This window comes from Peromyscus leucopus, chromosome 19 (genome assembly GCF_004664715.2).
Source record: "Peromyscus leucopus breed LL Stock chromosome 19, UCI_PerLeu_2.1, whole genome shotgun sequence".
NCBI lineage: Eukaryota > Metazoa > Chordata > Mammalia > Rodentia > Cricetidae > Peromyscus > Peromyscus leucopus.
Genome location: NC_051079.1, coordinates 4,064,110 through 4,136,198, shown reverse-complemented (window position 1 = coordinate 4,136,198; position 72,089 = coordinate 4,064,110). Strand labels below are relative to the sequence as shown.

The 72,089-nt window shown below is 44.3% G+C and overlaps 1 long non-coding RNA gene across 1 annotated transcript; it reads right to left on the bottom strand.

Annotated features, from left to right (window-relative positions):
* Positions 1-46,133: 46,133 nt before the first annotated feature.
* On the bottom strand, positions 46,134-52,994 carry LOC114698143. Its single transcript, XR_003735306.2, has 3 exons — positions 52,282-52,994; positions 50,896-51,018; positions 46,134-48,015 (listed from the first exon to the last, which is right to left on the bottom strand). It is a non-coding gene; the product is annotated as an uncharacterized LOC114698143 (long non-coding RNA).
* Positions 52,995-72,089: the final 19,095 nt, after the last annotated feature.

Genomic DNA, 72,089 nt, shown 5'->3' with positions numbered 1-72,089 from the left:
TTCATTGCTGACTTGACAGGACTTAGAATCACCATAGATTCTGGGTGTGTATATGAGGATGATTCCAGAAAGGAAAGAGGTAAGTCATCCTGAATGGGTGGAACCATCCCACCGGCTAGGGGCTCAGACTGAATGGAAAGAGAAAGTAAATTGAGCAGCATGTTTCGATCCCTCTCTGCTTCCGGGATATAGAATCACCATGACCAGCTGCCTTACACTCCTGCTGCCACGCCTTCTCCACCATGATGGACAGCTGCCACGCCTTCTCCGCCATGATGGACAGCTGCCACGCCTTCTCCGCCATGATGGACAGCTGCCACGCCTTCTCCGCCATGATGGACAGCTGCCACGCCTTCTCCGCCATGATGGACAGCTGCCACGCCTTCTCTGCCATGATGGACAGGACCCTTAAACTGTGAGCCGAAACAAGCATTTCCTTCTCTGGGTGACTTTTGTCAGACATTTTGTCATAGCAATGAAAAAATAGCTAATAGACTCTCTTTAATTCACTACAAGTTACCCAGCTACACAATCGCCTTTTTCCACACAGCCACATGTCAAGTTGAACTGCTCAGTCTCTTCTATTACTCGGGCCTATTTATAGGAGAAAGGCTTTTGAAAATCCTTACAGAAGGACTCTGCTATTATTATTCAAAGCTGGTATAGCTCCCATGGGCTCCTTTTAGTTATTTGACCTCTAGCTGCTGTCAATGATGTTTTGAGAGGTTGTGGAACCTTCAGGATGTGTGGCCAGCCATGAAAAGTGGGAAAATTCAGGCATACCCTGAAGGTTCTGGTCTAACTCTCTCCTCCCTGGTCCAGCTGATGTATGAAGAGCATCCCCACCTGCCTCCCTGACATGGAGCTGTTTTGTCATGCCATACTCATGAGAATAGACCGAACCCTCTGAGATCATGAGCCAACATAGACCTTGCTTGAGTTGTTGGGCATTTTTTAGGGGGTGCATACACATAACTAATAGAGATGCCAACAGACTCAGAGCTTAGACACTGCCTTAGGCGGTGCTGAAGAGAACCACAGCCTCCCTTTCAGCCCAGTTCATCATCATCGAAAATAAAATACGGTCTGCAGGTATTTTTATTCTAGACTTGAAGACTGGTACTCTTTAGTTTCTAAATATCTGTCCTATTTCCCAAACTGAACAGCCCTGGGCAACACTTCTTCTGTCTGCTTTCACAGGAGGCCAGGGCACTTCCAAGTACGGGCTGAGAACCCGTCACAGCTGCTTGTGAGCCACCTCCTTCCTCTTCCTCTTGTGCTTGTGCCCAGCTGACCGTGACTCTCTTTTCCTTCCCTCTCACTCACCTTCCCTCCTTCCTTTCTTTATCTCTCTCATCTCACAAGAGGGATTATGAACCAAGCTAAATTAATATTTTAAAATATAAGGGACACCAGAGGCTCCTGAGTATAAATAAATGTATAAGGAAATGCTACATAAATAAATGTGCATAGCTTGACCCAGTTTCTAAAAGAGCCTTAGTTGGGCTCAGTCCTCCTGTGTGCTGGGTCTACTGAAACCCTAAGCATTTCTTTCTGGCGAACTTTCTGTCCTACCTTAGTGTGTTTGTCTCAAGTCCGTAAGCATGCTTTTTAAAATAAAAGACACAGAAGAATAACTGCAAGAGGTAATGAAATGTCTAATGTGCACAGCATGCTTTATGTATGCAGAGATTTGTTGTGGGAGAACCTTGTTTACACTGTGAAGATGTGTCTCTGCACATCAGGCACCTTCTGATTGGTTTAATAAAGAGCTGAATGGCCAATAGCTAGGCAGGAGAGGATAGGCGGGCCTTCTGGGGAGAGAGAGGAACTCAGGAGAAGAATCTGAGAGGTTGGGAATTCACCAGCCAGACAAAGAGGAAGTCAACCAAACTTACAGTATAGACAAAAGGTAATAAGCCACATGGCAAAATGTATATTAATATAAATGGGTTAATTTAAGTTTTAAGAGCTAGTGGGAACAAGCCTAAGCTTTCATATGAAGTCTCCATGTCATTATTTTGGAGCTGGTACTCCAAAGAAAGACCCATTACAGAGCTTCACAAAGATTATCACACTTACTCTTACAACGACTGCACAGGTTAATGAAGGCATAGGTAGGTAGCTACACGAACTATCCCATCTAGTGAATGAAGAAAATACAGCCTAATAAGCTGGGCATCTAGTAAGGACAAGGCACAACAGATTGGGGCCTTGTGACCCCAAGTACAGCCCTCAGTTGCTTTGCTACAACTCCTTCGTAGGAAAGGAAAAGAAGGCTACAGACGTGTGGAAGAAACTGAGGAGACAATAGAACCAAGAACAAGAGTGTAGGTGAGAGGATGTGGAGAGAGCAGAGAGAACACCTCTCTGGGCCTGGAGGGGTGGCTCAGCAGTCTAGAGCCCACACTACTCTCTCAGAGGACCTCGGTTCAGTTCCCTGTACCGTGTCGGGTGGCTCATAGTATAACTTGTAACTCCAGGTCCAGGATATCTGACCTCTTCTCCTGTGTGTGGCTGTGCTGGCTAGTTTTATGACAACTTGACACAAGCTAGAGTCATCAGAAGGGGCAGGAAGGGGACCTCAGTTGACAAAATGCTTCCATAAGATAAGGCTGTAGGCATCAATTAGTGATTGATGGAGGGGAGCAGCCCATTGTGGGTGGGGTCAACCCTGGGCAGGTGGTCCTGGGTTCTATAAGAAAGCAGGCTGAGCAATCCATGAGGAGCAAGTCAGTGAGCAGCAGCCCTCCATGGCCTCTGCATCAGCTCCTGCCTCCAGGTTCCTGCCCTGTTTGAGTTCCTGTCCTGACTTCCCTAGTGATGAACAGCGATGTGGAAGCCTAAGCCTGATAAACCCTGTCCTCCCTGAGTGGCTCGTGGCCATGGTGCTTCATCACAGCAAGAGCAAGTCTAGCCAGGACGGTGGCAGACACCCACACAGATGCACGCACACACACATAATTAAAAATAAAAACTCATCTTAAAAAAGAAGCTCCGCTCCTGGGCAGAGAGAAAACCTTCAGCTAGAGCTTTAGAATGAGCATGCCAAGGCACGACAAACAGGAAGCAGAATGTTATTCGAGTAAGGGTTCTGCTAGACGCTCTCCCAGCAACACAAGAGCACAGCCCCCTGTATCCGGGGGCCTCACTCATCAGAGCCAATCAACGACAGATTAAAAACGCAGCAGGCCCGCGAGGGCTGTGTGGACACTTAACGTGCACAAACTTTTTCTACATCACTACTCTCTCTCTCTGAACAGCCCAGTGTAAAAAGTATCATGTGACATTTCCATTGTGTTAGGGAGGAGCCTAGGGTGGTCTCTGACTTCACTGGCCTCCACTATCTTGTTTAATCCATGTTGAAAACTTCGTCTTTCCCATAACGAGTGTGTAACAATGTTAGTCTTTATAAGTACTATTAATACTTTCACAATTATTCCAGAATCAGTTCAGTCATAAGTTCACAAACCTTTCTCCATGCACTCTTACCCTTCTATCTGCAGCCCTTAAAAAAAAGATGATCCTCACAGCTACCCATGTTAGTGACACCAGATTGAGTCCACTGTCACCTTCTCAGTCCACACTAAGATCTCAGACTTCAGAGAGGGATTTCTCCCTGGACAGCTATGGGAGAGGAAGGACAGGTACCTTGAGATCTGCATCGTCTCTGGGATGCCATAAATCATGATAAGGAGAACGAGAGCCAGAGAATCAGTTACTTGAGTCAGAACCTGTCTCCTACTTGCTGCATATGGAGCTGCTGGTCTCCTTTCATCAGGCCATCCATATGGTTTATGGGAAAGTGCCTCAGTGGACGTTTTAGCAGTACAAAAGCCAGGCAAAGAGAATCTGCTGAAATAAAGATGTTCCAAGATGCAATTGCTGCGAGCAACAGAGAACAGGGCAAAATAATGGTGTCGAGGGAGAATGTAACCTCTGCAAATGTACGTTAGCTGTGGGCTGAGGACATTGATCCCATCTCTATTCCCTGTCGGTCCTTGGACGGGGTTTGAGCTCCTGTGCTTAGTGGCAGGAGAGCTTGAAACTGACAGAGCCATGCTTCTGAGAATGGTTCAGATTTGAGACGAGAGTAGGTAACAGAAGCTACATGCAGGAGGCTGAGGTTCTAAACATGGCAGTTCTAGACCCAAAGGACAGAGTGTAGCTAGAGAGCAGCAGACTGTGCTCTGTCCTCCTTGTGTGACCCACCTGGCAGAGCTCCATGTCTCTAGCAGCACTGAGAAAATGATAGGAAGAAAGCAACCTTGTCCTGCCCCTAGGATGGAGGTGGGAGGGTGAGCTAAGACTTCACTTAACCATCTCTACACAGGTCTCCAGAGAGCTCCACAAAGAAGTTTGATGTTCAAAGCTCCATTAACCCAATTACCCATGGCATGTGTATCTCTTCTGCTTCCCCTCAAACCCCCTCACCTCATATGTACTTGAACCCCAGACTCCCATTCCTAAGGGAGACCAACAGCTCTAGAAGCCCTCGTGACCTCGGTAGCCATTGTGAATCTTCCCTGAGTGGTGTGGCAAGTCCTGTGTCCTTTCGAAGGGAACAGGACAGAAAGAACATAGAAAGACTACACAAACTCAAGCCTGGAGGCCGCCGCTGGGTCCACACTCTATATAAGGGGTTTTTGAACTTATCTACTCTCAATCATTTCTCATTCTATACTTTCAAAAAGACTGTTTTAATTGATGCCTCCGTGTGTGCCTGTGTGAGTTTCTGTGAGCCGTGTATGTGCAGGTACCCACAGAGGCCAGAAGACAGAATTGGATCCCCTTGAACTCTAGTTACAGCTGTTGTTAACTACCACTATGGACACAGGGAACTGAATCCAAGTGTTCTGTGTGAACAGTCATCTCAATCACTGAGCTATCTCCAGGCTCCACCCAGAACATTTGTATGAGACCCTAGGCATAGAGCTTTATAAAATACTAGAAAAATAAAACATTTACTAATAATAAACAATGAAAATTTTCACAATTATTTTAAATATATATAATTTGGTGTTTATTAAAGAAAGGAAGTTTGAATACTAATAAGATGTATATACTAGTTTATTTTGTATAAAAAGCTAAATTTTGGCTGAATTTTTGATATTGTTTGTAGGACATCTACAGCAGTTTTAAGAGCTGATCAACATATTGGTTGATTTATGATCATCAATGCTGAGAGCACTGATTCACCTAAATACATAGCACAAAATGACAGAATAGTGTTTAGGACCATTACAGAAATGGCTGGAAATTTTATCTTAATCCCAAACCCAAATTCATTGAAAAATGTTTTTATGAAGCTTGAGTCATTAAAAAAAAGGCATCAACTTTAAAAATCAACACTTTAGTGCTATCCAGTCCAAATTTGGTGCTTACCTAAAACGAGAGACCTCTTAGAAGTTGTGTTTTCCATAGGCAAACCATTGTTTCTAGAAGAGCAGAAAGTTTTGTATCTACAGTTAAAAAACTCTATGTCATAACATACGGCAGTCTCGGATGCGAGCCCAGGTGGTTCAGGCTGTGTGTGCACTATCTGGAGTAGCAGCACACACACTGCAAAGTGTTCACTGAGGCTGCACCAAAGTCACACTGTGCAACACAGAACACAGCCAGATGCCGTTCGTGGTTGCCGTGTGTGTGTGTGTGTGTGTGTGTGTGTGTGTGTGTGTGTGTATGTGTGTGTGTGTGTGTGTGTGTATGTGTGTGTGTGTGTGTGTGTGTGTGTGTGTGTGTGTCTGAGATTCTCCACATTCCACCATGTAGGGTCTGGACCATGGTTTAAGAATCTGGGCTTTAAATGGTACAACAGGACAAGTGAATGGAACCCTGGGCACTCAGTACCTGGTTGTACAGGAAGGAAGTTTCTGGGCTATGTAATTTGGTCTTGAAAAGCTTCCATATCTTCATGAAGCCAAGAAACTTAGAAATATCCTTTCCTTACATACAAGAGGAATGGAAGATGTTTCTAGTAATGAAAGCTAATCTCTCACCTTTCCATGGCTCTTATCCAAACCACACTGGTAGGAAAGAGGTGAGCTATAATTCGGATCTCAAATCCATCCTCCTGTAAACAGTATCCTCCAATTCTCTTCCTCGTGTTCGGTTTGCATTTCTGACCCCACCTGCATCATATGCCCCTAAAACAGAGAATCTAGTCTGTCCTTCTGTCCCAGTATAGCATCTTGCTTTTCACTAGTACTTAGCAAGTTAATTAGACAGGTCCTGTATTTACAGAGTGGGTAAGGCTAAGATGAACAGAAGCTTAATAGCCAGGGCTCCCCAAACTTTCAACACAAACCAGAATTATCCAGACTCAAAGACTGCATATTCCCAATTCAGATGTTCTTGATCTCAGTGGATCCCAGCCCTTCACTGGTTAAAACGCCCAGTCAAATGCACTGATGTCCGGCCCTCCCGAGACCTCTCTCTTTCCCTTAGTGTCACTCAGCACCCCATCCACGGCAAACACGGCAAAGTACGCTGTGCAGCTGGCTTCCGGCTTCAGGAGCATCTCTCCGTTTTGTGAATGGCCCCAGCTAAAAGCCTCTGAACTTCATACCATCATGCCTGAGTTCCTTTTAAGACATGTTGACGTTCAGGCCTGTCCCCTCCCTGAGCTACAAGCACCTATATGGAAGAGGAAGAAATCAGAATCCTTGTACCCTTAAGTGGAGACTCAAAGCCCATCTGTAGACAGACAGGTCATTGCCTGCCCTTAACTTACAGCCGTGTTTCTCTCTAGCCACTGCCTTCTGCTGATGGAAACTGCTTCAGCAAGAGTTATGCCTCTATCCTGAGAAAGCAGAACAGTGTAGGACAAAAGATGGAAGACTCCTTTGACTCAGGAGGCCTTTGAAGGGTCTTCAAGATAGGAAGCCCCCTGGGGGCAGCTGAGCCCTCTGTTATAGACCACCTCATCTCTCAGCCCAGGCTCTCCCCCCCCCATCTCTCTCTCTCTCTCTCTCTCTCTCCTTCCTCTGAAAACCTACCCAGGATGCATCTGGACATTAATCTCAGAATTTGAGTGTTTCTTGGAATAAATATTCAGTACATCTATCCTTGTCAAGCAACAGCAGTTACCATAGTAAATACTTTGTAAGGAAACAGCTAAAATTTTTGAAATTCTGAGATGTACACAGTAGCTTATACTTGTATAAAATATCCCCTCTAATCAATGCTATGCTCAGTGCCTTGATCAGCAGGCATCTGCAAATACTCTGATAGCTAAATAAGCATGGTGTGGGAGACCTGGAGTAGTATTTAGGTCTTTATAGAAATACCAACTGCTCAGTATCCAGTTTCCTCTCAGTCTGCCTCACTCCATTCTAAGGAGAGGGTCTGTACAAACAAATACAAGGACTCTTACTTTGGGTTGAAAGTGATACTTTCTCTTTAACTTTCTCTACTTTTCAGAGCAGTGGTCACTTGATGTTCAGATGTACAGAGCTCAGCAAGATAGCAAGATATTCCAGTCTTCCTCAGCAACCAGAATCACTTTCTTCAAGGCCCCGTGTCTAGAAGATGCATACCAAACTTGAGAATACTCTGAAAATGGTTTTCATGAATGCAGTCTATCAGGCTGTCACCTCCTGATGACCTTTTTGAAGAACAAGGACCCTTATCTTGCTCTTTTTTTTTGAGAGAGGGAGAACCCATTTCCAACCCTGGGTTCTGGATTCTATGCCAGGCTTTTAACAACATGAAGGATCTGTCGCTAACTGATTTGCTTGGTGTGATGTGTGAAGCTTCTCTCATTCTTTACTGTGGAGGGGTAACATCTTTACTGAATCTCTGTCCACTTCTACTGCTGCATGATCTGTCAGATCTGAGGCAGTCCCACCTGCAGGAAAATGCTATGTGGGTCCCCGACATAGCCATGTGCAGCCACTCTGCCAGCTAATGAGGCAGTCCAGAGCCTAAAGAACACCAGGGAACCCCCAAAGCAGAGACTCAGAGTGCTGGCCCTGAGGGGCAGCAGCATGTGGCTTGCTGCTATGTTTGTTCAAAACAACTTCCATTAATATGGATCCTGTAGCACCTGAACGGAAGAGCAGAACTCCTATGACATTTCCAGGTTGCTTTTTTCATCTGTCTTCAAAATGAACCATACTCCCATCTTAATGAAAATGCTACTCAATTACTATGATTTTATTAACAAGACAAGTGTAGCTATTTAGTGTGTAACAATGCAAGAGTTATAATTCCAAGGGGATTGTCAGATGCTAATTCCAAATTCAGAACGCAAAGCAAATTTTTATTAGCCTTTTCCCTGCAAAGGATACTTCAGCTCTGTGCTGCAATAATATTTGGATTTGATGCCTGCTTCATTAAAGTCTTAAAACTTTCCATCATTGCCAAAACATTATAAGCACATGAAGAATTTGACAATTCAAAATAGTTTAAACCAAACCTTCATCTTGGTTTCTGTTTCCATGAAGTCAATATAACCAAGCATATACGATGTGCCCAAGTTACCTCTTACCTCTCCATATGAATTGTAGTGTCACAGAAATCAGACTAAGGCCCTTCAAAGCCTTTGCAGGCCCCCATCCATGCTTTAGGCCAGAGCGTTGAGCACAAGGGAGTTTTTAATTGAACCTGGGGTTGAAAATGTAAACATGACTACATTGGATTTTTTAATAACTGAGTGTGAATCTTAACTATCAAAATGGGAGTTTTCTTGTCAATGAAAATGCTTTTGAAGATATTTAATCAGAGAATCCACAAAGACACAGTAAAGGGAGATTGTCCAAAGATATTAGGAAGCAGTGGTTGAGGAGAAACGAAGCCACTTCCTGCTTTCACCCCAGTGAGTTTTAATGTGTTTAGTAGACAAGTTACAGAAAGCAGATTCAATTCGGTATTATAAAAATTCCTTAATAGCATTTTGTAGAGCAATGTGCTGGGGATACTGTGATATAAGAAAGGATTAAAATATCTACAATAGGCCTTATGGAAGTTACAATTGAAGTGGAACCATGGTCATAAATAACTACAGTCATATATCATAGAGTCTAAATAGGAAACCAAGGCCTTGTCTTTTTTTTTTTTTTTTTTTTCCAGACAGGGTTTCTCTGTGTAGTCCTGGCTGTTCTGGAAATCCATCTGTAGCCCAGGCTGGCCTCAAACTCAGAGATCTGCCTGCCTCTGCCTCCCGAGTGCTGAAGGCTTGGGCTTTTGGGCCCCCACCGCCCAGCTCCAAGACACATCTTAACTCTGTTTATCTGGAGATGAGTCTGGAGATCAGGGGTGGCTCAGCAGGGAAGGAGCTTGCTGCCAAGCCTGACCACCAGGGAGTGCGGGAAGAAGGAAAGGATCCCTGTCTTCAGGCTGTCTTCTCACCTCCGGATTTGTTCTGTGGCACAGGTGTGCACAAAGAAATAATGAGCAAGTGTAATTTCAAAATTTAAGAGTCAATCTGAGAAACGTGGGTGCTTGAGAATATTGGAATTTTGGTTAATTCAGTGGCTTACAGATAAAATGGTAAGGAATATCCGAATCTGCTTGCTTCCCACAAATCTTATCGGCAAGGCAGCACAGAAACCAATAATTGCTGTAAAGGAATTAAGAAGTAATTTTGGTTTCTAGGAAAGACTGGAAGAAGCTGTCTGGAAAGGGAAGATGCTTGATTTGGCTGTGAAAGATTTTAGCAAAGAGTACTTAAGCACTGTAAGGACAGAGTTCTCAAGGCCTTGGGTATCTCCGCAAGAAACGGTCTTCACCGTTTGCCTTCTCCTGAGTGAACGCAGGTGGTAAAGCACTTCCTAAACCATGAGGATCTGAGTTTGGATTCTTAGAACCCAAGTAGAGACAGGCGCACAGCACATGTCTGAGATCCTAGCTCCGCTGTAGTGACATGGGAGGTGGAGACAGGTGAACCCCTGGGAAACTGAGGACCAGCTAGCCTGGCATAGGCAGCAGTGAACAAGAGACCCTGTCTCAGATAAGGAAAGGGTGAAGCCAACACGCAAGGCCTTCCTTTCACCTCCATATAAGTGTGCCTGTGTGTGTGGCACACACATACACACACACTTAAAAATGACCATTTACGTGTGAATACTTAGCAAAACTCTCTCTATACTAAATAGAAAATATCACTTAAACCCAACATTACTGGTCTGCTCCATTTTCTCCTCTGAATGGCCTGCATCTGAAAGATCCACTGTTTCCTCTCACCATAGCAACCTGGGATCGCCATAGTCACTCTGGATCAGAGCTTCAACACCCGGGCTTTCAGTACATTTTAGAAAACTCAAATTTCTCTAGATCACATTGGAAGCCAAAGGACTCTTTGTCCAGCTCATTCTCTAGCCTAATCCCTGACTTATATTCCTGTCATTCCTTCCGGATGTCCCCTTGAACGCCTTCCTTCAGAAACGGTGGACTTTACTGAACGTCTGATGAGTACCACAAAAGGGTTTGATGGAGAAGTAGAGTTAGCTTGTAAATTCTTGGAGATAGAGGGCTTTCCTATTTAATGGCGGTGTAGGGTTCCTAGTGCTGTTGCTTGAACATGTGCTTGATAACAGTTTTTAAATTAACAGATTCAACTTCACTGTTGAATGAGATTGATTAATCAAGGCAACTCAGAAAAGACTATACAGGATGTGCTTCATCAGACAGGCTCGGCGCTTTGCACATGCTGAACAGTTATCAGAATGATAATTAGCGGCATAAGAATATTTTAGTGTCTATGGAGTTGTTTTGGCTCACCCCCAAGGTCAAAGAGCCTCCTAGAGTTGATTGACGCTTTCTGCCTTCCGCCGATCGGACAGCCCTGATCTCACACTGCAGTTTATGGTCCTGACCCCACATTCCACAGATGACCTGGAAGGGCTAGGGATCTGGGAGCCATCATTGATAAACCATCTAAGAGCTCCACTTGGAGACAGGCAGGGGAGTAGGGTGCTCATGAGCCAGTTGGCACAGCCCAGGGCCTTCCACAGACTTCCCCAGATTCGACCATGATGTGTGTGACAGACAACAGCACTAATCTCTTCAGGAACAACCCAGAACACAGAGTCATCTGTGCTTCTAGGCTGGATTTTGTAGAAAATGGGAGATGGCACCCAACCTCCCGCCGGCCTGCCAAGAGTGTGGCTGGTCTATGTGATACCCAGGCAGCTGGCACACTCTGGCACTCAATGGGACCACCACAGAAGCCGGTGAATGGTGCCCCGACTCTCTTGGGGTGTGTGCAATCTGCATTACAATATGTGCTCTGAGGCTGTGGGCAAGGCTCTCACTGAAGCCCAACACTTTGTACAAGATGCCACTGGGCACTGAAACCGGTGTCGCGAAGACGTGTGGCTTTGCCTCCGCCCGTAGGTCTGAAGTCCAGAAGCCTGCCCGAAGTGGGGAGTACAACCCCAGGCACAGAATGAGAAAGTCACACATCCTCCTTCCTCTAAGGAAGGTCCCCCAATGTACCCAAGGAGTTGCATGCCCCATCTGTAAAAATGGAAGACACCTTGCTAATTGACAGGCCCACGAATGGTGTGGCACTTTAAATTACCTTGGCATTAATTGCCTGGACAGGTTGTTCACTCAAATTGCCCTGGCTCGCTAATAACCTGAACGGGCTGGTGTTTTAAATGACCATGGCACTAATGGCCCAGGCTGGCTGCTATTTCACATCGTCCTGGCACTAATGGCCTGGAAAGGGGGCTTGCTTTGCAGATTAACGAGTGTCCTCCAAATGGCAAAGGATTATGGAAAAAGAAAGAAAAAAACAAGCATTTGCAAGGGAAATAAGAAAGGAGGTTTCTTTTCTTTCTCTCTCAGTGTCAGGTGCTCTGTGAGCAGGTGTGGAGAGGGTTCCCTCTCCACCTTCTCCACTCATCTCTCGCCACACTAGGTTTTGTTTTTATTTTTTTCTTTTTAGTTAAGAAAAAATAGATACAAATCACTGAAGAGGAGGCCATGCCTGCCTTGCTCCAGCCATTCTGTTTTAGTTTTTGATCATCCCTATCCCCCATTTCAGTGCCCCAAGTCATCTGAGGACTGATCAATTTACTTATTATCTTCTATATGCAAGACCCCTGTTGAGTTGAGTCCTTGTGGGTAGAGATAAGAGGCCATAAACTTAGACCTGACTTGCAAGATCTTCCACTTCAGTCCTCCCAAACTGAGTCATTTACAGATGACTGAGTCATTTACAGATGTCCTGCAGTGTGACTTGAAGGCTGTGAGCATCTGCAGGGAGGAATGGACTAAAGATGAGCCATGAGGAGAAGAGAGAGTGAGTGTCTCAAGACACAAGGAGGAGAAGGGATGAAAGCTACAAGCTCAAAGCTCGAGAGGGTGAGGGAGACCACCCTGATGCCTGGAGAAGGGAGGTGAGAAAGAGTTGAGAAACACTTCTGAAATGTGGCCTTGAGAAAGAGAAACAGGTTGCTTCTGTCTGATGACGGGCATCTGCTGCACTTTGCAGAGACAAGCTTTCCAAGAGGGGAAAACTTAGGGGAGACAGACATGAGGATGGGACCATTGTGAAAGATACTGATCTCTGTGCTCACTTCTGCCAGTTACAGCTCATCCACCGTTATTACAGATACACGGGGCAAACAGAGCATTCAAGACGATCTCATTTACATCAATCTGAACCTGCAGTAGTGCTCAGGAAGTGTATTAGACGTAGGATCGCTTTTCTGTTTTGTTTTGTTTTCTCTTTTTTCCTCCTTTGCCCTGTGTCATTAGACTTTAAAAAGAGAAGTCATTTTGAAAAGGATTGAGTAGCTGTACAAGCTCAAAGTTAATGGGTTTTTGGACATTAAAGTGCTATCATATCAATGGGTTTTGACAAATGAAAACAAAAACTCAGAACTTCTGTCCCCACCCCACCCTACCCCACTTTGTTCATTTTTGTAAGACTGAATAAATGGAGAGAATGAACGGATTTTAAAAAACAAATGGCTTTCATGGAGTTAACTGAATTTAACCCAACACTGGTTCCTTGAGAACCTTCCATTGGCAATGCCCCATATGAGACACTGAAGGGTCTGAAAATGTGAAGAAGTGATCCTTGCTGTCCTACACTGTACAGTCACCACAATTCTCTTTATAGGTCTCAATGACCAGCCTTTCCAAAGTCCACACAACAGTCGGAGCAGAGGTGGCTGCTTTGAAAGGGAAACTTGCTGTTTCATCCAAACCTCAGTAGACGCCATGTCTGCTAAGTACAGGGCGCCTTGCTGGGCACAGTCGGGGGTCTAAGATACTAAGACATGGACCCTGACCTCCAAGGTTTTACCGGTGAACATCCAAAGCCCCTTGATGTCTGAGGAAGGGCATAGCAACCTCAGGCCTTTTTGTTAAAATACACTCTCGGGGCTTTCTTTTATCTTAAATAATGCTATTTAACAAAGGCTTAAGATGAGGCTTGGACCAGAAAGGAGCCCGAACTCCCATGATCTCCCACCACTAGATAAGTAGACGACCCTGAGGAACTGAACAGGGGGCTCAAGGCCACACACTTGGTGGCAAGTCCTCGACTGGCCTTAGGTCAGCCCTCCTCCCCAACTGCGTTTGTCCACGTGACCTGTCTCTGATATCACCAGATGCAGCAAAGCTAAGGTAAAGTTTAAGAGTAGACAGCAGGAGGAATATCATAGGGGTAAGCTGAGAAAATCTAGCCAGGCACGGCTAGGCCTGTCTTCAGGGAAAAAAATAGACTTGCGGCTGTCTCACCGTGGACATCTTTGTCAGATGTATTTTTAACACTCACCTGCTCCATCCCCAGCCACCCCAATGGGTACAGCGCATCATTTCCCTTAAAACATGTATAAGGAGCTAGCCTTGCCTCTTTTTTGCCATGTTTCACATCCCCAATCATTTCTATCTCCTTCAGAAAGCCTCCCCCTGTGGACTGACCAGTGCATTGAAGACGAGGAGCACATTACTGTGATGCAGCAGGTTTCTGCAGTTGTCCCAGACCCACCTACGTAGCCCACTGTAGCTTCAACATCTGTGTTCTCTCCCATCCTCCTCCCCCAAAAAAATCAGCAGGAAATTCCCCCAAAGAAACACTCCGTAAGTTTTAAACCACACGCCATGGGAGGGGTTATTGAGATCTCATGCTGGCCAGGGTAAATCCTGTCTGGCAGATCCACACTGGGAATGTTACCTGCCCATATGTTAGCATCCATCTTGGTTATCACATGGGTGGCTGCGGTCTCAGCATGCTTCTGTTCAACTTACTTTTCTTACTAACTGCCCCAAAGCATCTGGTGGCAATGCAGACGTACCAAGAGATGCCGGAAAATGTTTAACTTACATGCAAGTTCTTGACGTAATCAGGATAAAACAAGCGTAAGTGGAGGTGGCTAGGACATCAAGTAAGACCTTTCTAATCAAGGAAGTATGGAGAAGGAAAGGAACATTCGTGGTAGTTTCACTTCGTGTCTTAAAATTTAAAAGTCGGGTGGGTGCACAAAAGTGCTTACTTCAGACAGAAAAGGCTTGAGGTTTATGCATAGAGGACACAAGAAAATCGAACGAGCAAAGGGGGAGCCCAGAAAGCACTGGGCTCCCTTGGTGAACCACACTGTCTTGCAGGTGCAAGTGCATTGTGCTTTATAAAACGCTCTTGAGTGACTCACAGCTGCTCCCTGAGTGGCAGCGTGGGCTTCGTCGCCAGGTTACAGACGATACAACTGAGGCTCAGAACGGAGGGCTCTCTTCCTGGAGGTTCCATGCTGCTGTCCTGGGACCCTGTCATCCTCTTCTTCTTTGAATGCACACAACCATTCAGGGCTATTTTCTGCATTGCATTCTGTCATTTTCTCAAGTATTTTCTCTCCAAAAGTAAATAGAAGCTGTGAAGTAAAAATCTTTCGTATGCCCAGTAATAACCGAAGAAAACACAGGCATAAATCACTTCATATGCAGAAGGCACTAAAACATGCAAAGAAAGCAAAAGCAATAGCAGAGAAATACAAGGGTCAGCAGATAGTCCCCAAAGCTTGGAATGTGGACCCCTCGGCTTTATTTGAATGTATCTTTATGTCTTGTGTAAGCAATTCAACCACACTGTAAAATACTCAGTCTTCGGGATACACAGAAAGGCATGCTCAATTGAGCTTTCCATATGTGAAACTTGGAAACATCTTCCCCTAAGCAGAAAGGAATGCTCTGGAAACACAAAATTTCAGAAATGACGACGCCACATGGAAACTATCGAGATGTCAAGCCATGCCAATCTGCCATCTTTCCAACTGGTTCTGGTTTGTTAGGGAAGTGCTTGTAGGGCTTTCAAAAGAAAAGTTTGCAGTACTTCTCAGTGACGGGTTCGGCAAGCCCCAGAGTGACTTCTGCAAGATCATATTAGCTTTTGTGATAAATATTACCATGAAACCAGTAATTAGCTTCTAATGATCCTGCATTTTTCATCGGCTGTGAAGCCATAAACAGGTTTGGCTCCTTGGCAAACTCTTTTTGACACAAATACCCAAGATAAGAAAGAAAAAAAAAGATACAAAAACAAACCAGACCAGACCTCTTGTGGTGCCTCAGGCCATAGAAACCTGGCAACAATATCATAGGCTTTCTCTCTGGGGCACATGGCAATTTATACTAATACTTTAACTCTCTCCAAAACTGTTGACTGTAAGCATTGCTGGTCAAGCTAGTGAGAGAAGTGTTTTCTGACTTAACCCCAAAGAAAGAAAGGACTGTTTGGTCTGTAAAATGCTACCTTATCCTTTAGAAAAGAAGAAATCTGGGCCTGGAGAGGTGGCTCCGTGGTTAAGAGCAACTGCTGCTCTTCTAGAAGACCCAGGTTTGATTCCCAGCCCCAAAGAGGGGTCCTCATGACCTGTAGTTTTAGTTACAGAGGATTCAACACCCTCTTCTGGCCTCTTTGTGTACCTGCACACATGTGATACACACACACACAAACATACACACAGGCACACACTCATGCTTGCACACACACAAAATTAATGAGTAAATTATTCAAAAATAAAAAAGCAAAACCAGTAGGCAGTAAGCCCTATAAAATTGAGGGAAGATTTAATCTGATTACTTGGGATGTACAACAGCATGAAAAAGTCTTGTAAAGGTTTAATCATGTATGTTTTTTAACCAGTATCTGTAGAGCTGTGGCCATTTGAATGAGAATAGCCCTCACTGGCTATCTGAGTGCTTGGCGGAACTGTTTTGGGAAGTGTAGTGGTTAGAATAGGCGTGTCCCCATAGACTCGTGTGTTTGGATGCTTGGCCACAGGGAGTGGCAGTGTTAGGAGCTGTGGCCTTGTTGGAGGAAGTGTGTCACTGTGGAGCGGGCTGTGAGGGCTCCTGTGCTCCAGCCAGGCCCAGTGTGGCACACGGTCTCCTTCTGCAATAGAAAAGTAAGCCAGACATGAACATTCTTTACCCTACACACTGGCCTCATTGCTAGTATGTAAACCTGAAGTACAGATTAGTCTAGACAGAGGAGGCCTCAGCTCCCCCCCCCTCCCCCCGACCCTGCTGTGGGCATAAAATGCTCTAAAGAGAATGCGAGCTTACTAGCAAGGGCATTTTCATGAATAATTAGAAACAAAAGCATTAAGGTGAGCCAACAAGGTTGAAAGGACACAGTGCAGAAAAGGGACTGGAAACGCTGGTGGGAGCAGAGCACGAGATGTGTGCACGTGCGTGCGTGCACGCGCGTGCGTGTGTGTGTGCGTGCGTGCGTGCGTGTGTGTGTGTGTGTGTGTGTGTGTGTGTGTGTGTGTCTGTGAATGGCACTGAGGTTGTGTCCAGTCAGCCACATGCACCACCAGCAGGCGTGGCACACCAGTATGGCTGAGAACTTCATGACTACTTAGGAAAGAATCATCCTGAGAACACAGCCACCCCGTGCCTTGCTTTTAAAAAGCAGGATTTCTCCAGGTGTTTGGTAATAACTCAGTCAAAATCTGTCTACAGCTTTCTTTTTCTGACTCAGTAGTCGCAGCTGGGGGGACACACTTGAAAAGAGGGGCGTGCAGCAGGAATCATGGGTCTTAAGCACATTTCTTATTTTTTGACATGTTGCTTAGACTCTCTGAATCTCAGATTCTTCAGGAATTTGATTCAAAGTTCTTAATATAGGTCTCTTGAGTGAGTTTCAGGGGGCTTGTGAATACCCTAAAATGATGAACAAATTTTATGTGTAGACATGTGAGTAGGTGTGTGTACATGCATGTGTATGTGTGAATGTGTACATGTGTGTGTACATATGTATGTGTGTGTGCATCTCCCCATAAGAAGCTTTCCAGAGGCCCAATAACTTTTATAAATAAATTAAAAAATAAAATAAACACAGTTGAATTGTCTTTAACGTCAAAGTTCTTTACATATCAGGTCTATGTGTAAATTCTCAGTTCTAGACTTCTGTATTCTTAGCATGAGGCTCAGACCGCTCATTTTAAAAACTAGTGGCAGGCCGTCTAAGAGTCTGTGGGTTCTTTCTATGGAATGGGCATATAGTTCCTAACTCAAGCAACTTGCCCCACAATATGAAGATTACATCTTAGTTTATCATCCTTTCCAAGAACTTGGGAAGTTAAAAAAGACACAATTTGCATAGGATGGGACCTTGAGATACTGTGTTAAGAACAGGGTTATCCTTAGCAGCCCAGATGTTTTCCAGTGGAAACAACAGCTACCAACATGGCAGTCTTACTCAACTCTGTGTCAATTCTCTGGTGTCAAGCACGTCTTCATGTGATGATGAGGTCCCTGTGGCCTGGAAGGTTCCCCAGGCTGATACATTGTATAGACTTAGGCTGCTCTGGGACCTCAAACATTTAAGAGCCAGACTAGGTGTGGTGGCACATGCCTGTAAGGTTGGCACTGGGGTCGAAAAAAGAGGGTCATAGGTTCAAGGTGGTCCTGTTCCACACAGTGAAGCCTGTTCTCAAAGGTTTCTTTGAAGGATTATGGGCCCAATCAGAAGGGCATGATAATTATTGAAAGTGGCAGAAAGAAGCTGGAGAATGTCCCCTGATGAGGGTTAGTGAGGCACCGGACAGGCCCAGTTGGTTTTCTTGTATGGTCAGTCAAGGCTTCAGTACTCATTTGTGAGCTCTGAAAAAAAAAGATTCCCAGGTGAAACCAAAAGTATCATCCTCTAAGGCAAAGACAAAAAGTTGTTACTCACAGAAGGTACTCAAGAGCTAACAGAGAATCCAGGACAAACTGTCCTCAGGAATCATCAGAAGAATGGATACTTAACAATGGGATATCACTGTATGCTAACAGGATTGGAAACAGTTCAGAACGTTAGCAACAGGGCTGGGGAGATGACTGAGTCAGGGTGTTCTTTTCTGAGTCCAATCTCCAAACCCATGTGAAAAAAAAAAAAAGGAAACCAGTCAGGTGGCACACACTGGAAACCCCAGTGCCAGGGATGCAGAAACAGGCAGAGTCCCGAGGCTCACTGGACAGCCAGTATAGCTGCTTTCCAGACCAGGGAAAGACTTAGTCTCAAAATTAAAAACAAAAGGCAAATGATGTCTAAGAAACAACTTCCGATGTCATCCCATGGTCTCCACATACATCCATACACACATATGTCCACTTACACACACCATAGAACACAAGACACAAAATATTAATAATAGCTAATATTAGAAAGAGAAAGACAGGAATTTCAGTAAAAGATCTATATGAATTGGTATTTTTAATTCATTGTATTCATGTATTTGTAATTTGGGCAAAGTCAATCAAAGAATAAATTTAAAAAATTAATATGGAGTCCAAGTGAAGAGAAAATAAAGGAAGAACATGAGAAAAACAAAGAGCCAGAACAATGGGACAGAGACTTTGAAAGAGTAGAGATGAATAAGTGCCCTGTGGCAGGCCAACCACGACACTTTAAGAACGTAGACATGTGGAATCCAATTTGTTTCCAGGTCTCTGCCTAAGCCCTCTTCTCTACCTCCAAGCATAGATCCTACCCCTCACAGTGGCCTCCGTGGTTCTCCTTAGATGGCAGATGGCAGAGGAAAGCCCTAGAATGGAGTCAGGAATAGGGTCGATAATTCAGTCAGCCAGGTTTCTGTCTCCGAGACAAACTCCCCAGAAACAAAGAAAGAAGGGTGGTTTCTTTTGGCTCGTGACTCAGGGGTTCCAGCCCAGAGCTGCTCAGCCCTGTCACTGTGGAGCTGTAAAGAGGCCGGGCACCATCACAGACGGGCACAGCGGAGGAGGCTGCTCATCCCTTGATGGACGGGAAGCAAAGGGTGGTGATGGGGGCAGGATTCCAATGTGCTCCTCAAGGGCATGTCCCTCAATTACTTAACTTCCCCAACCTCCCAATAGTGCCAGGCCATTGACTAAGCCTTCAACCCATGGGCCTTTGGAAAACATTCTAAATCCAACCGAGAGCATGCAGAAAGGGAACAATATGGATCCAGAGTGACCACAAGAACCCAAGCTCTTGGGAATCTTCAAAATAGTTGAGGTAAGCATCGCAATCCCATAGGATGTGGAAGGGGAAACTGGTAGCCATTTTAGTAATGTTTTAGAAGCCAATGACCTCAGCAGATAACAAAGAGTAACAAATAGATAAAAACTTCGGCATCCTCTACTCCACTTTTGACTGCAGAGATCCTTGTCTCTGTCACATGATTTTGTTCATCACACTACGTATTGAAGTTCAGTATTACTTCAATTTAGAGAGTAATTCTGCTTCTGACTGTCCTCACATACCAACCATAGCAAAAATGCTATGCATTTGCCCTAATTAATGGTTTTGTTTTCTACTGCCTGGAAGATCAAAATCTTAGGAGAATAAACAGGATTGCTTGAGGCACAAATTTCCCTGGTCCTGTCAATTATTACCTGGATCTTGAAATATTGCAAATGACAACCTGGTTCAGTTCCTGGAAGGAACACAGCCATGAGCTTCAACATTGTAATTTTGAGCTACATTGCAGGGATATCAAACGAATGCAGGAACCCATCTGCTGACGAACCCTAGTGAAGTGGTGACGTACCCTAATCTGGGTGACTCAGCACAACAGGTGTTCTGAGGGCAGGGCTGCAGGGATGGTGAGTGCGTAGAGCTCCTGCTCTAGCAGATAAACCCGAGTCTAGACCCTCAGGACCTACACAAAGATAGACAAATCAGGAGTCTTCTTTAATGCCCATGCTCATGCGGCAAGATGGCAGGTGGAGAAATGAGGGTGGAGCATGAACAACCCCAAAGGACGTGATGCCTTGGGATGAGCCCTGTTCCACCCACCTCTCTCTCTCTCTCTCTCTCTTGTGTGTGTGTGTGTGTGTGTGTGTGTATGTGTGTGTGTGTAAATGCCCTTACAATTCCAGATTATAGTCTACTATTGTGGGAAAATCAAGGCAAGAACTTCGCTTAGCTAGGCATATCACATCCACAGTCAAGACCAGGAAGAAATGGATGTATGCACTCTGACTTGCTGTACTCAGATCCATTTCTTCATTCTTGGCAGTTCAAGATCTCCCACATAGGGAATAGTGCCTGTAACACAAATTGCTAAGCAGTCTTATTAATAAAAAACCCAGAGCCAGATATTGGGGTGAAAGCTGAAAGATCAGAGAGGCAGAACAGCCAGCCATTAGTTCTTACCTCTACAAAATCCTGCACTGAAAGAGAGCAAGCTCCTCTCTCTACCCTGCCTTATCATTTCCTCTCTCTGCCCAGCTCTATCACTTCCTGTCTGTCTGTATAGACCTCCAGACCTCTGTGGTTAACCAGTGGCTAGCTCCTCCTTCTGAATTTCAGGTAAGCTTTATTTGTTAGAGCACAAATAAAATGTCACCATATTTCCCCTTTTTTGTCTAAAATAAAAAAAAGTTTATAACTAATATAAGAAAAACTATATACAATAAGTACAATAGCTATATAGAATATATACAGGCAATAAATATATCAACAATGTCTAGTAAATTTGCATTTGACAAATTCAGAGAAAATACTCATTATCTATCCTATCTTCATGAATCCAAAGGATTGTATATAATTCATCTTCTATCCTAATTTGCATTACCAACTGAAAACTATCTTTTGATGTCTTTCACACTTACACACTTTACACCACTTTAGTGAGTTTCTTTTCTGAATTTATTAACAAGGAAAACTATAACCATAACGGTCTAATCTTCAACTCCCTCAGAGACCCAAGAAAGAAATAATATTAACTGAGTAATCAGGAAGTGCAAGCAAGCAACTTCCAAAAAATGTGAGAAATGACAGAAACAGCTGGCTATGTGGACAGTCATTTAAGATTTCTCTGCAACGTTGGAGCATCCATCTTCAGCCTATAGGCCTAGCATATCTGACAGACTCATCTGTGAAGCAGGATTTTCTAAAGGGCCTTCCTACCTTGTCTTGGCAAAGATTGGCAGTCCTTCCTTTTGTGTCTTGCTTATCCATTTTGGACAGCATACTGTCAGTAGTCAAGGCAAGGGAACTTTCTCACTCAGTTGCTAAATTTTGCCATAAAGAAAGTAAACTGCATATGGAGTTTCTTCAATGCCTATCATCTTCTCTGAAGTAGATTGGTGCTGCCAGGAGCAGACATGTCACATTGTCATAAAGAAAAATAATCTATGTTACAAAAACATCTTAAATGCCATATTCTATAGATCTCTGAAGTATTTGAAGATGACCTGTCTATCTAAAATATATTTCTGCCTGACCTTGAAAACATACCTATTATAACTACTAACCTGCATTTCTTTATTATCATAAATAGTTGGTAATAACTTTCAAGGACTAGCAATTTGCATTACATTGTTAAATGAACTGTATATGTGGTGATATTTTATTTGTGTTCTAACAAATAAAGCTTACCTGAAATTCAGAAGGAGGAGCTAGTCACTAGTTAACCATAGAGATCTGGTGGTCTGTACATACAGACAGGAAGTGATAGAGCTTGGTGGAGAGAGGAAGTGATAAGGCAGGGTAGAGAGAGGAGCTTGCTCCCTTTCGGTCCCTTTTGGTGGAGGATTTTGTAGAGGTAAGAACGAGTGGCTGGCTGTTCTGCTTCTCTGATCTTTCAGCTTTCACCCCAATATCTGGCTCTGGGTTTTTTTTTTTTTAATTAATAAGACCATTTAGCAATTCATGTTATAGGTGCCACCCACAGCAGGATGGGCCTTCCACATCAATTAACTTAACTAAGACAATCTCCCACAGATATGCCCACAGGCATGTAGACAATCTCTCATTGAGACTCTTTTCCCAGGTAATTCTAGTTCACAATAACCATCACAGAGCAGTAGTGATTAAAAACACATCTTCTGAGGAGTTGGAGAAAACATGAATCAAACACACATACAACTTTTTCATGTTTATGAGCACAGGTTACTTATGTAACTCCATTTGCAACATGCTAGTAACTGGTGATACCGTCCATACAAAACCACTTACTAGAGTTATGGTTTCTATGGATTTTAAACTCCTGAGGACAATATCCAGAGCTTGCTTAATTCTGCTAGGAGGCTTATAATCTCAAAATTAAATATTGCCAACTTCATTATTTTGCCCAAGGATGGCTCTGATTGGGGGAAATTTTGATTAGAGACAGATAACTTATGTGCTGGAGATACTACCCAAAGATTCATATCTTCTCTCTACCCACAAGGACCCACTAGTAGGAAAGGAATCAACTTTGGAGTCTTAGTCTGGCATAACAGTTATAATTATGGTATCTTTGATGTTCATTGAATAATTCAGCAAGGAGGTATTGATCTCCCATCACATGTGAAGTGCAGGCAGAGCTTTAGATATTGAAAATGCAGCAGTAGGCAAGCAGGTATTCCCTCCCCTCCTTGCCATCCTAGGGAAAACAAGTATTAAGTAATGAATCACAGAACATCTATGTTAAGATAAAAGGGTGACAGAAGCTATAACAGAAAATGCAGAGTGGGAGGCAGAGGGACGGAGGATGTGGTGGCTGTTCTTGGCTGTCAATTTGACTACATCTGGAATGAACTGCAATCCAGAAATGGAGGGCACACTTGTGAGTGATTGTTTTGCTTGGCTTGAGGTGAGTGAATCCTCTTCTAGTCCCAACCTTTGAGGTAGGAAGACACAGGCCTTTAATCTGAGCCATGCCTCCTGCTGGAAGTCTAAGGACATGGAGGAGGAAGCCTTTGCTTGTTGCCTGCTTCCCCTTGCCTGGCTAGCAAGTCCATTTCTTCACTAGCATTAGAGCCTGCTTCTTTGGAATTCCAGTGTAGACTGAAGACCAGCTGAGACATCCAGCCTTGGGGGCTGGATTCCTGAACTTTCCATCCACAGCCAGCCATTGTTGGATTAGCTGGACCACAGCCTGTAAATCATTCCCACAACCCCCTTTCTGTATATAGAGAGACTCATTCTATAAGTTCTGTTACTCTAGAGAACCCCAACTGATACAGGGGGCTTGCCCAGTCTAGTTCACAAGGACTGGCAGAATGGGACACATCTGACTTCTGCCTGAAATAAACTTGGTTTTTCAGAGAAGCTGGGGGCAGGGTAGAAAGGAGTAAGAACGGGTGAGTCTTATTCCGCTAGGATATTTACATGTAGAAAACTGGGCACCTACACTGTCTAATGTCTAAGCCCTGTCACCTCATTACCAGAATCTTCCAAATTGAAAAGAAAGACTAGCAATTTCATGGTCAAATTCTAGTTCTAACAGCACAAGAGGAGCTCCTGCTTAAACCGTCCGTGTCCACATGGGCGGATTCAGGAAGGAAGGAAGGACTGACAGGACGGCCCTGGAAATTGATTTGCCTGACCTAGGAAAGTGACCAAGCCCTAGCCTTCTGAGAAGACTTCTTACTGGGAGAGAGTCAGATATACACATTGGTTGGCTTTTCTAAAGCTTCCAGCATTGTAAGAGAGAAGTAAGAATTAGAGGAAAAAATAAATTCCAAGTATTAACAATTGTAGTTTTTGTTCTTAATAAACGTCTCACAGATAAAGTATTAATGCAAAGGGAATGAGGCATCCCTCCTGCCTTCGGAAGTGCTGGAAGAGGACACAGTGTGCCGTGACATGGCAAAGGCCTGATGAGGTGGTGACTGGTGACCATGGCAAGGCCCAGAAACATCGGGACCTCTTGAGGGCGATGCCAAAGTCATTTGAAATCATCACCAGGGAAGATCTGGGCTCCTGGCAGGCAACAGACACCACTAGAAGGGGCCAGAGCAGATAAGAAAGTAACTGATGGAGACCACCTGGCACCTGGCACAAGCCACTTATGAGCAGAGTGCAATCTTTTGAAGACTTTTAAAAATAATTTCAGGGGTCAATGTGAGACACTGACTGAGCTACAATAGTAAGTGGAGGTGCTGCATGAACGCCAGCAAAACCCAGGGATAGAAGCTGAGAAAGTCAACAGGAATTTCGTTGGCAACCTCACAAGGCATCTTTGCGTCAGAATTATGGAGAGATTAGGATTTTCCTTTTCCAAAAAATCTATTACATAGGACGACTACTGGTGACAATAATTTGTTATGTTTTCAATGGATACAAGAGAGAAGTTTGGAAGTTTCCAACACACACACACACACACACACACACACACACCCCATGTGGACACACATGATAAATGTGTGAGGAGATGAATAGGCTAATTACCCTGACTAGAGCATCATCACATAATATACACCCACATCGAAGTATTGTGCTGTAGATCTATGCATATAGTCAATTATTTTGTGTCAATTTAAATATTTTTGAGGGAAAAATTAATCACCAAGACCAAATTTCCAGGTCTGTTTTTGGAAGATGTTGTGAAATTGGCTACTACAGAAGGCAGACAAAGGCAAATAACAGATAGAAACCAGTCAAGGATCTAAAACTGTTAGTGGATGGAGGCGGGGCAGAAGGAGGGTCGGGCATTGTGGAAGCTGCCATCTGAGAAAATCAGACACCAAATTTAAGGAAAGAAGTCAGCAATCTTCAGGAGACCCATTTTAACCAGCAGAAAGACTAAATCGGGGAAGAAGGGCTGAGAGACAAAGGACTCGGAGGAGCTGGATCCTCTTCAAGCAAACAGACCTGCAGGCACCGGGACAAGCCATCCCTAGGTGTGAGGGACCAGCAGACAGCAGGTGCCAAGCTGGCTGCACACAGATCCCTGCAGAGACCTGAGAGGCAAATAGGGCCAGATTGCTACAGAAGAGCTTAAAGAAATAGTGCAATTATGTGCAGAGAAGAGAGACAAATTTTTAAAGACAGCTTTCCCAGAAAATGACAAATAGACTTTCCCCAGAAAAGCTCAGCTGAGAGTCTTTCAGAGGCAAACTGTGCCCGAGGCAGCATAAGAGGAGTCTGAGCCCCATTTCCGTCCTCACAGAATTAAAGTTTACTTCTCTGGGGATAAGAAATTGGCCCCTGGCTGCCTGCCTGGGCACAGGCACTACTCAGTCCTTTGGGTGAAAGCATGCTGCCTCCTGATTGCTGGGCTCTCAACTGCAAGCCACAGAAAGCAATGTGACCACATTAAGCAGGTTTTGTTTTTGAGATAATGGTCACTTGACGTACATTCTGGGGCATCTAGATAAGTAGAGCCCAACTGGGTCTGTTAGCAAGAAACCCTGCCGCTACCACCAACCTACATGCCATAGCAAGTACCACAAAGACCCCCAAAATTCTGGCCATAGTGGCCCCACAAAGCCCCAGCATCCTGCAGCCCAGTTAGGGTTCACCAGGGACTTGGAAATTTGGAGTGAGCAGTGTTCTTGTCCTTTCAGGAAAGCAGTGAAAGCCAGCCGTTACCATGTTCAACTTCAATTGCAGAAGACAGCCCATTGTCCCTAGGGAACCTAGAAGGTGGTGGATTCCCAGACGATGGCCAAGCCAACAAAAGTAACAAGCATCCTACCACAGTGACACTCAGCCTCCCCTGTGACAGCAAAGGTCACATCCACCTTGTCATTGGCTGTCATGCCCTAGTTCTGTGCCCCTCCTCCCGCCTCTCTGCCCATGGTATTTGGTATTTTCTTAGCCATCACTGCATTTGGAGTGAGGTCTTGGTGGCAGCTGAGCAATTCTCCCTCCGTTGCCAGGAGGATGCAGGGGAGGGTCAGGGAGGGAAGCTGTCTCTCCTCTATGCCCAGGAGGACCTGCAGCTTCTGCCCTCCCTAGCTTGAAGGGGAGGAAACAGGCCTCATGAACATTCCCCAAAGTACAACTGTCCATCTGTTCCACTTGGATGTAATGGGGGTGTTCTTATTTTTTTCTTGCTTTAATCATTTGCTGCATTTTACTGGTGGTTTCCATGCTGTTTAAGCAGGTAATCGTCTAGTCCTTAAAAACCCTGGCACGATTTATCAGCGTCTGCTTGGCTTTCTGATGAGTGATCATAATAGCTGTGCTTGTTGGTGGCTCCTGTTTTTCATTTTAGATTTATCAAGGTCTGATTTAATTGCCATAAACAAGGAAAAACAAGATCAAATTAACAGATGAAATCATAGGGTTTCAGAACTGATCCATATTAATGAGCTCTTACTTTTGTGATCTGGCTAATAATGACCCCAGACCTTGATAAAATTAGCCAAAAGGAAAACAAAACAAATCAAGATGCTGCAGTGTTTGCATGCTTCTAGGCTGGGAAGCCAGTAGACGCTAAGATACTGAGAGATGCTTGCTCACTGGGGGGTGGGGAGTGTCCCTGACCCACACATTTGTACCTGTGTCCCCTTAGGACTAGCCCTGCCTGCTAGTCCTGCTAGCTTCTCACAGTGCCAGCTTCCCAGCCCAGCACACACCCAAGCAGCATCCCTTGGTTATGCTCTGGATCGAGAAATCAGACACAATACAAGGCCCTCCTAACGGGGAATCGCGTCAGCCCTTTTAACAGGCTTGAAGCATTTTACATCCATAGGAAAACCACCTTTGAATTAGTGGTTTTGTTCTCTGAATTGGGCTTTATATTCGTTCTAATCAAATTCCCTCTCACTCAGATAAGCATTAAATGTGGATCACATCACAGGCAGACACTTGCAATTCCCAGCCCGCCTTTGTTATGGAAATATTTCTCCCAGCCCTGACTCTGGGAAGCTGCACACCGCCCAAATACACCCTTTCCACCCTCTTTGCCAGCTTAGTCAACACCAGCACCATGAGCTAGAGAGGGGCTTGTTCAGGGCGAGAATTTTATTTCTATAGAAACATGTGTCCGATTTTTTAAGGAGCCGGGAGGCATTATTCCTGGGAAGGGCTGGGGACTCAGGCTTGGAGCATGAAGACACATCTTCACTGCTGTCCCTCAGGGTCCCACTGGATGACTCCCAACAAGACACTTAAATCGCCTCATTTTTTCCATCTGTACAATGGAGGTAATAAAAATAACTATCCCCACAAAGCACACATTGGTGGTTACACACAATTACACTAAACTTCCTAACACCACAGCCACTTAAAATTCCTGTTTAGTCCTTGTTTTATTATGAAATCTCTAAATGAATAGTCTTTAAATGAGTATTTATTCTCTGTAGATGAGTTCGCCCACTGAGGTCTTCAGTACAGCTACTTAGAATCATCATAATAAAGAACTTAGAAAAATAAACCCCCAGAACAGGGGAGAGAGTTCAGGGGTAAAAGCCCTTGTCTCACAAGACTGGTTAACCTGAGTTTGATCTGATCCCCAGGAACCATAGCCTCCAGGACTCCAGTACCAGTAACGAGCTAGAGAATGTGTGGTGGACCTGCAGTCCCAGCACTCCAGGCAAGGTGGGAGCTGGAGACAGACAGAAGGCTTGGGTCTGAAGCACAGACACAGAAACAAGTGACCCCCAGCTTAGAAGCAGACATCAAATCATCCCAGGCCCAAGAGCCTGCATTCAGAGCCTTCCAGCGAAGAATGGTAGTACAGTGAGGAAACACAGAACCAAACAGGAGACAGAAACCCAGCAGCGTAAACGTCAAATCCTGTCACTCACTCTCTTGTATGCAGCTCTCCTGGGCTGACATCCCAGGGCATCTCCAGCATCTTGGGGTCTCCACTGCAATCCAGGTTCCACTTTGGTTGTTCACACGGTGGCCTCTCGGGGGCTCAGTGTCACACGCCTGCCTTTAGTGGACATCCTTAACTTCAGAGGAAGATTCTACAATCTCTTTTCTCTTCACAAAGCTGGAACCACATGGCCCACACTGCTTGGGTTGGAGCTGGGCCCGTTCCTTGGATTACATTTATAACAGCATCCCTTTGTTGTTACTTTCTAGAGGCATAAAGTTCCTTAGACCTTTTCCTTTCACACACTTCAGGACTTGCTGGGTGGGCTCTTGCCCTGCACACATCATTTCCTTTATTCCCCTTTACATCAGGCCTCTCTTTTAGCACAAGCCTTGACTCCAACATCAAATTTCCTGGTGTTCTTTTTCTCTTTCAACTGTACATTCTGTGTTTCTTTTTGCCTTGCTTGCTTTTAGACCTGCATAAGAGTGATCACTAATGACCATGGGACACAGTGATCACTAACAACCATAGGACACAGTGATCACTAATGACCATGGGACACAGTGATCACTAACGACCATGGCACACAGTGATCACTAACAACCATGGGACACAGTGATCACTAATGACCATGGGACACAGTGATCACTAACGACCATGGCACACAGTGATCACTAACAACCATGGGACACAGTGATCACTAACAACCATAGGACACAGTGATCACTAATGACCATGGGACACAGTGATCACTAATGACCATGGGACACAGTGATCACTAACAACCATGGGACACAGTGATCACTAACAACCATAGGACACAGAGTGATCACTAATAACCATTGGACACAGTGATCACTAACAACCATGGGACACAGTGATCACTAACAACCATGGGACACAGTGATCACTAACGACCATGGGACACAGTGATCACTAATAACCATTGGACACAGTGATCACTAACAATCATGGGACACAGTGATCACTAACGACCATGGGACACAGTGATCACTAATGACCATGGGACACAGTGATCACTAACGACCATGGGACACAGTGATCACTAATAACCATGGGACACAGTGATCACTAACAACCACGGGACACAGTGATCACTAATGACCATGGGACACAGTTATCACTAACAACCATGGGACAGAGTGAGTATCAGTCCTTAAATCTCCTCTGCCAAAGAAATTAGTCCTAAACTCTTCAATTTAGCTTCAGGCAGATTCTTAGGACAAAAGCAGAAAGTGTCCACACTCGGGCAAAATGTCACAAGAATGGTCTCTAGCCCGGTTGTCAATACTGTTCCCCTCTGAAAGCTCTTGACCTTGGTCTCCACAGTCCACATTGTTCTCAGCACAACTGTCTTCTAAGAATCTGCTAGAATGGCTCTTTGAGCCATGCTCATCGCATTCAACTGCTTCTCTAGTTAAAAGTCCCAAAGTCGTCCACGTTTCTCCCCCAAACAGCGTGGTCCGTCCTGTCACAGCAGTACCCACTTCCTGGTACCAATTTCTGTCTTGGTTACTTTTTCTACTGCTGTGGAAAAAACACCATGACTGAGGCAACTTATAAAGGAAACAATTTAATTGGGCTTACAGTTTCAGGAGGTTAGAGTCAATGATGGTGGAGCAAAGGCACATGGCAGCAGGCTGCTGGAGCAGCGGCTGAGAGCTCACATCTTACACGGAGAGGGCAGCAAGAGCATGCTCAGAACAGCGAAAGTCTTTTGGAAACTCAAGGCCCACCCCCAGTGACACACCTCCTCCGACAAGACCACGCCTCCTCCAGCAAGGCTACACCTCCTTCAGCAAGGCCACACCTTCTCCAACAAGACCAAGCCTCCTCCAGCCAGGCCACGCCTCCTCCAACAAGACCATACCTTCTCCATCAAGGCCACACCTCCTCCAACAAGGCCACACCTCCTCCAACAAGGCCACACCTCCTCCAACAAGGCCATACCCTCCAACAAGCCACACCTCTCCAACAAGGCCATACCTCCTCCAACAAGGCCACGCCTCCTCCAACAAGGTCATGCCTCCTCCAACAAGGCCACACCTCCTCCAACAAGGCCACACCTCCTCCAACAAGGCCACGCCTCCTCCAACAAGGCCACGCCTCCTCCAACAAGGTCATGCCTCCTCCAACAAGGCCACGCCTTCTCCAATAAGGCCATGCCTTCTCCAACAATGCCACACCTCCTCTAACAAGGCCACACCTCCTCCAACAAGGCCACGCCTCCTCCAACAAGGCCACACCTCCTCCAACAAGGCCAAGCCTCCTTCCCAAACTTTTCTACCAACTGGCGACCAAGTATTCAAACATGAAGCGGGGCTGTTCTCATTCAAACTGTCATAAAGACCAAAAGCAAATTCTGGAAGAAAGAACTTACGTTGGCTTACAACACCAGAGGGACAGGAGTCCATCACAGCAGGGAAACATGGCCACAAGCGGCAGACACGGCAGCCGGAAGCTAACAGTATGTATCTTCAAAATGAGAGGCTATGTGAGTCAAAGCCCACCTCCAGTTATATACTCTCAACAAGTCCATACCTCCCAATCTCCCCAAACTCACCACCAGGTGGCAAACACATGTTCAAATAACTGAGCCCACAGGGGATATTTATAATTCAAGCCACCACAACAATACTAAGGATAAATATGGGGGTACTGTGGTCTGTTCCAGCTTGTAAACGTTTTACAGAGTTTATAGAAAAGCACAAAACATGGACCTTACTAGCAGACTTGCGGTGGCTAATCTTGGTTGCCAACCCGACACATCTGGAAAGAGGGAAGCTTCATTGAAGAATTTTCTCCAGCAGGCTGACCTGTGGGCATGTCTGTCAGGCATTTCTTAATTGCTAATTAATGTAGGAAGACCAGCCTCTGTGTAGTACTAACCCTAAGCAGGATAGTTTGGGCTCTAGAAGAAAGGTAGCAGAAGCCGGGCGGTGGTGGTGCACGCCTTTAATCCCAGCACTCGGGAGGCAGAGCAGGCGCGCATCTCTGTGAGTTCGAGGCCAGCCTCGTCTACAGAGCGAGATCTAGGAACGGCACCAAAAACTACACAGAGAAACCCTGTCTCTAAAAACCAAAAAAAAAGAAAGAAAGAAAGAGAGAAAAGAGAAAAGAAAGGTAGCTGAACATGTAGCCGTAAGCGGTTTTCTTCTGGGGTCTGTGCCTGAGTTCCTGCCTCCAGGCTCCTGCTTAAGTTCATGCCTTGATTCCCCTAGATGATAGACTGCAGCCTGAAAGCCAAATAAACTTGAACTTCTCAAGTTGCTTTTGGTCAGTGTTCTTTTACAGCAACATTGAAGCAAACTAGAACAAGATCAAAGCGGGCTGGGAAGACAGTGAAGTGCCTGCCCTAAGAGCAAGAGGACCTACGTTCCAACCCCAGAACCATGTTTATAAAAGGGAGCGGGTGTGGTTCTGCCTGCTTGTGATCTCAGTGCCGGGGAGGCAGACACACCGGTCTCTGGGGCTTCCTGCCCAGCCAGCCTGGTCTGCTGGGCCAGCTCCAGGCCAGTGAGAGACCATCGTCTCAAAAGACAAGGTAGACAGTTCCTGCAGAACAGTGGCTAACTCTGTCCTCTGTCCTGTGTACACACATGTGCGCGCGCACACACACACACACACAAAACACACACACACACACACACACACACACACACACACACACACACACACACACACACACACTAAATGGATTATATCCTTCCACCAAAGTGCAGCATTTTGTCTTGCATATATTTGCGGGCTTCTATGGAGGAGAATTTTCTATCTATGGAACTAATGATTTGCCCTGGGTCAGGATTTTGTTCTCAATGTTTTCTGCTTGTAAGAGTCTTGTTTGTGTCATTATCATTGTTAATAAATGAATATTTATCTTAATAATTAGGCAAAACTAATACCCTGTCTTCCCAGAAAGGGAAGTAGCATGGGGCCTCAGGCTGCCAGTCCCACTCTGGGACTATCCACAGACTTTCCATCTTGAATTACTTGTACCCAACACTTACAGCAAAAGTTCCTCTCAGGAAGGCTTGGCAACGATTGTATTCCCTCAGCAGGGTCTGACATCTGTCAATTCTATTACACCCTACAAGCTGTGACTGCTTCATGTAGGCAAATCTTGGCTAGCAGGGCAGGTCCCGGGACCGAACGCTTGCCTCTCACCTTTAAAATTCTTCAGATTAAAGTGTCTCCAAATGGCACTCTAACATACATCGAACCTAGGTATGGCCAGCCATCTACCCCTCTTCCCTCTACCTCCATGTCAGCCAGAGACGTTTTGCTTTTGCCTGATGACTTTAGATTGTAATGAGGTCATTTAGATTAAACATATATTTTCTTCTTGTTTCATTTTTAATAGCACAACTGAGTTAAGATAATAAGGGCAGAAAGAAATTTAGACGTATACATTGATCCATAGGAAGGCTTTATTAGTTTGGAACTCCTATTGATTTGAGTTTCTGTAGTTTGTTTTTTTGTTTGTTTGTTTGTTTGGTTGGTTGGTTGGTTGGCTGGTTGGTTGGTTGGCTTTTTAGCATCAGTAATGGCAGAACTTTCAGAGCAAGACCACAGGGGCCCATTTAGAATCTAGGACCCAATGGATGACTAGAAGTCAAAATTAAGGAAATCCTATGACAAATGATGAGGTTAGAAGCAAGCAGACAACCATGAAGTGGGGCCGTGGAGTGTGTATTTGTGCCGGGCTCCTCTCATAGGGGAAAGGTAAATGCTAGTGCTCTGGCAGGCTCCACTCCTGCCTAGGCCTTCACCTTGGCACCATTCTTCCCATGGTTAAACCAGAAAGCCAGAAAAGAGAGGACACTGCCTGGGGTCGGTTAGGGACAGGGTAGGGCTGAGGATGGCCTGTAGCCAACCTTGATTTTCATGTCATTTTCAATGAGCAGACAAGGATGTCAAGGGAAAAAATTACTAGGACCTAGTTGATCCCTATCTGTCACTCAGCCCTTATGCTGATGGTATGTCGGTGTTGTGGAATACTATTTTAACTATGTAAAGATGTAATACATTTGTTTATGCTGCAGAATATTACTTTAACTGTGTAAAGGTGTGCTACACTTGTTTATGCTGCATTTGTTTCATAATTATGCATGGATGTGTTATGTTTGTTTGTGTTCCATTTGTTTAATTGTTTAAAGATGTGTTGCTGTTTTGCCTTGCCTGCCTAAGGCACCTGATTGATGTAATAAAAAGCTGCACAGCCAATAGCTAGTCAGAAGAGGAATAGGCGGGGCTGGCAGGCAGAGAGAATAAGTAAGAAAGGAAATCTAGGCTCTAGAGAAGGAGGAAGAAAAAGAGGGATGTGCCTGGGGCCAGAAATCAGGCCAGCAGCCAGCCAGACACTAGAAGCAGTGAAAATAGAAAAGAAAGAAAGAAAGAAAGAAAGAAAGAAAGAAAGAAAGAAAGAAAGAAAGAAAGAAAGGTAAAGAAAAACCCAAGGGAAGACATAGATGAAGAGAAATATTTTAAAATAAGACCCAAGGTAAGGCTGAGCACTCATAATTAATAATTAATAAGAAGTCTCCATGTCAGGACTTGGGAGCTGTACCAGGCTTTTTCTTTTGGCCCACCAACCAACTCCTAAATCATGACACAGAGATTTATTACTAGTTTTGAATGTTCAGCTTAGCTTAGACATATTTCTGGCTAGCTCTTTTAACTTAAATTCACCTGTCTTTATCTACCTTTTGCCTCAGGACGTTTTACCTTTTCTTTCTTTTCTGCTGTTTCCATGTCTGGCTGGAGGCGGCTGCCTGGCTTCTTGTCCTAGGCATGTCTGTTGTGAGATACTATTTGTTTATGTTGTGGGATGTTTGCTTAATGATACAAAGATGTGGTGCAATCTTTTGTGTTGCTTTTGTTTAACTCTATGAAGCTGTGTTACTGTGTCTGCCTAAAACACCTGATTGGTCTAATAAAGAGCTGAATGGCCAATAGCAAGGCAGGAGAAAGGATAGGCAGGGCTGGTGGGCAGAGAGAATAAATACGAGGAGAAATTTGGGAAGAAGAGATCTAGGAATGAAAAAAGAAGGAGGAGGGCATCAAGGGTCAGCCACCCAGCTATACAGCCAGCCACAGAGTAAGAAATAAAGGTATACAGAAATAGAGAAAGACAAAAACCCAGAGCAAAGGTAGACGGATTAATTTTAGAAAAGCTGACTAGAAACAAGCCAAGCTAAAGCCATGCATTCATAAGTAAGAATAAGATTTTATGTGTATTTATTTGGGAGCTGGGTGGCAGGCCCCCCAAAGAGTAAACAGTAAAAAACAACCAACTACACATGTCCTTCTTTCTTTTTCTCTCCTCCTTCTTCTCTCTCCTTCCTCTCAAGCCTATATTTCTTCTATTTATTCTATCTGCCTGGGAGCTCCAACTATGCCTCTTATGCCTAGCTATTGGCTGTTCAGTTTTTTATTAGACCAATCAGGTGCCTTAGGCAGATGAAACAGATGCAGCACTTCTTTAAATAATTAAAGAAATGCAGCACAAACAAATGTAATACATTTTATATCATTAACAAAGACAGCAGAAATAAATGTATCACACTTTTATACAGTAAAAGTAATATTCTGTAACATAAACAAATGTAACACATATTTACACAGTTAAAATAATATTCTACAATATTTCCCCCTTTTTGTTTAAATGAAAGGAAAAGTTTTAAATTTAACATAGTAAAACTATATACAACAAGAACAATTATTAAGTAAGGATTACATTTGCAATATCCAGTCTATTTCTATTTTGCAAATTCGTAGAAAATACTGCATTGTTTATCCTATCTTGCTGAGTCCAAAGTTTTGTACCTAATTTGCTTTCTATCACAACTAAGAAAAAGTGTGACTATAACTATCTAGTCTTCAACTCCATTAAAGACCCCAGAAGGATATAATGTTATCTGAGTAAACAGAAAGTTCAGTGCAAGCCACTTCCAAAACTATAGAACCAACAGAGACATCTGGCTGCCTGGACAGTCACCCAAAGCTCCTCTGCAACATTGTGGCATTCAATGTTTGGCCTACAGGCCTAGAATATCTGGCAAACTCTTCTACAAAGCAGAAAATTTGAAGGACTGTCCTGCCTTATTCTGGCAAAGTTTCCTTTGGATCCTACTTGTCCAATTTGTACAGCATACTGTCAGCAATCAACACAAAAGCAGCATCTTGCCCAAATGGCATATCTTTGCCATAAAGAAAGCAAACTCCATGTGGACTTTCTTCAGTGCACACCATCTTCTTTGAAATAAATTGATGCTTTCAGGAGCAGAAGTGTCTCCCTGTCATGAAAAGCCTTGGGTTTTTGGGTTATTACACATCTTAAATATCATAGTCTATAGGTCTTTGAAGTCTTTAAAGACCATATATCTATCTAAATATATCTATTTAACCTTGAAAACACACCTAATATGATCATGAGTTTGATTTACTGTAAATAACTACCAACCTGCATTTCTTAATTATACATTACATTTTTAAATGAGATACATAGGTACAATACCCCAACTGAGAGTAGAAACATACATTCAGTATAACAAAAATAACTTTAAATTTGTATCTATATACCAAAGTCCATACCAATGTAAAATATTTGAGGTTAATAGTTGTCTTTTTATCATATATTTCTGTATTCCCACTAAATGATGACAGATATCCATAATCTATCAAATGATCAAAAACCACCCACCCCACCTCTTGGAAATGTGGGCATCATGTTCTCTAGACTGTTTCCTGTTGTCTGTGGAAGAAGGCATCTTTTTAAGTGACTAGGGAAAATTGAATTAATGGTAAAGTCCTGGGAAAACTAGCTATAACATTTGTTGTCCAGTCTCTGTGCAATGGGAAAACACAAGGCTTATCTACAGTCTTGGCTAGAAGCTGTGAAGCTGGACCATCTCAGCCAGCAGCCTTGAAGCTGTTCTGGGTGTAGAACTCTGTGGAAGCTCCAACAGAGGCATCTGAGAGACTGGATCACCTGGGCCACCTGTTTTCCTTGGTGTCTTGTTCCTCTGCTCTGAAAACACACAAACCTTCAAAGGTAACATACATAGCTACAATAATGCAAGTATGGACTGTGCATTGTATCCAAGCCAGCCAAAGATTTTGTTTTTATGTTTGAGCAGGTAAAATATACAACACCTGTCTTGTAGTTTTTCTGGGTTTATTTCTTTATATCTTTGTCCAAGATTTTCAGGATGTCTCCCCTGATCAAACCTGATCCCTATTAACTTTGAACAAATCCACAGCCTTTCATTTCCTGTGTAAACAAAAGTATAACCTCTTCCCCAAAGCAATACTTTTTTTTTAGTTCTGTTTTAAAGTTAATGCATCCCTAAGATATCTAGGCTGGTTTATTTCAGCAGTCCCTTTCATAATCCCATGTCTATCAGCAGCTATTGTTTGTTTATCAGCAATCAAAAAGTTCAAAACCAATACAGCAACATACAGAATCCAGACTCACAGTGTATTTTTCATCTTTACATGGCTTAATTTATTTTATTTATACCATTTCACTCTTTCTTTGAAGACTTTATTATTTTTAAACTTTTTTAAACTATTCTATGTCTGTCTATACTCTTTCTCTTTTCCTTCTTAAGCCTATGAACATTTTTAAACACACTGTACCCTCTTTAGAGGTTTTTTCCCATCTGACTCTGTTTTACTGGGTATCTCCAGCCCTTTTTGTCTGTGTGAGCAAAATCTTAACCTGCTAAGCGACCCCTGGGTCCTCCACCCCCTCCTCCTGTCTGTGAAAGCCAAGCCTAAAGCTTTTGGGCCTGATGGGAGGTGTATGACCAGGAACTGTAGTCAACGCCCAGCTCTAGAATGCCAGTGCCTGCATTGTAGCGGGCACTTTTACTTCACTTTTTGTTTCTACTTATTGTACCAGCTGCTCAAGGGCTCACTGTATGGCAGAGACTCTTAAAGAAGTCATATCTGTTTTTGGTTTTTTGTTTGTTTGTTTTCTTTATCTTTTCAACTTTCTCAGGCCCTATGTGGAAATTCAGACTTCACATTGGAACACAAAAATATGCCAGGTTATTTCTTTTATGACACCAACAAGTTCCCAAATCATGACACGGATATTTGTTATTAGTTCTAAGTGCTCAGCATAGCTTAGGCATGTTACTGGCTAGCTCTTTTAACTTAAATTAACCTGTCTCTCTTTACCTACCTGTTGCCTCAGGGCTTTTAACCCTTTCTTACTTTCTTGCTGTCTCTGTGTCTGTCTGCTGGCTTCTTGCTCCGGACATGTCCCTCTTTCTTTTCTCCTTCTCTCTCATTCCCTTTCATTCTTCTTGGCCTAGACTTCTATTTATTCTCTCTGCCTGGCAGCCCCACCAATCCCTCTTCTGCCTAGCTATTGGCCATTAATCTTTTTATGAGACCAAACAGGGGCCTTAGGCAAGGAAGGCAAAACAGATGTAACACATCTTTACATAATTAAACACACACCCTTACATCATAAAACAAATGCAGCAGAAGCAAATGTAACACACCTTTACACAGTTAGTCATATTTTGCAGTATAAACAAATGTAACTCATCAGTACATAGTTAAAATAATATTCTACAACAGGGAGCTGTTTGTGGCCCCAAAGAAAAAGCCTGGTGTATGTCAGAATGATTAAAAATCCTCCCCAGGAAAATCACCTTGACCTGAGGCTACATCCCAGTCCCCATGGCAGCAGTTACACCGTGACTAGAGTTACCTCCCATGAGGACTCAGCCTGCCTTGCTCCACGGACCCTTTGATCATGCTGACCACATCTCTTCTCATCTGTCTGGATCAGTGCAATGTTTCCATTATTGGCCTATTCTTCTCATCTGAAGATTTAGTCTTCCATGAAAATTACATTGCTAAACTGAGATCTTCAGGCTCTCATCTCTAGAGCATAGCAAACTGATGGCTGAAAAGTGGAACCCATGGGTAAAGAATGAATTTCCAAAGAGCCGACATGATTCAGTTCTTATCAAGAAGGGATGGGGGCCATAAGTATGAGGGTCAATTTATTGTGTTTGAAAGAACCACAGACCTTCAGAGTAAAAAAATAAAAACAAATTTTGTGCTGAAGATAAGGCTCAATATGCTGGATAGTTTTTTGTTGATTTTACACATGGTAGAGTTATCTGAGAGGAGGGAGCCTCAGTTGAGAAAATGCCTTCATAAGACTAGCTTGGGAAAGCCTTAATATAGGAGGGTGGTTCCCTAGGCAGTGGTCCTGGAGTATGTAAAAATAAATAAATAAATAAAAAATTAAAAAAAAAAAAAAGGCTAAACAAGCCATGAGGAGCAAGGCAGCAAGCAGCATTCTTTCATGGCTTCTGTATCAGTTCCTTCTTCCAGGTTCCTGCCCTGTGTGAGTTCCTGCTCTGACTTCCTTCAGTGATAGATTGTGGCCTGAGAGTTTTAAGATTAAATAAATCATTTCCCCCCCAAGTGGCTTTTGGTCATGGTGCTTAATCACAACAATGGAAATCCTAGCTAAGTCAGGCAGTACTGTGTTCAAGCATGAGGACCAGAGTTCAATCCTCAGAGTCCACATTAAAAACAAAACAAACAACTAGGTGTGGTGACATGTGCTTGTAATGTCAGAAGCATACACAGGCAAGTCCCTGGGGCTCCGTGGTCACCCAGCCTAGCCAAAGTGGTGAGTCCCAGGCAATTGGGAGACTGTCTCGAAACACAAGATGGACGCCATCTGAGGAAGACAACCAAGGCTGTTCTCTGCCCCCTATAGATGCGTATCTACACACAAATGTGCACACACACACACACACACACACACACACACACACAAACTAAATAATTTTTATAGGTCATGAATTATCCAGTAAATGTATGCAAATAATTTGAAATAAATAAAAGAAGTCATACATGTTACAGAATATTTGTTTAACTATGTAAGGATACATTGCATTTGTTTCATTATGTAAAGATGTGTTGCTATTTTACCTTGCCTGACAAAGGCACCTGGTTAGTCTAATAAAAAGCTGAATGGCCAATGATAAGGGAGGAGGTATAGGCAGAAATTCTGGACAGGGAGAATAAATAGGAGGAGGAATTTAGGCTTGAGAGAGAAAGACAGGGAGACACCAGAGGCCAGACAGGCAGACATGGAGCAAACAGGAAAGTAGGACTTACAGAATGAAAGAAAGGTAAAAAATGCTGAAATAAAACAAAAATGAATAGAAACAGGTTAAATTAAGTTAAAGAGGTGGTTGGATAAGCCTAAGCTTAGGCTGAGCATTCATAATTAATTACGAGTTCCCGTATCTTTATTTGAGAGAAGGTTGGTGGCCCAATGAACTGTTCCAACTACAAGTACATAAATAATTCCACCTATCAGAGCACTCCGCACCTGCAGAGCCCTTAGGATGTATTGGGTTCTTTGAACATCCATTCAAAAGGAAGCAATTTCCAACTTTAACAAAAAGGGCAGGTGTTGGTGAGAAAATGTGTGAGATGCACATGGGCAGATTTATTGGAGAAATAGACCATGAGCATCCCTTCTCTGAAATGGTTAAGACTAGAAATGTTTCTTTCTTTGTACTTTAGAGGATTTGTGTTTATATTGTGACATTGTGGGGGGAGGGCTGATGAAATTGACTAATATCTCATTTATATCTCTATAGAGCCCAAACGTAACTTTCTACACTATGTTTAATACTTTTGTGCATGAAATGAAGTTTTATGGAGTAGATTTGCCATTTATGGCATCACTTGAGTGTCCGAAATGTTTTGGATTTCATCTTATTTCATATTCCTGTGTAGCAGGCACCACTTGCTGTGTATTCTGTGGAGATACTTCACGGAGTGGGTCATGTCTTCAAAGTGTCTCTGCCTTTCAATAGTCCTCCCCACGTTTACGTTCATTCTTCATACTCTAAATAACAAGGGGCTTCTCTCACGCTTCACTCTCTCTATGTGAGTGGGAGATTCTTTTTCGTCGTTTTGATGACATTGGATGTCCAGGGAAACCATACTCAAACGGAGAAGGGAGCAGAGTGGACCTCCCAATTCCAAAGCAGCCGTGACTGACCTAGGAGTGAGTCTAGTGGTCTCTGCTGCCACCCCAAAGAAGACTCAGGGTGAACAAAGATCTAGTCAGCGATAATGGACCAAGTCTCCCGAGCCTGGAAAAGGCTGCAAGCAAATGAGTAGACAGCCAGTGTTCAGAAATGTCCTCCAGCCTTGGGAGACAGCACAATTGGTAGGATTCCTGGCAAGCACAAGGACTTGACTTTGATCCTCAGAACCCACATTTAAAAAAAAATCCAAATGTGGTTATGTAGATTTATAATCCCAGGGCTAGGCCGGCAGGTCCCTGGGGCTCACTGGCCAGCCAGCTTGGCTGACTCAGTGAATTCCTGGCTGCTGAGAGACCCCCATCTTTAAAAAAGAAAACTTTAAAAAAGGTAGACTATGTCTGAAGAGTAACCCCCACACCCAGCTACACATGCATGTGCACCTGTACAAGCAGCAACACACACACAGAAGAAAGACAGAACTAAAAGGAAAGTGACGTCTTCCAGAAGATCACTACTGAGGTTCTCACATCAAGAACTAGGAGAGGAGGGAAGAAGAAATGACTGTGGTCGGTGGAGACTAGATGAGATTCGTTCAAGAACAGATTTAAAACATTTTGCTTTTTTTTTCCCTGAAACAACTTACTTTGCAATCATAGCCTTGGCATCCAGCCCTCTCATTTAACCTCATCTGCCTGACTTTAAATTCATGGAACAGATTTTCACTGCCCTGGATTCCACGCAGTTGGCCGGCAGAGTGTTCTTGGATGTTACCAAAAAAAGGCATTTGATACCATTAATCATATTGCCATATGTAATAAATTGGCTGCCTGTGGTACATCGCCTAAAATTGTCACATGGTTCCAATCAGAGCTCTGCCAACTGAACTTGGTTACTGGAAACTCTGATTCTCCAAGCTTGCCTCTGCTGGGTTCCACCATCCTGTTTGCGCCACATGTTAATGACCTGCTGGCTCACTGGTTACACAAAGGCCCGTCCTTGCTAGGATGCACGTGTCTAAGGGTGCTGCTGGACACGAGCAGGGACCTGTTTGCGATCAAAGTCACATCATAACCATCAGCCTTTGACAGCCAGACAGGGACTTGAAGGCTAATCACGACCATCGTTTAATTTGGGGTTTTGCTTCCGCTTGTGGCCCGCTCTTCCCCACCTCCTGTTCCCCGCACCCCCATGGACTATTTCTGTATTAAATTAGGCAGAGTGTCTGTGTTCTTAATGAATGCAGTAGCCTCAGCCCAGGTAAGAAAGACCACTGCATCCCACCGCAGCTTCCAGGATGGATTTCACCACCTGAGGCAGAGGAGGGAGGAGCAGATGGGAAGCTGTAGAGTATGTCTGAAAGTCTCATGCCATCACCACCCCTGGCCTTCACAGGCTATGTTTACAGGTGGGGCAGCTGGGGTCACTTTCTTTGTTTCAGCCTCTGTCCCCCGAGGTCTCCTAGGTATGATGAGCAGACAGATCTGGATAAAATAACAATGCCCCAAATCAGATCATTGTTTGGTTTGGTTTGGTTTGGAAACTTCGATGCACTTATGAAATGTTTTGGAATTTGATCCTGATTTATTTGAAATGGAAAGTCCTGTGTGCCTGGTTTAAATATTATTTTTGTGAGTACACAGCACGCTCCTCGTGATAGGTTGACTGGTGTATGTGTGACCATATGAACACACGTGTTCCTTCTCTGTGTACATCTGCGTGTCCAGACTCCAGCAGGGACCAGGTTTTGAAATCCTGAAATACAGTTTTTGTCTCAATTCCAGCAACATTAAAACAGGAAGTACAGGAAATCTCAGCTACCCCTCCTCCCTCCTGGAAGAAAAGTTCTGTTCTCGTGAAATTCGCAGCCTGATAGCTGCAGACCCAGGAGGTTCAGGCAGTTTGGGTAAGGTTCATATAAATATCCCTGCCACCATCTGAAACCCATAAATAAGGCCTCTGGGGGGAAAAGAAAAAGAAACCAGGGCTCTTCTTTTTTCACACTACATTGGCATCTTTTATCTTCAGTAAGACATTGTTTGGTGGAGTAGAGACCATTGCAGATCCTGAGGGGGGAATTAATAGGTGGTCTTAAAATAAAGACCGAGTGAAAAAGAGCTGGCAATATGCACACACACACACACACACACACACACACACACACACACACACACACACACACAGAACCCTAACAAAAGTTCCAAAGTCCCTGTGCAAAGGGGACTGTCTGGCATCCCCCAGGCTTTGGTGAAGTACAGGGAAGGTCCTGGGCTCTGTAGCACTCTGACATCCCCTGTGTAGGTGCCGTGGTGGAAATAGAACAAGTTTGACCTTTGCTTCCCAGAAAAACAAATAATGAAAGTGAACTAAAAGGCGAGTTCTGAGAAGAGTTGGAGGTTCCTTGCACATCCCCTGAATGAGCAATGCTCCAGGGACACATAAAAATTCAGTAATACACCCACTGTGCAAATTTTCCCCTATTGACTATGGTGCAAAGTTCAGATCTAAATATTCATCACTCCTGTATCCAGGCGCCTTGTTCCAGAATCCTGATTCAAAGACGCCAAAAGACAGCATTTCTTAATTCACTGGTGTGTCTTGGACTGACAAGCAGTTTCCCCTTCAGAGCCTAGACACACCCACATGGAAGCCAAAGACTGGCCACTCAGTGATTCAGTGATGCCATGTTTGAAACACTCAAGGCTCTGGCCAGCACATTTTCCTTTTCACTGAGCCAATATATGTGTGTGTGTGTGTGTGTGTGTGTGTGTGTGTGTGTGTAGGTAAATAGGTAGGTAATTAGGCAGGTCAGAGGGTAACTTCTAATGTCAGTTTTCACCTTGTTTTTTTTTTTTAATATAATTACATAAATTTCTCCTTTCCTTTCCTCCTCCTCTCCCTCCCATGCACCCCCCCCAGCTCTCTCCCAAATTCATTGCCTCTTTTTCTTTCATTGTTGTCACACACACACACACACACACACACACACACACACACACACATATCTATGTTTATATATATTCTTAAGTACATAAACACAATCTGTTCAGTCTGTGTCATGTTTTGAGACCAGATCTCATGTTTCACTGAAGCACATGCCTCCTCAATGGCCCACAAGCTTCTGGAAGTTCTCCTGTCTCACCCGGTGTACACACGCACACTTTTAACTTTACATGGCTAGTGAGGATTCAAACTTACACCTGTGTTTGACCCGCTGAGCACCCTTTCCAGCCCCAAGCCAATTGTGGTAAAATTAGGAAATGAGATTAGAAATCTCTGCCCTCCAGGTTCAAAGCCTTTAGTTTAAACACATCCCATCACCACACTACAATGCATGTCTGGTGAAGTTATTTTTCACAGAACTTGTTGAAGTTTTCCATTTGTTTAATTTGCTGTCTTAGAGGCAGTGTGGGCTTTTTCTGGTGCGCTTTGTGACTGTCTCTAGTGGAGGTTGTTGATATCCACAGTCAGTGAACTGTTGTTGCTAAGGGGGCCGTGGAAGATGAGCACCGTGAGGGAAGAACAGGTGTGCGCACTGTGAAAAAGTAAGAGGACGAACCAAACCAAACCAAGCTGGTAAGATGAGGAGGCAGCAGGGACCTCCTGCGTGAGCAGGCCTACATGAGGGGCCTCAGGGTAGTGTGTGCCTAGTTATGCCCGCTCCCTCTAATCACCCAGCACAGGTTTCCAGGAAGCCAAAAAGAGCAGCCCAGCCTTTTGCTGACTCAGGTATCACTGAAGCAGGCCAGCTCAGAGGGTCCTGGTCAGTGACCTCAGAGCCAGCTGAGAGTGCCAGCCATTTATTACAAGGTTGGAGTCAAACCACTGACTGCCAACAAGGAGCAGTCTGGCAAACCTTAATGCCAAAGCGTGGCATAGCTACCCACGAGGAAACCTCACAATAAGACCAAGTTCAAGAAAAGTTAAAAGGACTAGCCCAGCACAGAGAGGTCAGAAAATGCTTTTGTCACGGTTAGATAATAAATGGCCCCTCTCTCTCTCTCTCTCTCTCTCTCTCTCTCTCTCTCTCTCTCTCTCTCTGTGTGTGTGTGTGTGTGTGTGTGTGTGTATTTAGTCTCTTTAAAATGTCTAAGGCATTCTCAACTCCAGAGTCTTAACAAAACAGGTCACAGGATGGAGTTGGCCTGTAAGCCAGATTTGTCCCGTGTAGTGATTTCCCAACCCTGCAAACTCTATTGAACGAAATTGTTGCTGACCTACTGTGTGTTAGGCATTGTGTAAAGAGCAGAACTCGATAGATGGATGGACTGTTCCCAACATCAAGAAACGTCTCCTTGAGGATCCTCCAGCAATGTGCGGAGAGATCAGGGCCCAGCTGAAAACCCCTGAAGCCGTTCTGTGCAGCCCCGAATGCCATCTTCACATTAGCTTCAGTCACCTTGCTGTCTCTGCCACCTTGCACACAGAAGGGCCTCAGAACCCCTTTAGCTGAGATTTATGTCTTCTTTAAAAGCTGTCTGTGTGCTGGGCATGACAGCACAAACCTATAGATCCAGCACTCAGGACTCAGAGGCAGTGGGATCAAGACTGAGGCTAACCTGATCTACACAGTGAGTTCCAGGCCAACAAAGGCTACACAGTGAGACTACTTTTTTAAAAAATTTCTTATGTGAAGAAGCACTCAATACAGTGTGTGAATGCACAGGACCGTGTTTAACCAAGCTCTGCGCGGCAGAGTTCACTAGCGTTTCCCCCGATTTATACCGTCTAGCACAGCCGTTACTTTCCCATAATCTCACTGGATTAACACAACCCGCGTCTGCCGTCGATGTCTGCTATGTAGTAGGAACTACAGATTTCTTAAACTGCAAATTCAAACCAGTCTGTGGGCCTCTTCCGAGTTCCCCCTTCACTATTTAGAAGCTTGTAAGGAGCGCAATTGATCTGGCGCGAGGTTAGGAGCCAGCGCTGCACTTGCAGAGGACCCGGGTTTGATTCCCAGCATGCACGCGGCAGCAGACCACCACCTGGAACTTCTGGTCGGAGGGCGCCTGTCTCACATGTTGTATACATAAACTCGTGCAGGCACGTGCCTATCTGTTCATATTTCTTCATCTTCAAGGCTGCCGGCAGGTCCACAGAGAACAGTCTTTATTTTCCTTACCATGTTTTTTCTTTCTAGCATTCCCTCTGATTCTTTCCTGGAATTTCTCTCTTTACTAGCATTATCTATCTTTCCACAGATAGTGTTTTTTTCTTTGAGTACTTTCTTAAATTTCCCATCTGCTCACTGTAGTGCCTTCCCTGTACCAGAGTTGGGTTCTAATGGTTGCTTTGTCTCTTTAGATTTTTGTCTTTCTTGGCTTTGAAGGGCTTTGTGATTTTTTTCCATTGAAAACAGGGCTTGGTGTATTGGGCAACTTGGACTTTAACGTGAGGATTTAAGTTAATCTGGCTGGGACATTTTCAGTAGCTGGGATGCCAGAGACTCAAATTCCTTGAGTGCCTTTGATTCCTGTCTTGATTTGGACCCATCACAGGGAGGCCACGCTCCACAGCTCTTTCCATGGCTGTTCTTAGTACGGTAGAGCCCAGTTCTGTGGTGGAAACTGTGGGAGGGAGTGTCCCATGGTATTCTAATTTGATCTCAATGAGGCTGTCTAACAGTCTATTCCCTGGAAACCCATCCTCTGTGCGCTGTTTATGTGACCACCCGGTGTCCGATGAGGCTGGCTTGAAGGTGCTGGGGTGAGTGAGGGGAATGCCTTCCTCACCTCCATCCTTCCCATGACAACTTAGGAAAGTCTTGGAAAGTCAGAGACTTTCCACAGTGACGGTTCTCCTCTTCCAAACCTACAAAGCAATCTTTCTCAAACAATAAGCCTAAGAAGGAAAAGTGTTCTGGAGAGAACTGCCAGCCTCCCTCAAGACTGTGGTGTCCGGCGGTGTCTCGCTGTGTGTCTGGGACATACTCAGCCCCTCCGGTTCTGCGGAAATACCACCATAGTGTTCTTACCACTCACTTAGCAAGTTTAACTCCGCATGAGCAGAGCTCAGGTAGAACTTCCTGAGTGTGGTTATACCTTCATCATGGCTCTCAGATGAATGAAAGGAACATTGCTTTCTTGTTTATTGGGTGTTTCTTATTAAAAGGGTGGGAGTAACACCTGCCAAGCTCTTCATAAATCAGAACCTAACATGTATAAGCACAAGCAGAAAATACATTTTCAAGCCAGCTTCAATGATTTTTCTTTAATGATTACAGACCAAGACTAAAATACCAGTGCCCCTGAGTTATAAAAGACTATCTAAGATATAAACAGCTCGCTATAAGACCAACGAGACATAGAGTGGTAGCAAATATTTTATACATTTCACATACATAACTTCACACATAGACCAGTGATATGATTAAAGTGTGACTTCAACTCTTAACCTATCTAGTCATAGTACTTAATCAGCTCAGAATGCATTCCAATTTCTTTACCAAGTTTGCAACACACTGCACACTGGGATTATCAGATGCCGACAAAGGCAGTGATCTGTGAGCCTGAAGACCTAGGCTCTCACCACAGATGATGAGGGCACAAATGAAAACCTCAAGTAACAAAAGCTTACATAAAAATAATGATTTTTAATATACTGCAGAAGACCATCCATTGACAACAGCATTCTGGTTTGTTTTCTGTTGCTGCCTAGGGATTAGATGGCTCACAGTAGGCCAGACAACTACACCAGTTGACAATTAAGAAACGTTCCACAAACGCACCTACAGGCTAACTCAATGGGTGTGGTCCCTCAGTTGAGGCTCTCTGTTCCCAAGTATGTCAAGTTGATAACCAAGATTAACAAAATAGTAGATGCGGCATTTTAAATATTTTTATGGCTAGTCTATTGGTGTATGACTTCATAGCTGAACATTAAACAGAACAAATAATTTAGAACTATACTTACTAAACACTGAGTGGCAGAGGCAGTGATCCCCAAAGAAGACTGGCACCCCGTGTATAGAAGTCCGTAGAGTACTCATCACCACCCCCTATGGTAGACACCTCAAAGACCCTGATGACATTAAATGGTACTGCTAGCCAAGCTGACCCATCAAACCCATGCCATATTACACAATGAGATTGAGGCCATCAGAGTTGATGCACCAAACACATGTTGTATTATATAATGAGATTGAGGCCACTGAGCAAGACTTGTCAAAGAAAACTTAAAACTACTTCATAGTCCTTTGGCGACTGTTCATTTCAGGTGAGGAAAGAAAATTGAAATCTAAGAAAAGGCTTTTGTGTCAAAAAGAGTGGTAACCCAGTGCCCTTTACAAAAATCCACCCACCTCTGTAGAAGTCCACCCACCCCTGCAGAAGTTGAATCCTTCCAGCCAAACAATTCTTGATCCACAGCTCACATTTCAAATATGAAAGCTACTTTAAAAACATGGCTATTTAAATAGGAAGGTGGTTCACATTATGAAGTAAAGTTAAATACTAGCCTTGTATCGGCGCTCATCCCTGACATTGCAAGGTACAGAACACTCTCAACCCTGAAGGTCCTCCTGGGGCTGTGCTGCGCCACACCCTTCATTTCCTGTACTTCAGTTTGCAAGAAACATTTAGCAACCCCATAGCTAATGCATTTCTGCAGTGCCCAGGGGCCTTAATGACACATGCATTTTGTAAGCATTTTTGCTTTTGACTTTGGAAGGCAAACTTCTTCCCAGAAAATGCTGGGACACCTACCAGAAGCTTTTGACTTCGAAACCACCTTGGATCCACGGCATTGATTTATTATATTATCATTTTGCTAATGGCTGTTGTCTTGGTTAAAGCAGCCTTGACTGAAGGTGTGTTCCCTTATTTACCCTCTCTGGTAAGTTACTCTTACACTTCCTTTTCAGAAAGGTTTGTTAGTTTCTCCTGCCAACCTGCCCTTCTGGAGCCCTTGAGTAAAAACCAGCTTTGTCCAGTTTTCATCCTCTCCCTCCGGTCTGGCCACTCCTTCACCTTTTCTTGAGCTCTGTGATCCTCTCTCTGTGCTGGACCCACCGAGGTTATAATTGAAGAGAAGACCTGTGACGAGACACGTAGAACTCAGAATCTCATTAAGTCAATGGCAGTGGCTAGTGAGTGGTAACAAGTTAAAACGTTAATGGGATTAGCTTCTCACACTAACCAGCTATTGTGGAGCCAAGGGCAGGGCCCAGGAAAAGAGCACATGGGAGAAGAAGCATTTCATGGAAGTGAGGGCTAAGACACGAGAGGCCCGCAGAAAGAGAGGTAGAGGCCTGGGAGGAAAGGCACTGAGTAGTGAGAGGTACAGAGACAGAGGGAAAAGGGGATGAAAAGGGAAGTGGATGGAGATGACTGGTCAACTTCCTCTGTCTGTAGAAGTCACAGGCATCTGCTCAACCTGTGTTTATCGAGTTTCTGTCGGGTGTTTGTAACCTCTGACGGAAGGACACACATACGAGATGGGGTGAACAGCTGCATGGGTGCCTGGACACAGTGGGCTTCTGTCTCCTAGGCTGGATCCCCAGAACAGTGAAAACAACACCACAGGAGAAGCCAAGAGCAAATCCCATTGTCAGCTGAGCCTTCGGACTCTTGGTGTTCTCTTTCCTGCAAGTGAACAATGAGGAAAACAAGGGTCTCTCTGATTCTTTGGTGGAAGGCAGCACTTCCTAAACTAGGGTAGAGAGAGCAAGAGCAGACGGAGCCTGACACCTTCTCACAGAGCACCTCCATCTCCATCTGTTCATCGACCAGGCTCTGTAGCCCAATGATTATGATGCTGTGTTTGTTAGGACTGACTGTAGCAATGATGATGCTGTGTTTGTTAGGACTGACTGGACCAATGATGATGTTTGTTAGGACTGACTGGACCAATGATGATGTTTGTCAGGACTGACTGGACCAGTGATGATGTTTGTCAGGACTGACTGGACCAGTGATGATGCTGTGTTTGTCAGGACTGACTGGACCAGTGATGATGCTGTGTTTGTCAGGACTGACTGGACCAGTGATGATGTTTGTCAGGACTGACTGTAGCAACGATGATGCTGTGTTTGTGAGGACTGACTGGACCAGTGATGATGCTGTGTTTGTCAGGACTGACTGGACCAGTGATGATGTTTGTCAGGACTGACTGTAGCAATGATGATGCTGTGTTTGTCAGGACTGACTGTAGCAATGATGATGCTGTGTTTGTCAGGACTGACTGTAGCAACGATGATGCTGTGTTTGTGAGGACTGACTGTACCAACAATGCTGTTTGTTAGGACTGGCTGTACCAACGATGCTGTGTTTGTGTGTTTGTTAGAACTGACTGTATCACTGCCTTGGAGCTTTTCTCTGACTCGTAAACCCTCACGTACATGTTAGAAAGTTAAATGTGCAGGAAGAGAGGAGGCAGAGGGAGGAAGGAGACACAGAGCGAGACTACTCAGCACTAGAGCCCCCCCGGGACTGAAGAGACTGGTTGTCTCCACAAAGCAAGCCACAGAGTAGCGTTTCCAGTAACTTGTACTTGTGAATGAGATAGGGGGACAGAGATCACCCGCCCGCTGTTTTCAGGAAGCTTATATGGAAGTGGACAGATCGTTAAACAAATACAGCAAAATTCATGTGTGCCTATGACTTATGATTTTGGAAACCTGTTTGCACACTTGCTGAGCAGAGAGGTGAGGTGTGCTGATTTGTCAGGCAGGTAAAGGCCAACTTGTGAAGTTCCAGGGTCACCACTTTGGGGGAAAACTAGCCTTTTCCAACATACGTTCCTCACTAGAAGGTTGGCACAGAGAACTGTCTAGTCTAAAAAATCAAACCCTCCACTTAGAAAAGTACTCGACCATGATTTAGAGAGAAGTCTATTTCTCTTTTCAAATTGTCCAACTTGCTGTGGTGCACTCCACATCTGATTACATTAGTCACATTGCATTACACCATATCTGATGTGACATGATGCCGTGGGATTGCGAGCCCTGTATAAAGATGTACCAGCAGCCGCTCCTGATAGCAGAGCTCAGCCACCCACCTTCCTGGGAACACCTTGCTAATTCAGGTAAGTGTCAGAGTCCCCTCTCAGGAAGGACACTCCATTAGCTACACTTGTCCTTACCCAAGTCACCAGACTCTAGAGCCCTTCCTTAAATACAGCTGCTTCTGCTATCCTGGGCCCACCCTAGAATTTTCTTTCTCTCGGCCACTGTCAGCAGTGATGCCCTCAAGTGTCCAGAACATTCCCATTTTTAAGGTACTTTCAAATTCACTATCATATTCATATCCCACACTCTTAGAAGCCCAACCTCAGCAGAGAGGTTGCCACATCTGGTTATCTGATAGTGTGTGTGTGTGTGTGTGTGTGTGTGTGTGTGTTTTTGTGGGTTGATGCAAGTGTGGGGGGTCAGAGGGCAAACTTTAGTGTTATTCCTCATGCACACCAACCTTGTTTTTTGACACGGGGTTTCTCAGTGGTTTACAACTAGTCATAGGCTGGGTGGCCCGGCCTTCAAGCCCCATGCACCCCCCTGCCCCTAGCTCCCCAGCTACCACACCGGCCCTTTGATGTGTGTTCTGGGGATTGAACTTGGGTCCAACTGAGTTATCTCCCTGATTTTAAATGGTCAGAAAGTAGTCTTTCTTTCCCTGGAACTTCTCTTTATGTTGGGTGGGGACACCAGCTGTGGTCGTCTTCTCTGTAGTAGAGAAGAGCCATCCAGCTGTGGCCATGTGTGGCTGATGCTCATAGGCACCTTGATGAGGGGCTACTTTGCATTTGGTGTTTCATAGGACTTAATTTTGTCTGATTAAAAGGAAACTCTTGGAAGCACATATCATAATAATAGTACAATAACTTCAAGATGAGTTAAGATGTTTTCCACAGAGGAAAGTAAAAATATCATCTTCCCAGGCAACATAAGACTGACCAGTCATAGCATGATTAAAACAAACCTCTTTCAAAAGTTGTGCTCAATTCTTACAATAGGCTTTCTTCCTTTCGTCGTTTTCAAGTGAATCAGAGCAGCTTCTAGAATTTCATCATAGAGATCCCAGGATCCTGGCTCCAGGTTCATGCTGTCCAAGGAAAAAAAAATTCATGAATGTCAGCCATTATAACCTGACAGCAACTTCAAGGGCAGTAATGTGGGTGGTGTCATCCTTTCCTACAAAAAGCAAAACCCTTCTAAGAACTGCCGCCCCCCCCATAGACTTCCTCTCTAATTCTTAGAATTTTGCACCCAACCAGTGTACATGTATGGATGTGTGTGTGTGTGTGTGTGTGTGTGTGTGTGTGTGTGTGTATGCACATGTGTGTACATGCACACATGCATGCATCTATGTTCCTGTGTGCTGTGTGCGCATGGGTGCATGTGTGCTGAGTCTGGAAGTCAACATCACAGGCATCTTCTCCCGTCATGTACCACCTTATTTTCTGAGGCAGGTCTCTGAACCTGGGGCTCACTACAGCCAGGCTGCTGACAGCAAGGCCTGGGATTTCAGGCAGAAGCTATTGTGCTCAGTGTTTTTGTTTTGTTTCATTTTGTTTTTGTTTTCTTTTTTTAAACACGGGTGCTGGTGATTGAACCCAGGTTCCCTCACTTGTGAAGGCAAGCTCCTTACTGAATGAGCCATCTCCCCAGACATCTCCACAATTCCTTAAATCAACTTCTGGCCAGAAGAATGGAATTATCATATCTGAACAGGGCTGAGGCCACCATGTTTAGAACATTCCATCTGCCTTGTATGGAAGCCCTAAGAAAAACTCCAACAGCCGACGGGAAGTAGCAGGAGCGTGACTAAGACCAGCGGGGAAAACACTTGATAATCGTCAGCCTGGCTTGCAGTTCCCCTGGAGGTAGAAAGGATCAGTCCTAAGTGTCTTCACACTGCCATACACACCATTCATCATGACCAGGCTCTCCGCATCTGGAGGTGAGGAAGGGTCCAACTCCCAAGGAGTGTTTAGTCCACTCAGAGAAGAAGATAATTTTTGTTTTTGAGACATATGTATATTCTTCCTTCCACATGGCAGACACATACATTGATACAGATACATATATATTTACATCTATCTGCTGTGGCCTTCCTAAGATTGTATTCCACCAAGATTTCTAAAATTAATTCCTGCAATACCTAAGACTGACCTTCTCTTGGTCTAATAAGGCGCCTTGGGCCAACCCTTGAAGTTAATCGGCTAACTGCTTTAAGTTGCACCTTGGTATAAACTAATTTCATCAAATAAAAAGATTTATGAATTCCCTTGGGGAAAACACAATTAAAAGTGCAGAGAGAAGAACGGGGCATCGAAGCTGCATCTTCCTGATGACACCCACTTACCTAAGATGCATGCCAGCTTGCTGCGGTGTCCCAGCTCAGGGAGGCAACCTGGCTGTGCTGAGACTTAGAACACCTGCGAAGATAAATTTCCAGTAAACACTGGAAGAAAGTCCCGGCTACGGAGAGAATGAATTCATTCCTTTGCCTAATATTTCTTGAATACCAACCCTGAACCAGGCACTGTGCTAGACATTGGATGTGCAGTTTGAATGTGAGTAATGTAAGTATCAGATTTGTCTGGGGAGGGGAAGAGGGACAGCCCAGAGGAGCAGAGCGTGTCCCAGCATTGATTCAAGAGATGACATGGAAAATCTGGAAGCAGGTGACATCCGGGCTAGTGGGAGTTAAGTGATATTCAAGGCTGCGGAACTCTTGACTCTGACTTTTGGAAACGAAACAGCAATGGGAGACAGCAGTTACAAATGGACAAGGTCATTAGATAAGAGCCCGGCGGAGGAACGCGAAGTCCAGCTACCATCATGCCTGGAAGGAAACTTGTAGATAGAAGACACCTCCTTAGGAAAATTAGAACACACTATCACAGCTGAGTCACATGGCACAGGGATGCCAAGCTCCTAGCTTAAGATCAGGATTGGATCTGGTGCCCAGAGCAGAGCTAACCACTACACAGCTCTCAGGAGGGGCTAGGAGTCAGGATTTCCACCCTCGGGCCACCACCCTCTTCTAGCAAAGCTTCTTTCTTGACATGCCAATCCTCATTTCTTCAATTTGGGAGTTGCTGTGGCCCATTAGATCAGCAGGATGTATCAATCTACTCCCCCCCCCCCCAGGCTGCTTTTGAGGCATACCAAGCTCAACCCAAATGAGACAGTTTGCTTCTTAGCATTACAGGAACTACTAACCAAGATGATGCACAATTACAGTAATCTAGACTTCAAGACGCATACATCATGCATGAACCACGTGGAACCACCAAGGCCTACACAAAGTAAAGTCATCCTGTAGTTAGTTAGACTCAGCTCTCAAGTTTACAAAGCCATAGTCCCTACACACACACACACACACACACACACACACACACACACACACACACGGCACGCTGGCTAACAAAATGCTTTCTCCCCTAGTCCCCATCACCTCCTCTTGTGAGCGTGTTAACAGTTGTAAACTTCAGGCACTTGGTTATTCTCCAGCATCGCCACTTTGTAGTGTTACATAAAGGCTTATTGCTCATCAATTTTAATTAACAGCCTTGGCCGATTTGATGATTAGATTCTTGGAATTTACCACTTAAATACCAGCTCTTCACATGCCAGAAGGGTCGGATTCCTCTCTTCTAACCAGAGCAAATTGCCCCATTCGTATACGAATAAATTCTCCACTTCCCAGAACTGATGGCAAATTCAGAGCTCCATAAAATTCATGCATGACTCGCTGCTGTAGCTGCGTAATTAAAAGAAAACTAATATATTGACTACTTCTCCTCAAAATAGCGTTCATAAGTCACCGCTGCCTGAGGGAAGCTTGTTGCTAAAAGGATTATGGGCAATATCATCTTTATGATTAAAGAGAAAGTATAGCCCGTGTTTCCTCTCACACAGATCCAAAATGCTCCCTGCTAATGTTTTTCATAAGTCTTGAACTATCATGATAGCCATAAGGAAATAGTTGTCTACCGTACAGGCTCACCACTTTATCTCCATTGCACCGGCCCTCTCCAGTCCAATCCATACAAGGCTTATTTTTAACAGTGACTAAAGGGCTCCACACTCTAATTTATGCACACATATAAAATCAATAATTACTTAGTCGACCTTTTCATTCGTCTAAATTTGGCCTGGCATAATGGAAGCTGTCCACACAGCTCCCATGGAGAATGATAAACAGGAGAGGGTCGCACATCTCTATCTTTCCACTCAGGGTCGGATGAAACCAGAGGTAGTTCGGAGATCAGCCAGTCCTGACCTGAGCGGCACAGATTTTCTTCTAGGAAGACTGAGGAGCACCAGGTCTCTTTCCAAAGAGGAATGCTAACTTTGACACAGCCCTGGATGGCTTTGTGAGGGACTCACCTGCAGTAGTGATCTACCCAATTAAAGAGCACAGTTCTCATGATGAACAGCAGGGACTGTAATGGGCATCATCCCCCAAATGGGCACAAGCCAAAAAAGGGGCTCAGGTAAAAGTCATTTGCAAGCATCCCTGTAAAGGTTCAGGACAGAAGTACCCAGGGGTCCAGGAAGACTTTCAGAAACATTTGCCCATGCCTGTTCTGTCCCACAGCCTCATTTACTGTGGGCTTCTCCAATGCTGGGCTCCCCAGTGAGAAGGCTGGTCTCCTGCTGAATGCATGCCAACACAGCCTCACTTCCTTCTCAAAGAGTGGATTTGGGATTTTCTTTTCATGAAATTAGCAAAAGAGAAACACAACAGGATGGTTGTACTTTTTCCTCTGTTCCTCGGAATTATTCACACTAACCTGAAAAGGTTTTCATTTACTATTATCAGTGCAGAAAGGAGGTCTCCACGCCTGATGTTAGTTACACCCTGTGTCTAGGACTCTTTGCCATTGTTCACACTGAAGGAGAGGCTCAGCCATCTTGGCCAAGTGCCGTAGCCAGCCAGAGCTTGCAAAGGAACTTTGAATCTGTTCTGTATGCCTGCAACTTTAGGTGCTACTCTACATCACCAGAGTATGTCAGCTATGATGCCGGAGGGTTATCCCAGCTTAACAGCATAGACTGTTAGTTATTATGCATTTAGTACATGCTGGGCAATTTTTAAGGCACTTAGTATCTACCAACTCTCTGAGTCATCACTGCAAGCCCAGAGAGGATAAAGAGGAAACAGTTAACTCACCTTCCCCAAGGTCACACTGATGGGGAGTGACAGATCCACACTTACAGTCTGTGCGTTCCAATTCCAAGGCCTAGGTTCATCCATGAAGCTCTCCCCAGTTTAGAATGCTACATACATTATCTGACGGAAGCCTCCTAACAGCTCTGGCCTCCGACCCCGGCTTCTATCCATTGTGCTACACTAACCTCTTAGATTTCTGCCTGGCAACACAGCATCTCTTTAGAAGGCTTGAACAAAGGCTCCGTCAGGAGGACCTGTTACACAGCAGACGTCCTCTGACACCAATCCCTATGTTTATCAACCACTGTTTAGGAAAGTTCGGTATTCCTTAGCAAGGATGCCTGGCATGTAAAAAGAACAGTGCACATCCAGCGAGCGCCGGCACCAGGGAGCAGTGAGGGGAAGATCACAGGGCCTGGAAGCCAGGAGGGAGTGAAAAGAGGGCTGAGGAGAGGCTTTGGAACACAAAAGCCCCAGACTCTCAGGGGTTTGGTGGCCAGCTGCTCACATCTTTGCATAAAACATGGGCACAGGGCTGCTGGGGGGATGCGGTAAGGATGGCTCCTGGGGGCAACCAGCAAATTGGAGAATGTGCCTTGGTGAGGAGCAGAGTTAAGGGGAAAGCAGGCTTTTTCCTTGCATGTGCCTAAGAAATGCATATTGCACAGAGCTAAGGGGAGACAGAGCAATTCAAGTGCTAAGACACTCTGTATGTCGCTTTAAATTCTCCTGGCAACATCCAATGTCCTCACCAACACAGAGGGGAATCTAGCCACCTGTCAACCCCAAGACACACTGCCGACTGTTTGGGGAGATATTGTAGACAGGAAGGAGCCTGCCACCGTAATTACAGCACACTGTGATGGCTTTGAACACCACCATCCTCGGTGCATTGTCTTGGGCTTTCTGTCGGCCTTCTGAAAGCCAGCAGCTAACCGGGCATGCTTTACTGGCCAAAGAAACTGATGTTGGCTTTGGGTGATTTGTGGGATCTGAATTCTCATTATTCGAAAAGAATTACAGTCCGCAGTTGAAAACCCTCTAAGGAAGAAATGCCAGGTGCCGGAAACGACAGAGAAATCTAGGGACAGGATACTATGATTGTTTAATTATACACACTGGGTTTTATTTTTAATGGATTCATTCCACTTAAAGAATGTGCAATTTTTATTTTTTAATTAAAAACAAAACCTTAAATATGTTCACATAACAAAGCAGTAAGATTAAGAGTTTAAGATTATTTACAATATAATTAAGATAGTATGTTTATTGAATGAGTATTTCAGATCAAATGACTGTGGTTGGAGAAGATGGGACATGAATCCCATTCCTCAGCTCTACACGAATACAAGAAAAATGACCTGCTTCTGCCTGCTGTATTTGTACCCAGAGAGAAGAGATCCCACCACGGCCAGCATGACTAGGGAGTTCAAGAGGTCAATCTGTGGAGACATTTTAAAACAATTAGACGTGGATAGCCTGGTTAAGTGATGAATGGCAAGCCTTAGTAAGTGTTTACAGAGCTTTGGAGTTGTGAACTCTAATAATATGAGGGATTATTCATTCAAATGTATGAGGAAAAATGACCAGAAAGAAATAAATCCAAACATTTAAAATGGTATGAAAATTGAGGATTACTTCATGAAGGAGGAGTCAGGCTGGCTCGTGATTAACAGAATGACGTGCTAAACACATACCAGGTGACACTCTCCCGCCAGCCCAGTCAGAATGCTCTAAAGATGCAGTGATGGGACATGATGTACACTGGAAGGCTCACAAGCACCAGTGAGTAGAGATCCTGACCGCAAAGCAGAATAAAGATGGACACTTTGCATCAGTGTGTGGCCTGCCGGCAATCTTGGAATTGATCTGTCGCTCAAAAAGTTCCTTAGGATCCAAGCAGCAGGGAGGCAACAAGTGTGAGGCGTAGCGACCCACTCAGTCAGCTGAAAAGCAGGGCAGTGTATGTGAGCAACCACTGTCAGCAGTTTGAACACACAGGGTGGAGGAGGAAACAAAGCCAAGTACTCCATGCTCAGCACAGGAACTGAGTCCATCACAGGCTGTGCTGGGACACGTCATGACAATTAAGTGACATCATGAGGGCTGTACACTGAGATTTTAAACTGTAGCTCTTTTATTTAAAATATATCTGTGAAATTAAGGGTTTTCCAGAAGGAACAGTAGCATTTTGAATATTGTTTTTGGAGAGACAGAAATAATTGTCGAATCTTTCTGACTAAAGACATATAGTTCATCTTGCTTTGACTGATATAGAGCTGTTTATTTGAGGGATCTTTTGTTTCTAAGTTTACCTAGCATACAGGGTCACAGAGGCAACTGGAACTAGTGAGCTAGAACTGAGTAGAAAGGAGACATTTTCCTCAGAGAAACAACCCTAAAAATCTCAGAGAGGTCCCTTTAAATGAATCCGCACTTCAACCGTGCACTGGACAACTCAGGAAATCCTCTTGGAGAACAGCTGGGGAGATAAACAGGATGGACATTTGAAGGCACCCAGGGCAGGTGCTGAATGAAGCTCCAATCATTCAGAGTGCTCTGAATGCTCTGAATGCCTTAGCCACCTACCGAGGTCTCCAGAGCACTTCAGTGGGAGAGCTGCTGCAGGCTGTTATGATGAAGACTCAGCATAACCACACTCACATGCCATGGGTTCCAGGCTTGACACACAAAATTCCATACCCTTGGGCGGGGGAGGGGGCATATTTTCAACAATCTAATAATCTAATGTTTACCACATAATTAAAAACGCCAGGGGCTGGAGAAAAGGCTCAGAGGTTCAGAGAACTCCCTGTTTTTGAAGAGGACAGGAGTTTAGGTGCCCAATGGGGGTATCAGGTAGCTCCACTGCCAGTAACTCCAGCTCCAGGGGATCTGATGCCCTCTTCTGGTCTTGGTGAGGACCTACATACCTGTGGCACAGACATACCCAGACTTACAGATATAAATAAAAATAAGACTTAGGAGAAAAGAAATCTTAGATATACAAAAAGTGGGAAAATGTTATTCATATTCAAGAAAAAAATCTGTGGATATGAACAGATTTGATAGAGTGTAGATCATTATTGAAGCCTCAACATTTACTTTAAAAAGTTATTATAATTGTGTTTGGTAACTTAATGGAAAGAAAAGAAACATTAAAAAGAGGTATAGCCTCTCAGGGGAGCTGCACAAACCATAAAAGAAATTCCAGACTTAGTGCTGCACAGGTCAGGAATTTGGGAGAGTAGCTTGGCCACACAGTAGAGACTCAATAGCAAATGTCTTAAGTCAGCATTTAAGCAGATGAGTAGAAACTTCCACAGTGAAGTACTAAAAGAAAAATAGTGACAAAGGAAAAAAATGAAGGAAAAGACTCTCAGTGACTGAGTGAAGACCAGCCAAGGGCTCCCAGAAGCAGGGGAGCAGCAGAATAAGACAGGGAGGGAGGATTGAAACAGACAAAAATATATTTCTGATAAATAATAGCCTAGTATCTTTTAAATATCATACCTATACACAGATGAAGGAAACCCCAACAGAATAAATGTAAAGAAAATCTTACTGGGGCAAATGATGATATTACTGAATGGCAACTATAATGAGAAAATCTTAAAAATGGCCGACAATGGAGGGTGATTTCTCTTCAAACCCGAGGCAGAAGAGGAGGCGCTGACTGAAGAGGGAGAAGAGAGTAGCTATGAATGTAGAATTCTGTAGCTAGCTATAATTATCCTTCAAAAGATAAAGGAAAGAAAACCAATTTCATGTAAACATTGTCTAGGAAACTTTATCAACAGCTCTTCCGGCCACAAAAGGTAAAGGTATTTCTGTAGAATGATGGGGAAGGACATTTGGACCTAGTCTTACCCAAGAAAACTAAAAGTGTTGAAAACAATAATATCAAGAAAAAAAAATTCCATTTTTACTCCGGGAGACAATTGTTTTCCAAGGCAATGATATTAACAAAGCACTTTAGAATTTGTAACACACATATAGTAATAATAAAGCAAATTAAGTCTGCCATTGTAATGCTGTTTTTATGTGACGTTAGCAGGAGTTCAAAGCAGAACCTGATAAATTGGGGATGCTGTCATAATCCAGAGCAACATCCTTCAAACAAAAACCTGTAGGGGCTGGTAAGATGACTCATCCAACAAAGCGCCGACCGTACGAGCCTGATGACCTGAGTTTGATCTCTCGAATCCATGTAAAAGATGCAGAGGGAGGCATCTGTGACTCCAGCACTCCCAGAGGGAGATGCCAGCGGGGTAACGATCTCCAAAAGCTCATGGACCAGCCTAGCCTGGAGTCTGCGCATCTTCAGATACAAGTAAGACTCCCTAACAACGCAGAAGGAGAGAAACTACTTCTGAAAGTTGTCCTCTGACCTCCCCACCTCTGCCGTGGAGCACATGCTACCAAACTCACCGCTTCTCACAGGCTAATCCTATTAAATCACAATTTCTGAAGATAAAACAAAGACTAGTCAACAGTATAAATAAGATGCAATATTGAAAATAATTCCAAATAAAATTGAAAAGGAGAGGAGGACAGGAAAAAAAAACCAGATGGAAAGAGAGAAGACAAATAGAGAGATGGCCAACTCAAACCCACGTCCTCTCACGGCAAGTGAAGCACAAACACTGTCACATGCAGACGAGCCTAAGTCCACAATGCTCGGAGGAAGTGGAACTTTAGTAGATGCATGCTGCTTAAAACAGGAGAAATATTATGCAACACTAACCATGGGAAGGCTGGAGTGTCCATACAGGTATCAAACCATCCTTCAAGACAAGACAGCAATAAACTGGGGCACTTTGTGTCATTAAAAGGGTCATCTTGGGAACTGGGGAGGTGGCTCGGTGACAAAGAGCACTTGTTCTTGCTGAGGACTGAGTTCAGTTCCCAGCCCCTACACCAAGCTGCTCACAGCTTCCCCTAGCTCTAGCTCCAAGGGATCCACAGCCCTCTCTGGCCTCCGTGGATACCTGCATTCATGTGCACCTACCCTCACACAGATATGCATGCATATCCATAATTAAAGATAAAAATAAATCTTTTAAAAGGGTCACCATTAAGATAAAATTCTTAAATGTAAATGCACTCCCAATTATAGAGTGTCAAAATTCTTCAAGTGAAACGTTAGACATAAGAGACAAATCAAAAATTATAATTGGAGGTTATAACACTCAGCAACTGACAAAAAAAATAGATAAGAAATCAACAAAGACAGAGGATCCATAAAACTATTAAAAGCTTTCTACCTGGAGAACTGCTGTCCCTTCTTGGATTCATGTTAAAGAAACCGTGGACTGACTTCATGTATGCCTTTCAGCAGAAGCATATTAAAACCATCCAACCAGACAAATCTCTATTTTTTTTAATTAGGAGGAAAATCCAGAACCTTGTCAAGTGTTATATCTGGTATCCAACCTGGACTTTTTTCTTCTTTATAGTCTGAACCCAGGACTCTGTGGAAATCATTCTCTTCCCTGTGGGGTTCTGTAGAATGGACTCTCAGGACTGACGAAGGTTTAAACATCACTCAGTTCAAATGCTGCTTTTTACAGAAGAGAGGGCCCACTGAGGCTTTGCGGCCCAGTTCAATCGACACATCCACATCTAAAGGTGAGGAAACAGAGGGCCTCAAAAGGAAGAGTAGCTTGACTGAGATCACATGGCCAGAAAGTGGAAGCGCCTGTGTCCCCGCCCACAAGGTGACATTCGGAATCCTACCCTGTCCCGACAAGAGATCTGGTAAATACTTACTGAATAGAGTAACAACAGGAAGAATTCAAGACGCTGTTAAGTTCCAAAGACTCGACTGCTTGGACACAGTCATGAGTGGAGCCAACAAGAAGAAGCGGGACTTCCGGTGCCTTCTCACTGCAGTGTCTGAGAGAAGGCAGTAAAACAAGGAATTAATTTTCAATCTAATCCTTAGCTTTTCAGTCTAATCTCTTGATCAAATCAGCTCACTCTAAAGCATGAGAATGTTTCCCAACTGTCTATTTTAATCACGTTGTAACTAAAATCTAACCAATGACTTTGAAATAAGCAAGGGAGATATCTTTGCCAGACATTAATAATGCTCACTGTGGCTTTTCAACATAAATCAAATGCAATTTATGGTCAAACAGCCTGAAAATATTTAGATACAATGCTTTTATTGTTCTCTGGTTGCTCCCTGCACCTTGATGTCAAATTCCCTTTTCTATCCCTCAGATCCCAGGAAACCTCACAGTTTTCCAGGCATTTCTGGTACAAAATGCTCAGCTAAGGGTAGCCCAATATTGTAACCAAGCTCTGCCTCTCATTCCAGTTGCCGTGGATGTAAGCTGCTCCACCCTGCTCCACCCCTTCTCTCCTGTGATAGAATGAAACCCTCTGGAACGATGGCCCAAAATAAATGTTTCCTCCCAGAAGTTCCTTCCGCCAGGCACTTGGTCACAGGAGAACAAGCGCGGCCCCCACAGCCCCCATGGCTCTGAGCTCTCGAGTGACCCAGCATGGGGATTAAAAAGAATCCATGAGTCGTAACACAACTAGGCAGCTAACATGAGTCATTTCCTCCTTGCCATAAAGAGAAGTCTAGAAGGGGTCATCTGAATAATGTCAAGGACCAAGAGATGCTAGGCGCTTGTTCACATGGTGGTGGACCATGTGAGACCAAGAAGTAGAGTGAGGAGGCCAGAACTGGGGGTGGGCACAAGCTTTAAATATTTTTCTACTTTTGCCAGCCAGACCTCACCTCCACAACATACCACAGCCTTCAGATTATCTCTGTACACTGGAGCTCGCGCACTCAAAACCTAAGCCTGTGGGGCAGGGGGCATATTTCTAATAAAAATCCAGCAAGAAGACTCCATGTCCATCGAGGATTTCAGAAAATCAACACTTGGAACATAACCTGATTTTCTTGCCACAGTCTCTCAGGGCTATTTTTTCATGACTCAAGTAGGTAAGCATCTTCACTAAATCAAAATTCTGACCCTATAATCATAAGTACCTTCAAACTTCAGGAAAGTTGATAAACTCTCTCCAGAAATTTCTTACCATGTTTGATGCCTTTCCACTGGGAAGCACCAGGGCTGGCTGTACAAGTCCTCAGCCAGGGCTGGGTGCCAGTCACCCTCCTTAAAGCACTTCAGTCCTCGGCAGTGAGCGATTGGCTTGCTGTATCCTTCACGTGGCTTCTTAGTAAAGACCCCCTCTACCTTCTACCCACAGAAGAGAGAATGAAGACCAAGAAATTGATTGATTGACTTGAACCAACATGACTCATGTCAGCAGAGGACAGTCCAGGTGATCTCTGGGATAGAGGAATAGGGCCAGGGTTGGAAAGACAACGCATAAATCCACACAAAGCCCAGAGTCACAGAGAGCAGACTGCATGAGAAGAGTGGTCACAAAAAATGACACCAAGTAAAACAGACGGAACATGTGAAACCAGCTACAGCCCGTTTCACTGGGACCGACACAGAGCTGGGATACATGAGGCTAGCCAAAAGAGTGGAAGGAGGCCACGTCCAGAGTCCCAGTCTCCTCAGGGTGATCTTCCCAATGAACAAGGCTCAGACCAAAAATGTGACCTTACAGAGGGTCTTCAGACTTAGAATGGTGGACTTCAACCTTCCTAATGCTGCGACCCTCTAACACAGTTCCTTATGGTGGGGTAACTGCCAATCAGAAAATTATTTCATTGATACTTCATAACTGTAATTTTGCTACTGCTACGAATCATAATGTAAATATCTGATATGCAGGATATCTGATAAGTGGCCCCTGCGAGGGTCATACCCCACAGGTTGAGAACCACTGACTTAGAAGATTTTACCTGAGTTTAAGAAATCAGTTAATCTTAAGGAGAGTGCATTGGACAGATCCTTGAAGTCAGCTATACCTTACATTTCAATTGTGGCCCTGGGGAAGGTTTGGCTCTGAATGTCCCCTAAAGTCATATACTGAAGGCTTGGTACCTGTTTGTATTACTTTCTTCTTTGCTGTGACCAAATACCTACAAAGAAGCAATTAGAAAAGAATTATCTGGCTGACAGCTTAATGGGATCATTCCATCATGGCAGGGAAATCATGGAGACAGGAGCAGAAGGATGGCTGGTCACAGTGCATCCTTAGTCAGAAACAGAATCCTGGAGCTCAGATAGCTTTCCCATTTTTATTCATTCAAAGATCCCAGTTCAGGGGATAATGTGACCCATAGTTAGGATGAGTCTCCCATGTCAACATAAGTAAGATACCTTTAAAAACAACGTCAGAAGACTTGCCTCTTCAGTGATTCTGGACCATGTTAAGTTTATGGTATTAACTTACCACTGTAACCATGGTACTGCTTAGGGGTGATGCAGCATTTAGGAAGGGAGGCCAAGTAGAAGAAATTATGTCATTGTGGGCCATTCCCTTGAGTAGAATATGACACAATGGCATCCAGTCTCTTCTCTTCTCTTCTCTTCTCTTCTCTTCTCTTCTCTTCTCTTCTCTTCTCTTCTCTTCTCTTTCTCTTTCTCTTCTCTTCTCTTCTCCTCTCTTCTCCTCTCCCTTTCCCTTCCTTCCTCTCCTCTTCCCTTCCCTTCCTTTCTTTTCCCTCCTCTTTCCCTCCTCTCCTTTCCTCCACTCCTCTCTTCTACCCTCCCGTCCTCCTCTCCCCTTCCCTGCCTTCCTTTCTCTTCCCTTCCTTTCTGGTTTCTCCTTTCCTCTCTCTTTCTCTCTTCCACCCCAGCCCCCTCCTCCCCCTCTCCCCACCCCCCTACTGGCTGCCATGAGGTATGAATTCTCTCTTAAGGCTTCCACCATGATGTCTTGCTTCACTCAGCACAGACCCTAAAGCAAAGGCACTAAGTACCTAGGAGCTGAAATCTAGAGCCACAGGATGAAATAAATATTCCCTCCTTTCAAGTCTTAACTCACATATTTTGTCACAACCACAGAAAGCTGTCTAATAGAGTCTTTAATCCTAACTTGCTGTGTGTTATTAGAAAAACGCATGTGGTCTCTAGGGACCTCAATGGTCTCATCTGTAAAATGGACCTAACTTCCAAGCTTGATTGGGATGCAAATGTTTTGAAGCAGCACTTGTAGCATGTTGTGGATATGTTTTGTATGTTGTGAATGTGTTGCTCTGATTGGGTGATAAATAAAATGCTGATTGGCCAGTAGCCAGGCAGGAAGTATAGGCAGGACAAACAAAGAAGAGAATTCTGGGAACAGGAAGGCTGAGTCAGGAGTCACCAGCAAGACACAGAGGAAGTGAGATGTAAAAGTACCGGTAAGCCATAAGCCATGTGGCAACTTATAGATTAATAGAAATGGGTTAATTTAAGATATAAGAACAGATAGCAAGAAGCCTGCCACGGCCATATAGTTTATAAGTAATAAAAGTCTCTGTGTGTTTATTTGGGTCCAAGCAGCTGGCTGCAGGGCCGTAGGAGCAGAACAGAACCAGGAAAACTTTAGCTACAGTAGCACAGGTCTGCAGTTCCTCTTCTTGAGGCCAGTTCTCCAGCAGCTCTCCTCCTCTCAAAGTAGAGAATAACCTTTCTTTGCTTCCTTCCTTCCTTCCTTCCTTCCTTCCTTCCTTCCTTCCTTCCTTCCTCCCTCCCTCCCTCCCTCCCTCCCTCCCTTCCTTCCTTCTTTCTTTCTTTTTTATTTATTTAGTCTTTTTGAGACAGAATTTCATGATGTAGCCCTGGCTGTCCTGGAACTCACTCTGTAGACCAGTCTGGCCTCGAACTCCCAGAGATCCACCTGCCTCTGCTTCCCAAGTGCTGAGACAAAAAGCATGCATCACCACACCCAGTCCACATCTGTCTCTCCTTAAACAAGGTCTGGTCACCACACCTCATCTGTCAGTACGAGCTCCCTCTCCCGTCTCACTCTGTGGTGACAGATAGAGCGTTTAGAAGGGAAATGAGGGTGCGGCCAAGGCCAGGAAAGGACCCAGAGAGGTGAAGAACCGGAAGAAAGAACCGGGTCAAGGAGAAGCATGGCAGACCTGTGTCACAAGTGCTGCGTCAAGATCATGCTCGCTAAAAGACGTTTCTGTAGGCAAGCGTTCCCTTCCTGGTCACAGCTGAGTCAGCAGCTGGGTAATGGACCATGGAGATGCAGCCAGCCCTACCCACCATCTTGATGAAGCAGGCATCCTTCCTTCTCAGTATGCCCTGAACAGACACCCCCAGATCTGCACCCCTACTTGACCCACCAAGGCCAAGAGAAGCAGATCCCAAGTGGCTTGGAAAAAGACAATGGCTTCTTACCAGAATCCCTCAAGTCTGCTTGTTCTGACCTTGATTGAAGCTTCACTGCTGTGTGCTGGGATGTGGCCGAACAGTGTCTGATAGAAAGCACTTGCTCTGTGGAGAGATTTCTCAGGGTAGCCACCCCGAGGACGCTGATTATAAAGTACTCCTGTGGCAGAGCCAGCAATTCCCTCATCCAGATGTCAAAAGCTGGTTAATTAAGATTAAGACATATTTTCTTTAGCAAGTCCAGTCAATCATTTTCCTGTATGGTTCTTTTCCCATTGTTCATTTCTACAGAACTCCCTTTGTCTCTGGAGGACCTGCAAGTGTAAAAAGAACCAGAATTTCACAACACAGTTTCTCTAGGAAGAGCTGAAAATAACTTATTTATTATTAAAGAAAGAGAAGGGGAGATTTTTAGGAAGGGATTGAGTTGTCTAGATTCAAGCTATCATTTTTAAGCACAAAGCACGTGCAATAACTTAAAAAATACAAAAAGTGGGCTGTGGAGGCAGCTCAGAGGATGAAGCACTTCTGGGCAAGCATGGGGACCTGAGTTTGAATCCCCAGCACCCACATAAAGGTAGGCACAGAACTGTGAACCTGTAATACTAATGCTCCTCCAGTAGAGACGACCCCCAGGGAGCTCCTGGGTCAGCCAGCTGGAACACAAGAGAACACAGGACAGTGAAAGGAGCCCCATGTCAAACGAGGTGAAAGGTGAGGAATGACACCCAAGTTTGTCCTATGACCATGGCCCACATGCACCTGTACTCATGACCACATGAACACGCATGCCATGCATACTCACACATCAAGAGAGAGAAAATGCAAAGGGTAAACCTAAATGTTTCTATTGACCAGAGACACACTAAAGAAAACTGGAATCTCATAGCTGAATCCCATTCACAGGTTTCACCAGCTCTCTCTGGCAATTTCTTCCATTGACGCGGTCATAAATACTCTATTGCTTCCTTCACTTGACAATAACGCAAAGACCCGGTAAACAGGGCCCGAACAATCTGCAAATTAAGGTGGTTTTTCAGCCCCCGCAAACCTCAAGCTGAAGAGGCTGTCTGAGAAGCTGTGGCAAAGGAGGCTGTAACCGTTTTATCTTTTCCCATAAAACTCTAATGCCTTGGAGGGAGCACCCAGGAACAAACAGTGTTCTTGTAGGTCCAGTGCACAACCTCCCAGATCCGTCAGCAACCAAGTTGAGTCTGTTGAATGTGGATAACGGTAACATTCTAAACAGAAATCGTGAGAGGAACCCAAACGATCTGAGAGGGGCTTTAATGGGATTTATTAGCATGACCATCCCCGGGAATTATAGTGACATACAAAGCAGGGGTTTGCAAAGGCAAATTATACTATGTTGGGCATTATTCTACCTCAATTTAAAGGTAAAAGGCAAAAAACCAAAGGTCATCAGCCCATGAGTATATTAATTTTTATCTAATGTAGGGGCTTTTCCACACATGAAAAAGTCCAAAGGGGGGGAAATTATAGCTCCCACAAGAAAGTTCTGGCAATAATCCTACATAATTTACAACATGAAAGGACATTTCTGTGTTCAGGAACTGTGGCTGATGAGCAGTGCAGAAATGGACCTGAGCAGAAGCCACGTTAAAGCCCGCAGCCACCCCTGTCCCTCCCGCCACAGGAGTCTCGCTCTTCCCAGGTCATATTTACAGACTCTGGTGGAAAGACGACTAGCTGACCTTCAGATACAAGAGGTCAAACATGAAAGACCAAGGCAATTCTTCAGGACCTGAAGTCACCCGGCAAGGCTGGAGGCAGCTGTGTTCTCCAGCCAGGCCAGCACAGGCTCCAGACAGCCCTGAACAATTCCATTACCGTACGCCTTCCGAGGGAGGAAGAGCCTCCGTCCTATTTCATGATAATTGGATGAAGGAATGTAGGTGGGAACACAATTCATTTCAGGGTTTGATGAATTATTTACTAATTAAGGAGACGCAGAGGAAAGGGAGGGCTACATGACTTTGGTATAAATGCTCCTTTTATTATATTATTTATACACATGAAATTGTTGCTTTTATTAACCAAGAGGTTAATCACTTGAATGGGATACCTGGCATCCTTTCCAATCCCATACACAGGCAAATTGGCTCATTTTATGTTAGTAAAATAACCCTGCAATTTTTCTAGTGCTTATCTGTGTGGTGTAGTGTTATAACATTTTATAATATGAAAAATGGAGAAGTTAGCCAGGCTGCTGGGGTTGCAAAACTACTCTGTTCAGGTGGGAAGGCAAAAAAAAAAAAAGTCCATAAGACTCTGGTAAAAATAAAGTTAAATTTAAAAAAAATTAATGCCTTGAAAATCACTTCTTTTGCTGTTTAGGTAGCAACAAGAAGATGTGCACAGCGTGGTATCAGAGCAGAAACTGTAGGCGTGGAGAACGTGGTTGCAGGGCTGGAGTTGTTCCTCAGTTGGTATAGTGCTGGCCTGCCATGCTGATCAACAGGGGTTTGGTTTCTAAGCCCTCAGGAGGAAGAGGGGTGGGGTGGAGAAGGAGTGGGGGGTGGAGGAGGAGTAGGGGTGGAGGAGGAGTGGGGGGGGTGGGGGGGTGGAGGAGGGGTGGGGGTGGTGGAGGGGTGGGATGGAGGAGGGGGTGGAGGAGGAGGGGTGGAGGAGGGGTGGGGGTGGAGGAGGAGGAGGGAGTGGAGGAGGAGTAGGGGGTGGAGGAGGAGGGGTGGGGTGGAGGAGGAGTAGGGGGTGGAGGAGGAGGGGGTGGAGGAGGGGTAAAGGGGGAGAAGGGGTGGGGGGTGGAGGAGAGGCCGGCAGGGAGAGACTCTTCAGTATGTGAGGGGAACCAGCACACCCCTGACTGGTGACAGGAAATGTCACCCCTACTTTGTCAATCCCTGTGTAACTACAGCAAGTCATGTGTCCCTTAAGTCATCCCTTCATTTCTCTAACTTATTAACCAGCTAATTAGTTAATACATGCTGGTGGATTTGTGTTCCTCTTAGTTACCGAGACTATGACAAGAGTGAGAAAATCCTGGGTCTCCTGGCCTTTCACAGGGAGTAACAACACACACAGAAAAATGTATATATTAACATCTTCTCAACGGTCTCGAGGAAATAATGGGAAAGATGGGAAGAAGAAAGGCCAGCATGTTCTAAAACGTGGGATAAACCCTTCAACTGAGCCCCGTCTTCTGACCAACTTTCAAGTATGTACTACGGTGTAGCTGGCCGAAGTTCCCTGTTGTAGAGCAGATGTCCACAACCTTTTCGTCTGGACTAGAACTTTACATCCGTTAAGTCCTCACTGTCCTCAAGTCTGGATCCCTCCTGGCAGCCCCCATTGAGGGCTCTGATCCTGTAAACTTGACAATTTAGGACCCTGCACATAAATGGGATCATGCAGTAATTTTCCTTCTGGGTCTTGCTTATGCCAACTGGCACCACCCCCAAGGTTTACCCATTAAGAATGCTGTCACAATTTCTTGTTGTCTCGTCTGAATAGCATTCTAGCATGTGCTTATCTCGTTCTACTTTGATATGAAGATTAGGGGAGAACTGTCCAAGAGTGATAATTAAGCTGAGACCTAGTAGAAACAGAAAATTTAGAAAGGCTAACAGAAGAAAGGTCTACTGAAAACAGCAAGAGCATGGCCTCCTGATTCCTGAAAGGAGTAATGGAGTTCAGAGCTATGTGTCTGTGGTGGTAGACAAGGAGGGAAGGAATGGGCTAGAGATATGGGAAGACCCAGGCCCACCAGAACTTATACACACAATATAAGATTTTTTAATATTCATAAGTTTTAGTGAGGAGACGTAATAGGGAGTTGATGTGATTTTGCATGTTTTACAGATCCTCTGGTTACCACACAGAACCCACCAAAAGGACTGGAGAGCTGACAGTGGTAGAGGATTTGTCCCATCCCATCTCCCATGAAAGAAAGGCAGTTTTTCATGGTTTTGATTTTAATAACAGTGCGTGCCGATGGTAACAGATGGTGCTGAGCTGAGGACACATCTGAGCACCACTCACAAGTTCACTTTAGACATGACTTTGAAGTTCCTTTGAGACCTCCAAGTGAGTAAGTCAAATGAGACAGACACAGAACGGTGAGTCGGAGGAAAAGCATGGTTTAAGGATAGGAATTTGGAGTCCTCCATTAGCAACACAGTAAGGACCAATTGTGGCAATGTATTCATACAGGTCTCACGGGTTTTTATTTGAAGTTATGCTGTGGTAACAAAATCTTGATACTATTACTGACTAAACATAATCAATGGTTTCCTGCTCATGTTGCATGCCCGTGGAGTGGCTGGTGGCTGGTGGCTGTGTCCTACGTCCTTGTTATCATCATTCAGACCTAGGCTGATAGATAGTCTAGAGAACTGCCAGTTATGGTGGTTGCCATGGTTAACTTCACGTACAACTTGTTGGAACAAAAGGTGCCCAGAATTTGTGTCAATACTATTCTGTGTGTGTCTATGAGGAAGTTTCCAGAAGAAATTAACATTCGAATTGGTAGACTGAAGAAAGCTCTCTACAATGTGGGTAGGAGGCAGCATCAATCTACTGAAGACCTCTAAGACTGGGTGAAGCAACTTCTTACTATGCTTGTCTCGCTGACAAATCAGGGACATCAGTGTCATCCTGCCTTCAGCTCCAGCTCAGACCAAACCCTATCATCTCAACTTTCCTGGTTATTGTGTCTTTAGACTGAGTCCAGAACTGTGCTTTCAGCTCCTCTGAGTCTTTAGCCTGCCAACTGCAGCACTTCTCAGCCTCCAGGCTCCCTAGTCACATGAGCAATGTCTTATCATAAGCATACAGATATAGGTTTAAAGATACAGATACTGTATTGGCTCTGCTACTCTAAGACCAAGACTAATAACAGTGCGTGGGGTGATTCCCACAACATCATTGAGTTCACATATTTGGTCTGGGCTGAATATAGATGTATCTGTACTGGAGACTGACAGTGGATCATTGTAGCGTTGACCAGGTGGGGACTTCAGTTTAGCCACTGTACCAGATGTAGTGTCATTGTTTGAACAAATTAACAAACCCCTTGGTATTTGATACCAAGGCTAAGTCGTCGTATCCCATTCTCCCATAACCACTATACACATTAGAACTCGGAACTTGTGGAGGGAGCACAGATCTCACGTGTGTGCAGCTGGTGACACAACCCGTCTCTAGCAGGCCTACAGCAGGCTCTTCAGTTGGTCCAGGCTGCCCGGTGAGCTGCCCCCTTAAGCCATATGATCTAGCAGAGTTGATTCTTGAAGTGCCAGTGGCATGTAGGAGAAGTATGAGGAGCCTTTGGCAGGCCTCTACTCTATGAGGGAAATACAGTGCAGAGCCTTAAGGTGCTGATGCAAGGCCCATCCATTCTCTGCAGAGAGCTGCTCTTCCCCACAGTGGGCACAACTTCAGGACTGAGCACTTTGCTTAGAAGGAGAAAATGCTATCTATGTAATTTTGTGCTCAGTGGTAGTAGCCAATAGTTTGGCTGGATAATTGGGAAAATGATTAGAAATAGTAACAAAGGGAAGAGATATATGGATGTGTCTCTCTACCTGACAAAAGACATTATATGACGATATTTGTATCTTTTCTTCAAAAAAAAGAAGGGTTTTGGTAATCAATAGAAAAGATAATACATTTTATGGATCCAATCAGCCTGCTTCCCCAGTCACCTCTGTCATCACCCAATGGGTTTATGAACAAAGCGCCAACCAGGCATGAATGGAGGTCATGCATAGACTCAGCCACATTAACTACTCACCAAGATGATCTCATTATAGCCACTTCTGAGTGCCATATATGCCAACAATGTACACAAACATTCATAGATCATTATCTATGAATGATAGTCCTGAGTATATTCCCGGGTATGATCCATGGAGTAACTAGCAGACAGGTGATTAAATGGATTTCTTTTATCATTTGTTCTAGTGGAAGATTCTGGATGTAGATTGCTGTCATCTGCACACAGTGTTTCAGGTGCAACTATCACCTGTGGCCTTATCTTCCATCTCACTGTTCAGATATAGCAAGATCAAAAAACTCACTTCCCAGTACAACAAAGGTCCTAAGTTCCATCAATTTACTGGCTTACCATGTTCCCTCATCTGCTTTATAAGATTCTCTGTTATCTATGAAGCATATAGTCTAATTTAATGGTTTTTTGAAGGCTCTGTTATGATACCAGCTAGGTGGTAATACTGTGAAAGGCTAGAACAAGATTATCCAGAGGGATGTACATGATATGAATCAATTTCTAATCCATGGTACTGTTTCTCCCACAGCCAAGACTCATGAGTCCAGCAATCAAGGGGTAGGAATGGAATGGAACCACTCAGGGTTATTCCTAGTGACCCTTTAACAAATTTTACTTCCTTTTCTCACTACTTTATATTCTGTTTGCTTACAGGTTTTGCTTCCAAAGATAGCTACATTTAATAAGCAGATTAAGCAGATTTCATTGAACTGTGAGTTAAGACTGCCACCTGGCCGTTCAGAATTTTGCATGCCTCAGAATCAACAAATAAAAAAGAGAATTGCCCTAACAGCTGCATCAGATGATCCTAACTGTAGAGGGTAGGCAAATAGAGGTACAGTTTGAGTATAAGAGATCTTAGGCATCTCTTAAAGAATTTCTATGACTTAGAGTTAAGATCAATGGAAAACCCAGCCAGGACCACTAATAATCCAACATCTGCAGGAATGAAG